Raw genomic sequence first — 72,089 nt, 5'->3', positions numbered from 1 at the left:
ATATCAGGCATGGTGAGCTTGACAACATGGCATGCATAGAATAGATCCACAGATGGAGTCCAAGAAATGTCACCGGATTTACATGCATGGAGCCACATGGACCCTACCTTTCCAGGCTTTTTTTGAGAGTCAAGGAATCTTTGACTCAGTCTTGCTATGGATGGCATGAACCCATTTGGTCTCCGCTCAATATCTTACAATGTGTGACATGTAGTCCTTGGTAACTACAACATTCCACTATGGCTTTCTATGAAGAAAGGACACATGTTCCCTAGCTTGCTCATTCCTAGTCGCTACAAAGTCAAGAATATGGATGCCTATCTTTGTCCATTAGTCGATGAGTTTAAGATTTTTTGGGAGGAGGGATTCACCATATGGAAGATATGAACAAGCGCGAAGGTCGACGGTCTGCCAATATACGAGCCATTCTCATGTGGACCATGCATGATTTTTTGGGATTCAAGGAGTGCTCAAGTAAGTAGACTTTCATTCTTGTTGGTAATATCTATCATAGATTATTCAAGTTTATGTTCACTAAATAGATGTATTGGGACAAGTCTGGTTACCTTAGGTTATCATGCATGTCCATTGTGTAGGCCGTAGTAAGACTCCCGAAGGTCACGAACCATGAAGAAGATGGTATATCAAGGACATGCCACTTTCTTGTGGGAGAGTCATGAATTGAAGGAAGGTTTTCTTGGATGACCTCCCGCACAAATGAATGTCCAAAGCTAGTACGAGATGAAAATGGCCCACATGGATTCGCATCCAAACCAAATGTGACAATTCTCAGTTTTCTATGAGTTGCCGTATTGGACCCACTTATAAATCAACCACTTGTTGGATCCAATGCATGTTTTCAAGAATGTGGGCAGCTTACTATGGGACCACATCACAAGAAAGAGAGACACTGCAAGGGCACAAATGGATTTGAAAAAGGTAGGCAAGATGGAGGCACTTTGGCCACAGTTGGCCACAGTTGAGTGCTAATGGTCACTTGTAGCTACCTCACACTCCTTGGCTTTTGTCCAGTAAAGAAGAGGGCATTGTGAAGCAAATTATCAGGTCTATTTGCACTTCGACTTGTATGATGCGTTTTCTTAGATCTGTGTTTTCTAAAGATGACCAACTAACATGGCTAAAATCCCATGATTTTTGTATAGGATATGTCAGGTTTGTACTACTAATGGATTGTAAGTGACTTACATATTTTGTGGTAGTTTGTACTACCAATCACAGTCACAGGATGCCTTACTCCAAAAATATGCAGGGCGATTTACAGGTTGTCAAATTTTGGTGCAATGGATTTCACAGAAGGAGATCAAGACATCCTCTATTGAATCCACAAGGCAGAGAGCAATGGAGATGGTCTGTCTCTTTGAGAAGTACTTGCCCACCAGCATGCTCACGATACAAACCCACCTTCTAGTGCATCTTGTAGACAAAGTGGAGATTACTGGACCCACCCATATGCAATGGATGTTCTTTTTTAAGTTCTTCATGAAAACCCTAAAAGGCTTTATGTGACAGTGAGCTCGGCCACCATAGAAGATAGCATGGCTGAAGGTTGGTTGGTGTTTGAGATGCATTAGTGCATATTTCACAGTGGGCTACCAACGTTGGATTTAGACAATAGTATCCTATGGTCATTGAAGAAGGATGATCTAACTAGAGATGTGGTGGTTGGAAATGGGGTAGAAAAAATGATGGATGCTGCAATGGAGGAGAAAGTGAATCGTTTTTGTATGTTGCACAATGTCTCCATGGAGACATGGCTCGTTAGGTAGGAGCAAGCCAGGAAAGATCAAGAAGAAGTGGGATCCAAATTTTGACGTAGTATGTGCCATCATTTGATTTGATATCTTGAGGGCATGGAGGAGATGCCATGGTTTATGTCTATGCAATGATTGCATAGAGCTTTGATCGTAACCTCTCTTGAAGGGGTGGAGGTCTCTACTTAGGAGTGATAATTCTTGAGGGGATGTAGTCCAAAGGTGACCACATATTTTATAAGTTTTTATATCTAGATTTTATATGTAATAACTAATTAACCATTTCAATGTACAATACAAAATATACAATGTGGTGTGGTCATGCGGACGACATTTTTGTGTCGAGTGTATCGACAAAATACGCTCCACAACATATTGTCGTGTCATGTAAAAGTTTCAGAAATAGAGCCAACGGTGAGCCACGGTTCCAAACATAGTTATAGAAGAGATGGAGTATTTTGGGAACTTTCAATGTATTATCATGGTGGATTACTGTAGCTTCTCCAAGATCCTATTCAATGTGTAGTGATTCAAAGTGGTAGTGGAAAGAGCTCGGGCAATTATTCAATGAAGTCCATCTGAATTTCTCAAAATAGATTCCAAAAAAAGATAGAAAAACTTGCACGACATGTTTGTATTGCTGGCTCTTTGCGAATAGGTGCATGAACTCATGTTTTTTAAACTTTTATTACGACATGGTATATGCCACAAATGTTAAGTCTCTCTTTTATGTGATTTTGAATAGGTAAATTTCTATCCAAAACTGTGACAACCTCGATGGTGGTATGTTGTACCTTTAGCTCCTCGAAATGTGAGAATATATGATGAAAGCAATGTTCCCAGCGTAGATGAGGACAATATGCAAATAGAGGGGTCGATACTGCAAGAGGTGGAGGCCGCCCAAAGCTTGGAGCATGTAGAGGAGGAAAAATCAAGTAAGAATGATGGAAGGACAAGAGGCCAAGAATTCTTTGAGAACAAGGTAGACTCATCCTTTTGTGGTGACCTTTCAATTGTCCTTCTAATGTATGCGGAGTTGTGTCAGGAGATTCACATGGGACCGTAGGCTACATCATACTTGGAGCATCCACCTACTAAATTCGTTGATGAATCGCTTATAAGGATACTGTAGAATATGCATTTTAAATAATAACATTTTTTTAAGAGTTATATTACCATGCTTTTCTTAAATCTTTATATGAATTATGCTAACATCAATTTTTTTCTTTGCAGGTGATCTTTGTTGATATTTGGATAACAAAATGAGTCAAAAGATAAGCGACAAGGAGCTACATTACATCTTCACACGTATGTCTCTAGATCAAATGGCTCGATTCAAAGATAGAGTGAACTAAGAGCTATCTCAGACACCATCAGGCTGTTTCATTTGATCTGCTTTGGCATGCTCTAATGCTTCGGTTTTCAGTAGAGACGATGTTAACCCCAACATGAAGAAAGCAAAATGAAATAAAAAAGATGCAGGGCAAAGGCAGAAAAAAGATAGCTCGACTGAAGAAAGAAGAGGAGGAAAGGCCAAAGGCGCAAGGGAAACCTTAAAAGTCCAAGGTAAATGCAAAAGGGGAAAGGTGCATTTTAAAATACAAAGGCGCACCCTGAAATCTTGTAAAAGAGTGCCAGGCGGTGGAAAATCCGGAAAGCTAAAACAAAAGACAAAGACAAAGGCCAAGGCAAAGAGAAACGGAAGATAGAGGTTCACAAGGAAAAGCGCAAGTCAAACTATTGTAAAAGAGCGCAAGCACATTATGCTTTAATTCAAGGAGCGTCAGGCTCTCACCCGCCGTGCAAGTTGTAAATGTAGACGGGCGGTGGAAAGGAAGCTAGGAAGATAGAAGGAAAATGGGAAAAAGGGCCTAGGCTATGGCCGACCATGTAAAAAAGGGATGACCGCCCAAAAGGGATTTAGGATTTTGTATATAAAGTTGAAAAGTGAATGAGAAGCTCATTCTTCTATGTGGCCAAAAGTAGCTCTCCTCTTCTTCTTCTTCCTCTTGTTCTTGCTTGCTTGAGCTTGTGCTTGAGAGAGGGAGTGTGAGAGTGTGAGGGAGTAAGTGTGTGAGGGTGAGGGACCGGGGAGGAGAAGCTCTCCATCTTCTCCTCTCTTCTTCTCTTCTCTTCTCTTCTCTTGTCTTGCTCGCGGCAATGGAGCTTGGAGCATGGATCTTGGGGATAGAGCTTGCTTGAATCTTGCACTTGGATCTTGGAGCTACCTGAGTGCGCGAGAGAGAAGGTAACTCAATCGGCATGGAGGTAAGCTCACTACACTCGTAGATATGGATAGCGCGTCGGCTATGTGAGAGGTAGCCATTAGTGCTCAGCTTGGAACGCTTGAGCAATAAGCGGTCCGTGGGTCTTGGCGGTTGAGCGAAAGCTCCCACATTTTGGTTCTGTTGCCGGGAACAACGGATTCAAGCCTTGAGTGCTTGAGCGCTTCGAATTGAGCATTGGAGTAGGGTTTTCTCCGAACTAGTGCTTGAGGTAGATAGGTAGGAAGCGAGGGAGTTTGAAGAGGTAGTCGATCTCCTTAGCAAGTAGGTTTTTGGTTTTTTGGATTTGGAAAAGCATGTTGGAGTAGTGTAGGTGATTGCTTCACGATTTGTATGCATTTAGGATAGGAAAAAACAAAGAAAAAGAAGCAAACAGTAGGGTTTTCTATTGCTGTATAACAGGCTAAAACAGGGAAATGGGGGCATAGATCCTTGGAGTGCCATTTGATTCGAGCACCATAGTAATTCCAGGCATGTTTGGCATTTCCTTGTAGTGTTTTGTACCTATTTGAAAGGCGCTGGATGATTTGATGGAGTAGACGTTGACGTAGAGGCATCCTACACAACTCGCGGACCGTCGTCTGCTCTGTCAGTCGAGGCCGTCGGAGTCCCAAAATCGGACCACTTTGAAAATCGGACCACCCTCTTGGTCCGATTTCCAGAATCGGACCACCATAATTGGATCAGTCTAGAAGTGGACCACCAGAATCGAATCAGTTCAGAATCAGACCACCCTGACCAATCCGATCCCCAGAATCGGACCACTTTGAAAATCATACCACTTTTTCAATCCGACTCCCAGAATCAGACGTGACCAAAATCGGACCACTGGGCTGATCGGACCAACCCAAAATCAGACGTCCGATTCTGATAATCAAACTCCTGAAAATCGGACATTTGAGAATTAGACAAAAAACTGTCAAAATTAGACAAGTGTCTAGAACACAAATTTTGACGCATCTAAACCCCGAAATTGACCCCAAAGGCTACGTAGAGCTAAAGACACGTCACAGGTCCATCACTGGGCTGAAACTTAGAGTAAGTAGTTCAAAATTTGGCTATAAACAGTCCTCCCAATTGCGCATGGTGTTTACTGTAATTGCCCTGTAGGCCGGGGGGATTGCCCCCCCCAGACCACCGCAGAGAGGGCTCTACCCCTTCCACACCTCCCCCAAGTAGGTTGGAGGGAAAACGCGCATCGTGACAGGTCCTCCAAATTAGACCGTAGTGTAGTAATGGCTCTACACAAGCATGGATCATCACTTGTAAAAGAGCAACCAAAATCCCATACCCAAACAGAGAGAAACAGAGACCCTAGAACCTCAATGGGCCAATCTAGCCATCCAAGGCAAAAAGGCCACACCACAAGAGCACATGTACATTGTGTTCAAACTGTGTCTAGTCGAAGCAGAATGCAACATCATCAAGCTATCAATGCAAGGATGACTAGACATGACAATGCTGACGATAGATGTACCTTCAGCAGTGCTGCAGAAACAACCCAACATCTCAGTAGAGAATCCACGTCTGACTGTGCAGTTAGGGACTCAAAGGCATCTGTCAAAAAGCTTAAATTTACAAGCCAAGACCTGAAAGATGAAGACATAGTACCACCTGCTTATCTTAGGGTCAAACTCACCGCAAAAAGAGAGTATACTATCAACGCTCTGATTGATGAAGGAGCAGATTTTAACATCTTGACCTATGAATCATGGACCCTACTAGGCCAACCAGAGCTCACACCGACTAGTGCAACTCTTAGCCCTTATGGGAGACACCCACAACCAGTCATAGGGAAGTGCAAAATCCTTGCGACAATTGAAACGGAAAGCTTGCCTATCCTATCTCATGTTCCTCCAAATAGTGCTAGCTGCGGGAAAGAAACCCTCCTAGGAAGACCCTTCAAAAGGGTGACCAAGTGTGAGGCCGACTATGTAGCATAGAGGATACACCTGACACTACCGAGTGTGAGGATAATCATGACCTTTAGCAAGGGTGACCTCATCAAACCTCGAGGGAAAGGCAAGCAAGGTGCTGACATAACAGTCAAGCTTGCTGACGAGAGTAAGGACTTGTTGGAAGCGTTAATACAAGCACAGGTCAAACAAGGAGAACCAGTGAGTGAGGCCATGCTTGAAACAAGAAGGTCAAGAGACAATGCCAAGGACGGGCTTTGGACTTACAAATATGGTAGAAGACCCCAAAAGAAGCCCAAGCCTTATAGACGAAGGCATCGATGGAGGGATAGCACAACGTCGTGATGGATATCCAAAGCGTTGCTACATGCTCAAGGGTATTACGCAGGTAACCGATGGATTTGGGTACCAAAATCCCCTACTAAACCATCTCTATCAACTCAAGGCAAGATTGCATCAAAAGCAATGAAGCATAGGAGGAAATCTAAGAGAAACTCTAGGTCCCGAGGTGTTTACCATAGCATAGAGGAGCGGGAAATGGAAAAAAGAAAAGAAGGAAAAGGTGCCTTAACTACCAACTAGACCTTGGAAAAAATTAAATGCACGGGCACGACCCTCCAGAAGTCTTAGAGTCGCCCAAGGAGAGTAAAAGAATGAAAAGCACACCATTAAGTGTGAAAACACTTCCAAAACCTTGTAAGAGAGCGCCAGGCTCACTCCTATGCAAATTGTATGCATTAGTTGGGGATAGGATAGACTAGAATGATGGTAAATGAGAAATGGCCTAGGCTAATGGCCGGCCATGTAAAAAAGGGGGATGACCACCCATGAAAAATAGGGCATGTATATAAAGTTGAAAAGTGAATGGGAAGCTCATTCTTGTGGGTGGCCAAAGCTTCTTCTTCTTCTTCTCTTGTTTCTTGCCTTCTTGCTTATGCTTGAGAGAGGGATTGAGAGAGTGTGAGGGAGTGAAGGAGTGATTGTGTGAGAGTGAGGGATCTTGGAGAAGAAGCTCTCCATCTTCTCTCTTCATCTTCTCCTCTCTTCTCTTCTCTTGTCTCGTGTGTGGCTATGGAGGATAAAGCTCATGGGAGAGGGATTGAGGTTTCTTGAGCTTGCCTCAAGGATCGTGGAGCTACCGGTGTGCAAGAAAGAGGAGGGTACTCGATCGAGCATCAAGGTAAGCTCACTACACCCATAAGGTAGGCATTGCACGTCGGCTATGTGAGAGGTAGCTATGGCCGCTCGGTTCAAAACACTTGAGCAATAAGTAGTCCGTAGGTCTCGCGGTAGAGCTTGAAGCTCCCCTCCATTTTGGTTTCGTTGCCGAGACAGACAGAATCGAGCCTTGAGCGCCACGCAGATTAGATCGAGCATGGAAGTAGGGTTTGCAGCCTGAATCGGTGCTTGAGATAACTAGGAGATTTAGGAGGTTTAATCAGTGAAAAAATTAAGTATTTGGGTTTGTTGGGAGAATTAGATTAGGACTACTATTCTGCATTTCTGTTTCGCATATTGGCTGCACTAGATTAAGGTTAGATTCGGGTAAGAAAAGAGAAAACAAAGGTTCTGGCTACTGGTGGAAACAGGAAAACAGGGGACCACATTCAAGTTTCTAGGTGAAACAGGGACATGAAATTGGCTGTGAGGTTTTGCAGTGCTGGGAAAGGACCTTAAGAGGCTTGGGAGGCCAGGACAAACCTCATTTCTTTGGTTAGCCTTGTGAGAGAGAGAGAGAGAGAAAGAGAGCTTCTGGCTCACAGGACGAGGAAACACTACCCCGATTCTAGGCACCATCGATTCGTGCTGCTCTAGGTGAGTCTGGTGTTTTCCAATAGTGCTCTAATGAGATATGGAAAGTTCGTAGTGATTGTGTGCAGCAGGCATTAAGAAGGATTCAAAAGCGCCGGAATTGCGCTCGCCGCCGATGCAGTCGGACCAACTCGCAGTGGTCCGATTCCCAGAATTGGACCACCCAAGTCCTAGGGTCGGACCGTCCGATTCCCAGAATCGAACCATCCGACTGAGGGAGACAGACCATCCCTATCCGAGTCCTAGAAATGACCAACCCGATCGGACGTGCCACGTTGCACTCAGACTGCCCATTAGAATCGGACCATCGTAGTCAAACCATTGGAGCCGGACTTGGACCAGGACCACTTTGAAAGTAGGACCATCATCCTGGTCCGATTCCCAAAATCGGACCACCAGGGTTGGACGAGTCCCAGAATCAGACCAACACCGTCGGCGACTGTTAGAGTCCAACCAGACCGGTCTAATTGCAAGATTCGGACTGTCCGACTCTCAGAGTCAGAACAACTCTGTCCGATTCCCAGAATCGGACCATCCTGCCATAAGAATAATATAAGGATCTTTTGTTGGCCTTGCCACAGACCTGACCCCAGGACGCAACCTTGAACACCCTCAAGACCTTGTTTGACCATTAGAACCTTAGAGACTAATCAAACTTAAGGTGCAGAAAGATCGTAGAATAGGTGGGAACCGAGTTGAGAACTCAAATTAGGCTGGGAACTTGGGTAGAAACAAGGTGGAGTTTGCATTAAACGCTTTCTACATCGGCACTTCACTCTTGTGCTCCACTAAGTTTGCACAGCAAGAAAATAGAAAAGCTTGTTTTCGCACCAAGCACCATGAAAGCACTAAGCACAATGTGTAAGGATCGCAGCTGCTTTCGAATAACAAGGAACACAAAAGGATATCTAATAACATTAAGGAACCCACTAGTAGGAGAAGACCCCAGGACTTAGACATGTGCGTGAGTGCCCTACTAGTAGTACCTGGAGAAGACACGAAGACACGGGAAGCAACAAGATAGAGGAGTGGAAGCTACCGGAGCTGATTGGATTCATTGACAACCTCGTGGAGCTAGAAGCAGAAACAATGTCAGGATCAAGAGGTGAACAAGGGGAAGACCAATTAGACTTAGGAGAATTTCCAACCTCGGTCCAGGAACTGATCCACGACTATGATCTACTCACCAGGACCGTGATCCAAGGCAGATCTGTAGAGAAAGTGGTAGCTAACCTAGAAGAAGAGAGAGGAGCTATCAAGTGAGCACTGGAAGGCATAATTTCCTACAACTATGAGCAAAGGGGTAGAAGGCTGCAGCAAGACGTGGATATGTACGAGGCTAGACGAGTACTAGACCTAGCCGGGGCAGCTAAGTCCAGACCGAACGTAGAGAGGGAACGGGCAGTAGAGGCTGGCATGACATTGAGTGAACTAGTGGCAAAGTGACTCATGGACAATACATCCATGGAACAGAGTGCTACTGCCCTAGCCACCCCACTACCATTAGGATTGGGAGTCACACAAGGGGCTAAAGGACAGGCTAGAATCCCCATAGTAGCAAAACAACTAGCCCGATACGAACCTAGCAGTGACCCGTACAGCTTGGAGCAGTTCGAGCAAGTATGTGAGGTGATCGGTCTTATTGACCCTGCGCAGCGAGCTCAAGCCTTCGGCCTATGCGTAGGCGATAAGGGGAGGACCTGGTACTCTAGTCTGGATGACGTAGAACGTACAAGCTTCGCTCGCCTTAAGGGCCTCTTCATCAAGAGGTTTTCGGAGGCAGGGTATTCAGATAACCTCATTGTTAGGTTGATGAATACTAGTCAAAGGGAGAAGGAGAATGTTAGGGATTACGTCACTCAGGTGTGCAACCTCTACAAGAGAATCCCTGCGAATGAGAGACCTACCGAGAGGGCAGTGTCTACAATGTTCATGAACGGGATTCAGAGTGAGGAGCTCTACAAGGCTTTGGCCAGTAACTCCACCTTACAACGAGATGTGCTAGCTCGAGTTTTCGAGGAGGCAATACGCGTAGATGATCAACTCACGGAACGCAGCATGAGGACTACCAACCGAGATAGTGCAAGCCAAAGGGACCCTGAGAGATCAACCACCTTGGGGGAAAAAGCAACTGCTAGCATGCAAGATAAGGAAAAGAGTGTAGACCACGACCAAGGGATGGTAGAGATGAGAATGGAGATTGCACGGTTGCAAGAGCTCGTTAGAAAGCCTGTGAGATTGCACGTACAATGTGTGTACTGCGGCCGCAATCACCTCCCAGTTGAGTGCCAAGATCCTAGATCTCGGCCGTGCTCAAATTGCAGTAGATTCAGGCATGATGCAGCGCATTGCAGAATGCCGAGGAGATTTCCATACACGCAGCAGTACAACCCTCCATACTTAGGTAATAGGCCACATAATTTCTTTGGCAATGGAGCCCAGTTAGCTCTTCCAGCGCCAACTGACTCAAGACCTGCCATGCCTAGGCTGGAGATGAACCCAATTGGTATACCCAGGCCACCAGGGCCTTTTGTGACTCACCCATCTAGCGATGCTCCTATTCACTTTGTGGAAGAGCCTAATGAGGAAGAGACATATGTCAATCCGTACATATCCTACGACGAGGAGGGCAACCCAGTCCTGATGGACTATCAGCCAATGCCGGTGATGGCTTTAGGAAGAGGACGAGGTAGAGGCTTTGGAGGGCCCAACCAGGATCTAGTCACATGCTGGACTTGCAGCCACCCAGGCCACATTTCATCACGCTGCCCAGAGTGAGAACAATATAACAAAGACAAAGCGGATCTCCGATGCGCAGAGTGTGGAATCACACATCTATTTCCTAACTGTCCTAGGCGGAAGCCATGAAGCAGCTCTGCCAACATGCCATCGGTGCCTTTGGGGCTCTTTGGAGTGGAAACTTTTGGTAGTGAGGATACGCCCATCCCACTACATGCTATGACGTGAGCTCAAACGAAACAAGCAGGAATCTCCTTGCCAGGGCCAAGTAACCTTGATGCAACCTCAATGGGGAAGAAAAGCCAGAGGAAACGGAAAAAGAGAATCGATGCAAAGATAACCCTTAAAATCGAGGAAATGACTACGCTAGTAACGGGGAAGAAGGTCACAGACGCAGAGGCAGAGACCTCAGCTCCTAAGACAGCAAAGCTAGGGAGTGCCAAGGTAGGGGAATACCTCCACCCCAAACGGCAACTCGAGGCTATAGCCAAGGTCAAGGAGTGGGTCAAGGACGCCCAAAAGCACCTCGAGGATGCTGAACCCATATTGGAAGACCCTATGGATGACTTCTCCAGTGTTAGCACACCAGTCTCACCCTCAAAACCACAGGCTGGGAACATACCTGCACCACTAGGAGCAACTCAACAGAGCAAGGCCGGAGGGAAAATTACCAGGGCAGACAGAATGCATGGCCTAGAATTGCTAGCCTCAAGGGAAGACAAGGGTCCAGTAGCCTCCTCACAACCTTGTTGTCCACTCCAGTAACTCTAATCTTGGAGGCTCTGCTTAGGCAGAATCACTCCTTATGGCAGGAGTTAAAAGACTTGATTGAGGGACATGCAGGACTTGCGGGTGCTGATCCGCGAGATCGTGATGCAGTTACATGGATCCCATGTCTAGCTATACACTCAAATTCTAAGTCTTTGCACATCAATGATTTTTGGGAAGGCATTGAAATGCATGCAGTTTTTCCCATCCTAGCCTCAGGAGACATGACTCAAAAAGAAATTGTAGACACAAGCGCCGGTGTTAGTGTGCTAAACCATGCAATCCTAGAGGCATGGGGAAACCCTCCTGTAGAGACTGCTAGATTCAATGTCACATTAGCAAACAGAATGAGGGTAAGACCATTTGGGGTGTTAAAGAATTGGCCACGTAAAGATTTCTGGTGTGCAATTTTTGATAAACTTCATTGTCATGAAGGGAGTGGATTATGACATACTATTAGGCCCACCTTGGATGAGGAATGCACGAGTCATAGAGGACTGGGGCAATGGATTGATTTTCCTAGGGAACAGAACTAGTGCAGTGAGGGTAGAGATGGACACTTGGACGACGACACCCGTTGACCTAGCTACCATCTTGGCTATACTAAAAGGCGATACTCAAACGACCAAGTCCTATGGATTGCTCGCTAGATATATTCCTTGCCCTGAGGACGAGAGGGATTGGATGAACATTTTGGCAACCATTGACCTACCATTCTCGGATGAGGAAGGACCACATCCGTAGGCTGCTAAAGCCACGACCATGCCAACTGAGGAGCTAGTACTGCCGCTTTGCATGATGGCAAGAAGCTCACTCAACCCAGGCAGACCGGCCTCGTCCCGCATCCCCAACAACAAATTTTTGGAAATCGTAGAGTATCTGACCAATAAATTGGACTGCAATTTGGCTGCTAACTTAAAACCTCTACGTGACAATTATCTACATATTTTAAGAAGAAAATGAGAGGATTTTAAAGAATGTTTTAAAATAAATTTAACTAATATGTGTTCACCTAAACTTGATTATCCTTGTTTGGCCATTTATTGTTGTGTGGAAAAACTATAGCTTCAAGTTTGCTAGACCACCATCATTTCAAATTGGATGGGTTCCATGGCCTTCCTAGGTTGTGATTCAACTTTGGAATAAGCCGTAACTTTAGTTATGGGTTTCGTTGATGGTGGAAGCACAAGCATTTTCACTATATCTCTCTAGGACCATGGAAAATAGTCTCCATCATGCAAGTTTCAGGAACATATGAAATGACCTCCAAACTTAGGTATGCAATTTTTCACGGTATAAAAGAGATACAATATGACTCATGAATTGTTTGAAGATAATTTCAAGTTTTTTCCACACACTTGGCTTATAAGTTGGCAGCTCGGGTGGAAGGGCGAGAGGGCAGTTCTACTATATGTAAATCCTTCCTATCGTGTGTGTTCAAAGCTTACTAAGCATACCCCTTATGTGTGAATTTTCTATGAATAAGACACACGTATTTCAATTCAATCTATGAATATTCCCTTTAAATGAAACCCTTTTGTGTGTTAAAAATGTACAGAAAATGTAATTTTAAAATACAATTCTTTGAATCCACATGATAAACTTACAGATTTTTTATGATCCCCTAAGTTTGTAGAAATGAGAGATATAGTGCAATGAGACTTCATGAGAGTTGTGATATTAATTATTTTCTAAATATGAATCCAACATCAATAAAAATGGAGGCATCAACATCCTAATATATTTGAGGATGTTGCATCTAGCACACAACATCTCATTGCAAATAGTTTACATGGAACTTGGAATCATCTCTTCCTTAAGGTCAAGCACCTCCATTGGTTCATACTCTCTTGTAAAGTTAAGAATGCATGGATTTTTTTCTAAAGGAAAATATTCATGTAGATTTTTGGGAGAGAGGAGGAAGAGAGAGGTCAATACGCTTTTCTCTTTTTCTTTTCTTTTTCACTCTAATTTGACTTTAGCTTTGGTGAGCATGCCTTCTCTAAAAAAAATAAAATTCTTTTTAGCCCCTTTTTGCAGTAAAAGAGCTAAATTTCTCATCATTAATTTATTTCCTCTTCCTCCATTATTTTATTGCACCAATAGTGCTTTTCCTCCCTATCCTTGGTGGGTGAGGCCTATGTACTCCTCGTATTGTATTAGCATGCTATAAATTAGCTCAGGTCATATTTCACCATATTTGAAATAACATGCACATATGATACCAAATTTAGATGGGAATTCACAACATTGTAAGATAGTAAAGTAAAATATTTGAAATAAGTTTCAAGTGAAATTTTATTTTCTATAAAACTTGGACTTTTAAATGTGCTTGAAAATTGGTCAAAACAAGACTCACTAATGCTATTCGGAACTCTTTGAAAGGTTGATAGTTTCTATCTAATTCCAGATCTCTTAATTGGAACAAAAATGATTTTAAAGATGGATATAAAAATATACACTTCCTAGCTTATTTTGACTTCATTTTTTCCAACTATTATCTTGTGTTGATCACATTTCCCTAAAACCATTTCTTCTTAATCTTTCTCGTTGATGGGAAATTGATTTTTTTGTAGAGAGTCCAAATTGCCACAAAAGTGGTTTTTTTGCTCCAATACTAATATCAATATTGTGTAAATGTGGAAATGTCATAGTAATTTACATCTTATTGTTGGAAACACTTATTTAACATCCTTTGAACATAAATTTAGAGTAAGCTTAAATAATCATATTTTTTTATTAATATCAATTGCATAATGGGTACCTAACAATATCCTTGCTCCTGATGACCAATGTCACACTCTACAAAAGTACAATTCATCCATTGTAGGTGAATAAATGATGGAATACTTGTGCAATGACCCTTAGCTCCTCATCTTGTAGGTTGGATAGTAGCATTCCCTTTTGGTGAAGAATACAATCATTCCATTGATGAGTCACTTCCACTAGTTTTTGAGGTTTTATGTATCTCCTTGATTTTGATTTTGTCCCTAAGAATTTTTATACAGCCTCTAGGATGAGCTTACTTATGGATTCTTGGGTCACCCTTTGGTCTTTACTTTGGATGTTGAACTTGAGCTTAAAAGCTTTCTTTTCGAGGTAGTATTAGAAAATGGTAACATCACATGCTAGAAAGTGGATAGGGCTAGCTGTAGCTCTAAGATAAGTTCCTACTTCACATTCTGATATTAGTTCTCCAAGTGATTGGTAATGATTCACTAGTCATTAGTGAGAGCTTGAGGTCACTTTTTGGCCTTTTAGCATGATGAGAGAGTGTGTGCTATACGAGTGAGAAGAAGGAAAACGTTATGTAACTTTTTAAAAAAAATCGTTTTGCCATTTTCAAAAAATAAATTTGGGATTTTTAAAATTGATAATTTTATTCAAAATTTTCTAGTAATTATCACTTTCAAGCAATAAAGTGGATTAATCATTAGTTTTGCTAAGATGAGTTAAAGTGATTATCATTTTCTAATAGTAATGTTTTGCTATCCCATTTCAGCCATTTCTCTTATTAAGGAAAAAGAAGGTAGCAAGAGCTATTAAAAATATTTCTATGTTCATTTCTTAATCTCTTTTCTCTTCTTAACTACCTTGGGAGTTCCCCTTGATTTTCTCTCCACTTAGTTTTACATTTTTCCTCTCCATCTTCCTACTTTATGGAGGTGTCTGCTCAGTGCCAAAGGCCTTGTGCTTTCATTGTGTCCATAGTCACTTATAATACACTCAATGAGCAAGAGAAAACCATAATAAATGAAAGTTTGATAATCATGCAAAAAAAAGAGAGTAAAAGAGATCCTCCATAGCTAACCCTTTGTTATCATGCTAGAAGGGTAGGATAATGGATTTTAGGCTTGATGGCTCCAAGAAGAGAATCAAAGAAGTGCATGTGTAGCACATTTTCATGCATAATGAGCTTCACCTTAAGCCCAAAGCCTTCAATCTTGCTCTGCATAGGCTCAACTATTAGTGCAATTTTGTTGAGTTTACTTTTCGGTATGTTAGATAGTTAGATTTTATAGTCCTATTTAGGTAATGGCTTGATTAAGAATAAAGATTGATAAAAGTGGGTCATCTTGATGCACTCCATTAAGTTTGAGTAGAGATATGTAATAATATATAACTTTACTTGATCTAGTGTAATAAGGTTTTTAAAATTTATGTTAATAGTTTGGTGTTCTTGATGTAATACATCAAGTTGGTTATGATCATTATTAGTATTTCTATTGATCAGTTTGTAATACATTTATCTCACACAAATATTATATCAAGTTTTTTTTCTATTTAAAGTATTATATCAAGTCTCCATGGAATTTTTTGTTGTAGCTAACTTGATGTAGTGCATCAAGTTTCCTAGAGTTGTAAATACTTTGGATGAGTTGATGTTGTGCATTAAGATCGCTTGATTTTTAAATAATTTGTTTCCTGATTGATATATTGCATTAATTTTATTAGATAGCTTGCTAAGTTTCTACCCAACTTGATGCAGTGTATCAAATTTCTTAGAAATGTTGCTAATTTTCCAACAAAGTTGATGTAATGCATCAACTTTCTTATAAACTTTACCGATTTTTGGCAACTTGATGCAATGCATTAAATTTCTTATAGATTTTCCTAAATTTTTGACCAAGTTGATGCAACACATCAAGTGTCTTATAATCTTTGCTAATTTTTTCATAGAATTGTATCAAGTCTCTTTGAAATTTAGCTAATAATTTGAGTGAATTGATGTTGTGCATCAAGTGCACTTAAATTTTTATCTTACTTGATGCAATCATTAGGTCTCCTTGAAATCTTATTACTTTTAAAGCTAGATTGCTATAATCCATTACATTTTGATGTAGTGCATCAATTATACTTTAGTTTTGGATCATTTAATTTGTTGCACTTGATGAAATATATCAAGTTTATGGTAAGCTTGATGCAACACATCAAGTTTATTAGAGAGATTCCTTTCATTTTAATAACTTGATTGTAATGGATAAAGTTACCATGAATTAGACTTATTATGTTCTCTCAATCTTACTATATTGCATCAGATATCAAAGTGGAGCCCAAAAGTAGTTCACCAAGTTCTTATTTTTATTTTTATTTTATAACTATTAACAGGGGGTTCAAGGGGAGGAGCAACATCAATTTTTGGAGCCCTCTCTCCCCCTAACAAGGATTTGGGGGAAAGCACCACCAAAGCCAGATTTAATTAAAATTTAACAATGATATTTTGGTGGTAGTTTGTAAAAAATAGAACTCTTTTTTTCATTTCTTTTCCACTCTTCTTTTGTAATTTTTCATTGTGCTTTCCCACTTTTTTGTCACCAAGTTCAAAAAGTGATGAATCCCATATTTTTTCAAGTCAACTTGATATAATGTATCAAGTTTGCATTATTGAGGCAAGATTTTTGGAAAAATATTTGAAATTGTAAGTTTTTTCAAGTGAGTTGATGATGTCAAATTCTCTTTATTGCACATTTGGTTATTTGATGCTGGAATAGTAAGATTTCCCGCTTCATTTTTTATCATTATTGAGATTATCATGCTCAAATTCATCAAGACTGATCATGTCCAGCCATAGTCACAATCAACACCACTTTTAAACTACTAACACAATCATTTCAATGACCATAGTAGCTCTGGAACACATCATAATTATAGCTAATAACCATAGAAATTCTCCTTATATTACATCAATCCATGCATCATCCTTTGATGCTAACCTAGAAGAGCTATCACCTTTCTTGTGGACTTCCCATGGAGTTTCTCACTTTATTTAGGATGGATGCTACCTTGGACATGCTATTATCACTTTGAAGATATTGGATGCTATCTTTACGGGTTCACTATATGTATATATATCCTCTATAACACGTGCATTCAATGCCTATTTATAAATATCCTTATTTGTAATTTTTTCTTGAATAAATCACAATCTTATTTTATTCAATATATAAGTAAATGAAAAATGTATATTTTATTTGAAACTGGATGCATTGCATCGAGTTTCCTTTATTATTGACCTTGTTGCAATAACATTTCATGTTCAACATCAAGTGATATTGTAATTCATGTGATTTTCATTATCTTCTTAAGAGGGATTAGAAATTATGAGAAAGTATTCATCCACTTGATGCAATGCATACAATGGGACTAAATGTTGTGACAATTCATTCTCTTATTGATGCACTACATTAAGTTGGTATGAATTTGTGGTAAATTTTATACAAGATTGATGCATTGAATCAAGTTGCTATGATTTTTTGTTTTAATTTTACACTAACTTGATGCACTGCATGAAGTTAGTGTGATTTTTTGTTCTAAATCTATATGACCTTGATGGAAAGTATGAAGTGGGGCTGACAATTATGATATTTCACTCTCTTCTTAATACACTATATCAAGTTGGTGTGCATTTGTGGTGAATTTCATACTAACTTGAGGCATTACATCAAGTCAGTGAGAATTATTTTTTTAATTTTATACAAACTTGATGCATTACATCAAGTTGGTATGATTTTTTTTGAAAAGTCTATTCTAACTTGATACAATGCATTAAGGTCTTTTGTATTTTATTGCACTTTTTTCTCAACAGATGCAGTGTATCAACTTGATATAATAGCTTTATAGATTTGATACCAATTTGATCCAGCGCATCAAGCGACTAGTTTTTTAACACTTATTTATGTATATTTGAAGCACTACATCAAGTTTATATTGTTTGGAATAATTTTATATTTTAATTTTCATTAAATTTCTTGTTCGACTGATGTAATACATCAATTTGTTAGCCTCTTTAGAATGAACATAACACGACATATCAATTTTGTTGTATTTAGTGATAGTTTTATTCTTTAAATAAAGCATTCTATTGAATTGGTTTGATTTTTTAGTAAAAATATTATATTAACCTGATGTATTACATCAAGTTACATTCTATTTCTCTATAACTTTGTTCTTCATTTGATATAATGTATCAAGTTGTTGTTGTGTTGACTTCATAGAGTGAATCAAGCTCTATTCTAATTTTTGACACTTTCATTATCCACCTGGAGTACTACATGAAGTTGGTCTATATTTTGAGTAACCTTTCTCACCAACATAATGTAAGACTTGAAGTTTATAGTAAGTTTGCTTTTCTTAAGATGTAGCTTGTGACTTTGCAAATTTTGGTGTTGTGTTCTTTATATAATTCCTTTTTCAACTTGATGTAGTGCATTACGGGACATTGGAGGTTGATTTTTGGCCTTGTAAAAATTTGAGGAGAGAGAAAGTGCTATGCAATTTATAAAATACACCATTGGAAAAAAAGGCAATCCAGGGAAAAGTTGCCCTTGGTGGGTGAAAGCATGGTTTGCTAGTACAATAAAAGGACCAATTTTTTCTTTGCTGCGTGGTTGGTGCTTTCATTAATTCTTAATTTGGATTTTAGAGAAGAATCCCTAAATAAGAAAAGTTAAACTTGTATAGAAATTCGAGCATGTCTCCGGCCCAAATGATGTCCAACTCTGATGTATGTGCATGGTGTCATCACATATGGATGGAGTTCAATCAAGTAGACTTGAGTCTCAACTACTAAGAGACATCCTATCTTGCAAACGAATCTTGCCATCATCCAATCAAAGGGGCACAAGAGACATACTAAAGCTCGCTGTCGAAGATACAATGCGAGTCCCCCTCTAGCCACTAAGCTCTCAGTGCAACCCCCAGGCCTCTTTGTTATGCCGCTCAAACTCTCTTCTTGGTGCTCCCACTTTGTTTGTTTGCTTGTTGCCACGAGGACTCTACCAAGGAAGGGGGCTATTACAAACCACCCAATTGAAGTCCCTAATGATGAAGCTTAAAGAGGCAATGAAATCCACCCGTAGTATCAAGAAGACACCATGCTCCATGCCCAAGGAGATGCAAACCCCAAACCAGTGATGAAAGAAAGGATAGCTACTCCATGGAGCAATCTAAGAAAACATTAGTCGAGTTTAATGATGAAGACAAATCATTGACAAAACCTAGAGGTGAGCTTCCACGGTATTACTTTGTTTGGGATTCACTTTGTTTGTTCTCTCTTTTTCCACATTTAGCTAGGACTTCATGCAGTCTGCCAGCCTAACACATCTGGTGAATGGTAATATCAAAGTAATATTATTGCTCAATCTCACTGTTTTGATTCCTAAGAGCTTGATGCTCGGTCATGACCCTCGCACGATTTAAATCCACAATGGGTCACTACAAAGGGAGAAAGGCCCCTCCCAAGAGTGGAGAGTACCACATAGCTCGATGATAATCCTTTTATGCAGTGAACCCCATATGGATCAACACCAAGTGAGAGATCCCCATCTCAATGGCAGAGGGCCCTTATATCGCATGGTCGAGAACCTTATATGTGGTGAGGGTTAGAATTGTGTTCAGGAGGTGAGAAAATCTAGTAGATTGGAGAGTCAACTATTGTTGAAAATTGCAACCCTGCATGGCATTCTTTTCTCTATAGCCTTGCATATGCTTGGCAATCAAATTGGAGCTCTTTCCAATGCAAGCCAAGTTGGCCACAAATCCCTTCATCATGGAAGTATTAGTTTTTTCCTATCTCTAGCCAAGGAAGGGCAACTTAAAAAAGTTTCCTTCACAGTTTGATGAGTGACAAGACTTGAAATTATATATGCTACCTTACTTGTTCCCATGGAGAGGTAATAGGTTTCAAACCCTTAATATATCAAACTTGGCTTGTAGGGACACAAAAATAAAACCCAAACTGAGGTTATCATCTCAATTTATCATGGTTGTCATTGGTACTATCCTTTTATACAACAATGATCACTAAAAATAATTCTAACTTTTGAGAATCAAGATGAGATGCGGTCTTCGACAAGCTTCATGTCCATGATGTATGTCTTGGAGTGCACTAACTGCAGGGTATGCACAACATGGGCAAGGGACGGAGGAATTGAGATATTCCAGTAAGATGTGACATGAAACTCAATCTTACACCTTCTGTTTCCTTTTGCAGATCATCTAGGAAAGTTTATTAAGACTTTAGTAGTTATTAAAATGATGCCATCCAGTGATTATCTTTCAATTTGTAGGGCTTCATTAGGTGCTTATCAAAAGTGGAAAACTATTAGGCTTAGGAGACTGTCTTTTGATTGTATCCTTGAGATAGATAAAATCATTACTTCAGCCTACATCTGCATAGCTAATATTTGTGTAGTAGCATAGATGCAAGAGGATGCAAGAGATATTGAAGCCATAAAAGTTGCAAATAAGGCTTGGAAGAAGCTAGGATGTTGTTGGTGGATTGATACTAAATGAAACACTCATTCATTTTTGGTCATGGATAAAAATCACCCACACAGTAAATACATTTATAAGAAGCTACAAGATCTTATAGGAAAGATGTCATGGTAGGGTTATTCCTCAAGCTTGGGTTTGGTTTCACAAAATATATTTGTAGACATGAAGAAGGATGTGCTTTGTGGGCACAATGGGAAGTTAGTAGACTTTCCAAAGCAATTGCAACTCTTTGGTTTGTACTTGTCTATGTCTTGATCAACACACCAAAAGGGTCAACTATAAATAATTCTATGAATATCCTAGTCTATAATGATTGCCATAGATCTATAGCACTCATATCCGAGATAGAGAATAAAAAAATTGAGGTCAGAAATGCTAACCGTGTTCATATATTTGAACATGGAAAAATTTCCCATAAGAATCAAGTAGTGCAAGGCTCAATTTCAAAAGAGAAGGGAACTATAGCAAGGCTGGTATAGTGCATATCAAAATTTGTTCCTTGAGATTCACAGCAGATCAATCCATCACTAGAAAGTCTTTCAATTAAGAGTATAACAGTGCCATGTGACTTCTTGCAAAAAATCTTGCAACAAATGGACCAATGTTGAGTTTGGTAATGTAAAGTGTCCACTAGTATCATCCAGGACACGTCTTAGAAGTCCATCGGAAAGGATGTCTAGAAAGCTCCGCCCGGCACTCCCATGGAATGTTATGGGATTTGAGATCTAGGTCTTCCCATGTCTGCCACATAGCGGAAGTGTTCTGGCCATTTCCACTTAGGAGCGATCGAAATTAGGGTTCTCCTGATTGGTCATTACCTAACAGCAACTAGCGTCGGACCCAAGCAAACTACTTTGCGCAGAATGCCAGGTCCGAAGCGGATTCATGCTGCACTTGGTTAAAGGAGAATAGGAAATGAGAGGGATGCAAAGCTCAACCTCTCTGCCATAAGGCATAGTCCCATTCCGTTCCCCTAAAACAACGTAAATCGGTTAAGATATCACTCTAGGTCAACACTTTTGTTGTTCTGTCCTTAGACGATTATCCCGCTGTTCTTTGAGAAAAGTTCCCGGCTAACTGGGACCACCCAACCGTAGAACGGACCTATGGCCCATCCTCCGCACTTTCCTCGGTTTGTTTTAGTTATGTAATTACCTAACACATTAATTTGACACGTAACAATCAACTTCTTTAATTAATCCGTTAAGCACTGGTTCCTTCACGTAATCTTATCACGTGACATAGAAAAACAATATCAAACAAGTTCTTTATTAACATATCATCATTTTTATCTTTGAAATACAAGGAGTTTCGCCCGTAGGCTTGTCCATAATTCGCCCAAAGGCTATCCAGTAATCCACAGGGATCACTATTCCAAGCTTCCGCCCGTAGACTAGTATGCGGGCCTCGAGATCCAATCCCGAGTCACCTTAACCTCTTGCGCAGGACCCAGAAGGCGAGGGCTTTATGGCCAGAGCCCCCCCTGGCACCCAATCATCCTCCTGCTCCAAGTAGAGCTCAACGGAGAGACCTCTCATGGCGGGTTCGGTCCACGTTCCCAGCGCGGTCAACAACCCCCTTGGTTGGGGTCAGGCAGGCAATTAAAACTACCTCTCCCTTCAGGCCTTCAACCTGAAGTATAGATATTCATTTAATTGTAATTCATAGATCAAACAGTGCTCTAAAATCTCTAGCAAGCACAAACATTTCCATTAATCGACCTTGTTGTTGGCAAACTGCTAAGGAATGATTCTTTCCTTTCGAATGCATCAGCACTCATTCCAAGGTGACTTGCAACTTGGTAAGATCCCCTTATATTCTGGGTTAGGGCGTACCTTATGAACCCAGCTTGGTCAACCCTAAAGTTCATTGGATACTTTAGATTCCGTTTTTTTAACTTTCCTTATTTAGAAGGATATAAAAAAATACATCCTTTTGCAAGATAACTTGCGTAAGGATCTGCCATCCTTGTTGAGGGTATTTACCCTTTCTTCTTGTGAATCAATCACAAGACTATATGACTTCATACTTGCTGCGCAAGTCCTGCGATGAAATAATCCGTTTTAGTTTCTTTAAGCTGACGTATGTCGAACCTAGGGTCTCTTTTTAAGAACCTCAGGGACAAACCCTGGTTCTTTTACCTTTACGAATTAATTGACCCTACAATCAGGGAAGGTAGTCAAGTGCTTAAGGTATAAACGTTTCTTTGGTCTTTAAATCATTTCCAAGGCATATTTTGTAGCATGGTATTTCTAAGTTTAGATTGATTTGGTTATCTTTTGGAAGGAAATATTGATCACCTCGGTACGATTTGTTATCCTTGTGACAATTGATTTTTCACTCCTAAACTTTATTGCTTTGAGGTAGGTAAATTCAATTTAATCCTCCTTTTTCCTTGCAAATGAAACTCATGCCAAATAACAATCTTTTTCCTTACTAAGATATGCAATTAGCAATGATAACTTCCTAGTAATTTGAGCAACGTAAGAAAACCTTTCATGAATTTCATGATGATTCGTTGCAAACGAATAGGGTTAATGGTGCAAGATGCAGTTTTTATACCTTCAGGATTTAACTGAAATATACTACTATAGTAAGTAGATAATCTTGTTCATAATTCATTATAATGCATCCTATAGTAAGTAGATAATCTTGTTCATAAGGGTTCCACGGGAAGGGGTTAAGGGTTAAAAAAAAGAAACCCGCAAGGGGGGTTAATGTAAAAAGGGATATGAGGGTGTGAAAGGGGGCTTAATTAGCCCCCCCTTAAGAAGCTTCCTAGAGAAGCTTCTGAGTAACATGTGGCGGTGTGGAAATGGGACTTGGAGGCATGATGGCGGCTGAAAACTCCCTGATAGTAGGTGGCGGTGCTCTAAACCAATATCTCCCTTCTTGCTATGGCGTAGCATGGCGAATCAAACTCTCTCTCTCACTCTCTTATGATAGGCGGGGTAGCACTCCATCCTTCCTTTCCCCCCTTGAACCCCTGCGGCCCTCCCTCTTTAAATAGGGGAGGGGAGGGAATCCTCCCCCCCTTGCCTGTCCGCTTGCATGGCGAGGGGCCTGAGCAAGCTCCAGCGAGGAGCTTGCTGGCCCCCCTCTATCCCCCCTCGATGCTCTAGCATGATGCGCCACCATGAAGGCGTAATTTTTTTTTGTTTTTATATATTTAATATATTACAAATAATCTACACCTTGGACTTACAAAAATCTATATTGATCAAATAGAAGATCCATCTTTATTTTCTAAACATACAAACTTTGGCTCTTTTTGGTATATTTTGGTATTTCTTGTACTCTTTGAAACATTTGGTCTTGTTTAATACACATGAAAATGTAGGGTGCACTTAGTAGTTTTTGGTACTCTAGGATTATTGAATCTTTGGTGAAATTGGTGCTTTATTGCTTCTTAATAGTTTTGGAGAACTTGGTTATTTTGGATACATTTGGTACTCCTAAAACCTGTTAGTGCCATTTGGTGCTTCTTGTTACTCTCTTTGGTTGTTCTCTTCACTAAAAAGTTTCTTTGTATATTTTCATACTCTTTTTGGGATATTTTTGTAGTTCTTGTACTCTTTGGTATATTTTAGACTCTTTGGTACACTTGAAACATTTGGTAGAACTTGGTGCATTCTTTTTTAACCTTTGGTGTAATTGGTGCATCTGGAAACCTTTGGTGGAGTTGGTTCTTTTTGTTAATTCTTCCTAATCTTTTTGTAGCATTTTGTATTTTTGAAGACATTTGTTACTTTTGAAACCATTTTAGTACCATCTTGAGCTTCTAGGTTATCTTTGTGCTAATTTCATTACCAAAAAGCCAATTGGTACTATCTCAGTCTCTTCTTGATATATTTTAGGATTTTTGTACTCATTGTACTTAAAGCTCTATGGTACATGAAGCAAGCTATTGAATTTGGTACATTTGGTACCTTTTGGCTCCTTTGCCACTAAATGTTTTCTTGTACTATTTGGTACCTTTGGTGTTTATTGATACTTCCTCGTGCTAATTTTTGTGCAAAGGTTTCCTTTAATGTTATTTGTAGATATTATTGGTATTGTTTGGGGCACATTTGGTTCTCTTTTGTACATTTGATACATTGAGTGTCACTACAACAATGATTGGTAATGGTATAATCGTTAAAAGTTTTGGTACTTGCTATTTCATTCCTCTGATATTATGTTTTTGTAAGTTTAATCCTCTTTATTTCTTTCACTTGATGGTCATAGTATGACAAGCTAGAGGCCTCTTGCAAGGAAGGGCAGGTCCACATGGACTTTATCAACCATATGATCACTATCATAAAGAAGGGAAATAAGTTTAACCTCTTCCCCAAGTGGCATATTATAGACAAACATCCATGTGTTTAGCATTTGTGCTACATATGGGGAGTTGTTAGAAGCAGCACATACTGTGGGAAGCTTCATCCTTAAGTGTCGAACATTAATACCATCCCCTTTGCTTCAACAAAGTATTGCAAAGTGGTGGGTTTTGTGTGAAAGAAGAGTGCAACATTGAATTAGTATGTGTAGTGGAAAAGGCATGGATTACTAGGAGTTGTGGTGTGAAGAGTAAGTTGGCACAATTACCCATCACAATTATTTTATATGTAGATTACAATACTAATTTGGTGTACTCATGCATTTGTAATTGCCTATGATTACTTCACAAACCAAGAACATGTGACTAAGGTAATCAAAGATGGCAAGACCATAGATAATGTGAAATATGTTGGGCCAAGGGACTGGTAAAATCTACTACAAATCCCATGTTTGAGGGGTTTTATAGTATAGAGAAGGTAAGAGATGTCCCACATGACCTGAACCTGAGAGTTGGTGCTACTGAACCAAAGAACATTGCGGATGACATGCCAAATGTAGAGCGCACTAGGAGTGAGAAAGATTATTTGATTGATGAGGCAGCTCCACATGCCATTGGGATAGAGAGGGATCCAAATCCTATTCATACCAAATGTGGGGAGGAGGTTGTTAATGGGCCAATGCAGGGTGACAGGGGGGACTAATAAGAAGGAAAAAGATGGCATGGAGAGCATGCTTCTTGACAATCGTAGAAAGGTGGTGGATGAGGCTATAGGATTAGAGGTCTCAGAAAAGACTACTTTAGAGGGAGCAAGCATGGACATAGGGAAAGTTGAGGGTATGATTGATAGCCTAGATGGTGATACTAGAGGAGTTGCCAAGTTAGATGTTGATCTAGAGATGGCTAATGCAGGGGAAAAATCTCTAGGAAATTACACCTTATCAGAGATCTTTTTTGAGGCAAGGAGGAAGCACCCTTGTTGTGGTCATTGTAGCAAGCCACTTGGTTGCAAACTAAAACTAGTGCAACAATGTTGTCATTAATATAATGGCACATGCGGTTTTTTTGTCTCCTTCCATCACCATCTATTTTAAAAACCAAGACATTGTGTTGTATTTGCCTTGTACACTCTTCTTGATCCTGGAATAGATAGTTGGTTTCAGAAGATAGTACAAAAATTATGCTGGGCTTTATAAAAGAGGGCTAATATCTAAAACTAGGATGGAACATTGTTATAACCACACTTGGCATTGTGTGGTTCTCACACTAGCCACCCACAAGGGTCACAAGCAGGGGATAGGAGGGAGCTCCATCATTGGGATGGGGCTCTCTCACTTTGTGGTGACCCATGTGGGGTTCACACCACACACACGATACCGCCAAGCAATAATAAGGGCCATAATTCCCTTAGGAGTTACGTCCTTTGCATAGTGATGAGCTATTCGAAGTCGTACGTACACAATGGTCACCTCCTCAACATAATTCTTCAAGAGACAATAGTCAACGTTGATATTTTTAAAAGCGTGGAGATCACCACTTGCAACATTATATCACACTTAGCACTTGTGGTTCTCACCCTCACCACCCAAGAGGGTCACCATTAATTCATAGGAGGGAACTCCACTACTATGATGGAGCTCTCCTGCTTGGTGGTGACCCATGCAAGGCTCACAACATATGAAGGTCACCACCAAGAAATAGCAAACCATACCAACAGAATGGTCACCCCCTCAACCTAAATTTCCAAGCTATCACAGTCAACAATGATATTTTTAAAAGCCTAGAGATCACCACCTATAGCCACCCACAACATCGCATCAAAATTGGCACTTATGGTTCTCACCCTCACCACTCACAAGGGTCACCACCATGTGGTAGAAGGGGATTCCACTATTGTGATGGATCTATCTCATTTGGTGGTAATCCATGTAGGGTTCATAGCACATGTTCACCAAGCAATAGACCATCTCAGCATGATAGTCACCTCCTAATTCCCCAAGATACTATAGTCAATATTGATATTTTCAAAAGCTCAGAGATCACCATCTATAGCCATCCCACAACATCATATCACACTTGGCACTTGTGATTCTCATCGTTGCTACTCACAAGAGTCACCACTAAAAGTGGTAGGAGGGAACTTTGCTATTGTGATGAAGTCCTCTCACTTGGTGGTGACCCATGTGGGGTTCATGTTAGAATATCAAGCTCCCACTATTCTCCTATCAGTATGTATGACCGACATTAGCTGTGTCCAGCTATATCAGCAACAAGTACGGGACATTCAATAAGTCAATGGTCTTAGACCCAGTGTGAATGGTCCTACATACCTTAGTACTATTGTATACACTTATGTTATGTGTGTGGTCTATGAGATAATGGAAGAAGTAGAGAGCACTCAGCTCTTCACTCTTGTCTCTGTCTCTAAATCCTAACATGGTATGAGAGCACCCATGACTGGGCTTTGTAAAGTGCATGTGGGAAGAAGACCTGAAGACTGACCTGCCAAGGTTGAAAAGAGAAGAGGGTTGCTTGTCATTTCTCACCATTGCTCACATAGGGTATGCATTATTTTCATTTGGTCTTGATCATGCTCAAGAGTTTTTCCTGGCTTGGTTGGAGTCTCTCAAAGGATCTATTAAACATCCTGGAGAAAGCATTGAACATTATTGGTGAAGAAGCTTGCTGTTATGAACTCCCTAGGATGCCAACGTGTTTGCGCCAGGACAGAAGGCTGCCTCTGTTGGCTTAAAATCAAGCCATTGATCATCTACCAAGTGCTATAAAGCATGTTTGCACACTTTACAAGGTACTTGAAAACTACAAGATGCTATTGCTTTGGTAGAATCTCTACTATGAGATGGAATCAGAGTATACAGATCTGTAAAACAGTCCTGAATTGTTGGGAAAGTGAAAGGACAGCTTGCATTTGATCGTCTTTGAGCTACAGAAGCTCCTGGTCATGCCTTAAAGCATAAAAAAGACTTAGACATTTGCTTAGAGGCCATATGTACATGTTCTCATGTGTTGGAGCTGATCTGTTATGACTGAAATATTTTGATCTGGAAGCCATTGATAGGCTGAAAACTGTGATTGAATGCGGGCAGCAAGCATCATCTTCTATTGAAGCATGCTATGACACTGTTGATCTCGAACAACTGTATGCTATTGGGAATATATCTAGGAATGCTTGGAGCATTGAATCGGGCATTAAGCATGATTAAAAATTGAAATTTTAAGCTGAGATTGAATGCATTTACATTGTCTTAGTTGGGTACAAACTGTAAATGCAATGTATGCCACTGGCTATTGAAGACATCTTGTCTATGGGGGCCCATATGGTCATGCAGTGACCTTGATATTTCAAAGTGGATGTATGGCATGTTTTTTTGAGCTATTTTTTGGAGCTAAAAAGGCTTGATTTCATTGAGTATTTGCTAATTGCAATCTGCAAACAAGTTATTTGACAACTGTACTTGCTGGTTATGCACTGTTTTGTACCCATATGCTTATGACTGGACTGCCAAATGTACCAATAGATATTCTGGAGGGTTTGGAACATGTATGACATGTATACACATTGATTTTGGCCTCGAAATTGATGCTGGTTACTCACAGTTTACAGTTTTCAGACTATATGTATTTACCATGGCAGTGAGGTTGCAGGAGTTTAAGCTGAAGCAACTCCATAGCATATGTATTGACTGTTATACCTATGAGTTAGACCACTTGTTTGTGGACTATTTTGAGCTCTCATTGGGCTGAAAAACCCTAGTTTTTTTTACTACAATTAATTGAAGTAAACTGTCATAAACAGTTGAGGATTGAACTTGGTCAGTCATACTTGTTGGCTTGCAGGAAGTCATGCAGTGACTAAATATTGTCTGGTACAATATGGCTAATGCAGAGAGGACTGACAACATAACCCAGATAGTGGGGGAAAAGCTTGACAATAACAATTATGCCATATGGAAGTTCCGTATGGAGAACTTCTTAATAGGGCAAGGCTACTAGGAGTTGGTGACTGGAGCACAAGCTGAACCTGAGCTTCCAGATTGACCTACGGCTGATCATAGACGATTACACCGAGCTTGGACAGAAAGAGCTCGTAGAGTCTTGCACTGGCTCTCTTTATGTATCTCAGATAACATGGTAATGCAGATAATGAACTGCAACTCTCCTAAGCATGCATGGGACATTTTGGTCAAGTACTATGGCACAACCACAAGTGCCAGGAAGATATAGTTAAAGCAAAAGTTTAACATGGAGAGAAAGAGCAGATCTATACAAGATTATGTTACGGAGGTTAAGACTATTGCAGATCAGCTGGCATCTATTGGTTCAGAGGTTGAAGATGAAGACATGGTTGTTGTGACCTTGAATGGCTTGGGGCCTAAGTATAAGTCTTTTGACACTTCTGTGTCTGTGAGGGCTGAAATGCTTGATTTTAATGAGCTGGTTGCATTGCTTATCCATGAAGAGGGTAATCTTGGCTTGGCTACAGGATCTAGCAGTTCTAAAAACAAGGATGCAATTTTCTATTTCAATTAATGCAGCCGTGGCAGAGGCTATGAATCTGGTAGAGGAGGCCAGCAAAATGTATCCTATGGCAATAACAACCAGCAGGTATGAAATACAAGAGGTGGTAGAAACTTTAGAGGCAGGGGGAGATCTAGCCTTAGAGATAGAGGCTCCTAGCAATAGCAGGATCCATTTGACAATCCGAACAAGGATAAGGATTATCATTACTGCGGGAAGTATGGTCATATTGCCAAGGACTGCTGGAAGAAGCAAGGCAATTAGAATGGCAAACAACATGGACACTTTTCTATGTCTACTCAGGCAGATGATACTTCAGGAGATAGATTGTTTGCCATGCAGTATATAAAAGAGAGAGCTGCTAAAAAATCCACTGATGATGCATTTTGGTATATTGACTCAGGGGCATCGAACCACATGACCCCTCATGGTGATTGGTTCACTTATATGGTGGCTCAAAAACATGGCTATGTGTGTACAGGTGATGACACGCAGCATAGCATTGAACATAAAGGCAAAGTGCCTCTTGTGGTTCATGATGGCAGAAAGAAAAATTTGCATTATGTACTGCATGTTCCATCGATTACAAAGAACTTACTTTCTATCAGTCAGATGACGGAGTAGAACTTGCACATTAGATTCAATAAGCATGGCTGCTTTATTGAAGAGTTTGGCAATGGATGCAAGTTGATAGCTCGCAATCACAGGAATGGCAGAATGTTTACTCTTGATGCTACCTTGCCATAGCTGAATTCAGCTATGTTTGCCCATGGTTCTAGCACTATCAAAGATTTGGAAATTTGGCACAATAGAGTTGGGCATGTGAATTTGCAAAGGCTGAAAATTATGTAGAAAAAATAGCTTGTTACAGGTTTACCCAAGTTCCAATATTCAGATATTGGTCATGTATGCGATGCTTGCTAGTTTGGTAAGTAGTCAAGGTTGCCATTTGTCATGCATGTAAGGCAGAGTATATGTCCATTGCAGTTAGTGCACTCTGATGTTTGGGGGCCAGCCCATGATGCATCCATGGGAGGCTCGAAGTATTATGTGACATTCATTGATGATTACAGTCGATATACTTGGGTTTACATTCTAAAGACAAAGGATGAGGTGTTTGCTGTTTTTCAGCAGTTTAAAAAGCACGTTGAAAATGAATTTGACTGCTATATCTCTTTCTTGAGATCAGATAGCGGTGGGGAGTATGTGTCAAATGAGTTTGACAACTTTTTGGCTGAAAATGGCATACGCATGCAGCTTACCTGCAGCTACACTCAGCAGAATGGGGTAGCTGAAAGAAAGAATAGGGTCTTGATGGAAGCTTCTCGTGCCATGATGAATGAGAAGAAGATGATGCTCTATTATTGGGATGAGGTTGTTATGACAGCCATGTGTATCTTGAATCAGACTCCCACTATAGGTATTCATGAGATGACACCATTTGAGAAGCTGTATGGCTATAAGTCGGATGTAAGTCACATGAAAGTCTTTGGCTGTCTTGCTTATGTGCATATTCCAAATGAAAAAAGGAAGAACCTGTATCCAAAAGTGCATAAGTGTGTTTTGATTGGATATTCGCAGGAGAAGAAGGCATACAAATTCTATGATCCCTCTACCATGGAGACCTTGGTGAGCAGGGATGTTATTTTTTATGAGATGGGTTCTTGATATGTATCACCGGCTATAGTCCCATTGGATATGCCTTCCACTCATGTATATATAGTTAATTTGTAGCAGAGCACTGCTATGACAAGACCTAGTAGTCACATAGTATCCCCATGGACAGGGAGATTGAGGAGCTCACTGTCCACTGACACAAGTATGTCAGTGAGGGGGAGATATGATATCTTGGACAGCAAAGGAAAAGAGAAAGTTACCGGGGATGCATCTGGTATGATGACACCTTGTAGAATGACTTCTGGATATGAGTCTGTTGACACTTTAGATAGTAAACTTGGTATTCCGACTGTCTATATGCCTGGTGCAGGGCAGAGCAGGTACATTCTGCCTCATGAGAGAGGGGAATCGAGCAGGGAACCATAGCCTAGACGCTCACAAAGGGTCAGATACCCTGTTGACAGGTTGACATATAGTGGCTACTCTGCAAAGCATTATGCTTACATAACAAAAGTGATGGAGATCAAAGAACCAGGTACATATGCTGAAGCAGTGGAAGATGAGAACTGGTGTGTAGCTATGGATGAAGAAATGAATGCCTTGGCTGAAAATAAGACATGGGATCTGGTGCCATTGCCTGAAGGAAAAAAGACCATTGGCTGCAAATGGGTCTACAAAATCAAATGCAAGTCAGATGGCAGTGTGGAAAGGTACAAAGCCAGGCTGGTTGCTAAGGGGTATGCCCAACAGTATGGACTTGATTATGAGGAAACATTCAGCCATGTTGCCAAGATGGCAACCATATGCACTGTGATTGCTTTGGCTGCTGCTAGAGGCTAGAAATTACAGCAGATGGATGTGAAGAATTCCTTTCTTAATGGTGACTTAGCAGAGGATGTCTATATGGTTCAGCCAGAAGGGTATGTTCACCCTAATTTTCAGCATTATGTATGCAGGCTGAAAAAGGCATTGTATGGGCTGAAGCAGGGTCCGAGAGCTTGGCATGCTAGGATCAATAACTACTTGCAGAGGTTGGGATTTATTGTTGGTAGGGCTGATCACAACCTATTTACAAAGAAGATTGAAAGTGGCTTGGTAGTGTTGGTCATATATGTTGATGATTTGATAATCACTGGTGATGATGACTTGGACATATAGCATGTAATGAAGATACTGAAATCTGAATTTGACATGAAAGATCTCGGTGAATTGAAGTACTTTTTGGGTATTGAGGTGATCAAGGCTGAAAATGGTTTATGGCTGATGTAGAAACATTATGCCATGGAAATGCTGAAAAAGTATGGCATGGCTGAATGCAAACCATTGGATACACCCCTTGATCAGAATGTCAAGCTAGACATTAGCACTGGATCTGAAATTCAGGATGTGACTATGTACAGGCAGATGGTTGGAAGTCTCATCTACTTGACCATCACTAGGCCAGATTTGAGTTATGCAGTTGGGCTCATAAGTCAGTTTATGCAGAAACCCAGGAAGCCATATTTGGATGTTGTTAGGTAGATTATGAGATATGTTAATTCCATTGTAGATTATGGGTTGTTCTATATGAGAGATAAGCCCTTGAAACTGGTTGGATACACAGATGCGGATTGGACAGGATGCTCATATGATCGCAGATCTACGAGTGGTTATTCTTTTGTCTTTGGAAGTGGCATGATTAGTTGGAGCAAGAAGAAGCAACCAACGGTTGCATTGTCTAGTACTGAGGTAGAGCACAGGGGTGCTGCATTGGCAGCATGCGAGATTTCATGGCTGCTCAAGCTTATGGCTGATTTAGATATTTAGGTGGATGCTCTAGTGACCTTATTATGCGATAATCTCAGTAGTGTACTCCTGGCAACGAATCTACTATACTATGCCAGAACAAAACACATAGAAGTACTCTACCATTTTATCAGAGAGATGGTTCTTGCAGGGAGATTAGATCTTATACATGTGAAGACTAATGAACGGGTTGCATATATCTTTACCAAGTCTTTGGGTAAAGATAAGTTTAGTAGTTTCAGATAGCTACTTGGAGTTCATCAAATGATTTGAGCTTGAGACGAAGTGTTAGAATATCAAGCTCCCATTATTCTCCTGTCAGTATGTATGACGGACATTAGCTATGTCCAGCTGTATCACAAGTGTGGGACATTAAATAAGTCGGTGGTCTTAGACCTAGTGTGAATGGTCATACGAACCTTAGTACTATTGTATACACTTATGTTATGTGTCTGGTCTATGAGATAATGGAAGAAGTAGAGAGCACTCAGCTCTTCACTCTTTTCTTTGTCTCTGAATCCTAACAGTTCACAACATATGTAGGTCACCAGTAAGAAATAACAAGCCAGATCAACATGATGGTCATCTCCTCAATATAATTCCCCAAGATACCATAGTTAACATTGGCATCTTTAAAAGCCTGAAGGTCACCACCTATTGCCACCATAACATTGTATCGCCACATAATCATGATATAATCATACAATCTAGTGCCTATGTGGAGATTGAGTAATGAAGTTGGTACCTATAAGGACTTGTAAATACCCTATAGTGTCATGTAAAGTCTTTATTTTTTAATGTTGTTTTGCTCTTGAATGCACTTGAGTCTTGGAAGGCACTTCAATCTTCAATTCTCCACTTGTTGTATCGCTCTAAGGGATAAAATAGTAGGACAAGCTCCCTACATAGGCTCTGAATCACCGGGAGGTGGGCAAAGTTCCCCCTAGGTTGGTTTGTTGTTGCACCCCTTTCGAATATTCAATAGTGAGGGAGGATCACCTCTCTTTTGTCCCACTATCATGGGTATATCAATATGGCAGTAGCATACTACTCTAATCAATAATCATGAAATGCATTTTTGAAATATTCATTCAGTCCCTTTCATGGAATGCAATAGGATGGAAAATTTAAAAGATTGGATGGAAAGAGGGTCTTACCAATGCAATCCAGTGACTCACTCATTCCTAATACTTACCCTTTACAATATTTTAAGCTTGGGTAAAAGAAATCAAGTAATCAAATCAAGGTTAGAAATCAAAACTTTGTAACTAATATCTATGATGAAGTAAGATTGAATGAATGCTGAAATTCATTGTAATAGGATTTGATTAATAGAAAGAGCACTAATCCCTAATCTATTGATCAATTCAAAGAATTAATTGACCAATAATCTCTCATCAACAAGTGGAAAAGCATAAGCAAGTGGATTATTGAGATATTTTAGAGATTAAGCAAGTAGAATATCTTGATTAAGCTTGAAGAAGATTAATGTCAACTCCACTTCAAATAATGGAGAGATCCTTCAAAATCCACCATGAATCCATCATAAAGTTTGAAAGATCTATAAGATCACCCATATAAGCTCCAATATGATCAAATACATGAAGAATCAATGCCTTGGGCTTGCTTGAACACTTGAATGTCAAAGATTCAATCCTTTTGAGTGGAAGTCCCAAAATAGACTGTCAATATGAGCTCCAAGATCCTAAATAAGCTGAAATCCTTGCAATGTCTTCAATATTGGAGTCCATTTAGCTTCAAAATGATGTTACAGAAATTTTGGAGGTGGGGACGATTCAAAGATTGAAGAGAATTGAGCTTCCAAGTTTTTGGCTATGGTTGCCTTGCTGTGTTTTAGGGTTTCTAGCAAAGGGGATGAAGATTAGGGCTCCAATTCTAGTTGAAACTTGCTTAAGGAACTTGCTAGGAGTATGTGAAGGATAAGCAACCAATTTGGAAGAGATGTGCAATAGAAGAAGGATGAGATCTGAGCATGAAAATCAGTACAAAATGTGATGCAGTTTTCGGGCTGATTGTTGGTCCAATGATTGCATAAGTTGCTTGACAATGGTGCTCAAATTGATATAGAAGATATGAGGAATCATTACCTCATAGTCTGGCTAGAAGAAATTATCTTCATTGGAGAAAAAGCTTGAAGGATTTCTTGGCAACCACCATTGAAGTTTCGGCGCCAAAATTTTGGAAGAGAGAGAAAGAAAGCTTCACTTGAAAAGTAACCATAGTTTATTTCCCTTCTCAACCCCTGACTAGCTCCCATTTAACATAGTTACCTCTAGATTGCATGAAAATTTGGTGATGACTTGCCATTTTATCCTTTCACTGCCATATCTTCCCTTGAAGATCTCAAGATATAGTCTCCTACTAACTATAGGTGTCTTGCAAACCTCTACTAGTCAGTGTCTATGTCAAGTACATACAGTACTTGTTTGAATTTGGTTTTTATGGTGAAAAATTAGACTGAAATAGAAGGAAAAATGGATTAAAGACCAATGCTCTGATACCACTTGTTAAGAAGTGAATAGGAGAGAGAGAAAGAGAGAGAATATTGTAAAAGAGAGAGAAGAAGTGTAGAAGTGAGAGAAAGAGAGTGATGAGGAGAGAGAAATACTAGAATAGGAGAGAGAAAGACAAGAAAGAGAAAGAAGCCATTGACGCTAAGAGAAAGGTAATGAGAAGGATAGTAATGAATTAATGTATCAAAAGATGCGAACATTTACATGTTCTCTCCTTTTATACCAATGTTAGTGTGACATGGTATCATTATTATTTACACACTAAATCCTTACTCTTTCCAGCTTCTTACACTCGTATGTTAGCATACTAGTGACCTCAATATGCTTGCTCATGACTTCCTTGGTAATCCCCTCCTCCCAAAAAATCTTGAGCTCGTCAACTAATGGACTGAGATAAACGTCCATGTTCTTGACTTCTTAGTGCCTAAGAATGAGCAAGCTAAGGATTAGGTGTCCCTTCTTCATAGAAAGCCATGGCAAGATGTTGTAGTTTACAAGGACTATAGGCCACATGTTGTAAAAAGTTAGGTGGAGATCGAATGTATTCACACCATTCATAACAAAATCAAGGCACAGATTCTTTGGCTCTTATGCAAAATCTTGGAAAGGTGGATTCAATGTGATGCCATACACATTGGACTCCATCTATGGATCTATTTTGTGCATATCACATTGTCAAGCTTACCATGATTGACATGCAAAAAATATGATGCATGCATGATATAAGTGAGAAGTGTTTAAGAATTTTTTGAGGGGTGGTTTGCCCTTGCAAGTCTTGTTGATACATACGAGCATCACACTTTAAGCATGTCTCTATATTCTCATATTCTCTCGAAAATAGCACACAATCATTGACACATGCATGAATGTTCTTGTAGTCCATACTAAGCTTTCATGACACTAGTCATGCATCATCATGAGAGTTGGGCATCGTATTTTTAGGAGGCTATATATTATATTTTATTAACCTTTAGAAAAAACCCAAGCACCTTTGAAGAGTGTAAAAATCATTTTTATAGTCGACTCAAAGACAAAGACGCATAGTATATACTTGAACAACTCGATCACGATCGCATCGTTCCTTCATAATTTGTCTATATACTTAGGAGCATAAGTTGCATCTTTAAGCAAGATACCCGACACAACCCATCATATAATGATCTAGACGTTGATGAAACCTAGAACGGGCCGGCACTGCCTCGTGCACTAGCCGGACCTCTATCTCACACGCTCAACAACCCCATGGCCTCGCGGCCAGGAGCGTTGATGACACATACATTGCCTTCCTAAATATCTTGCGTTTGTATTACGTCATTTGTAGTCCACACTTCTCTCACCCACTACTTCTTAGACGGAGTCCCTTACACATTGCCTAATGGCACGAAGCACTGACATAGGGGATCCTCCAACGGCGGCTGAATGCCGCCACCCCTCTGCGACTCTCCTACACCTTGGGGATTGGCCCCTCGGTGCATCGCTCTCAACATATAAACATTTCGCACAAAATCCATTCAAGGTACCATTTAATCGTATACAGGAATGTACCATTGTCCTTACTTCTCTTTCCCCTAGACCCCACGACTAGCCTATGGCTTAGGATGTCCTGTCTCTCACTCAATGTGGGTCAAGGTCCTAATGAAAGCAATTGCTGTGCATCCAGGATTTCTGATACCTTTAAATATTTCCATGATTTATGCATATTGTGGATGCTAAGTGCTCAAAAAATTTATAAAATCAATATTGTGCACATGTGGAAAACATCCTTTTAATGGTTTTCAGCTACCGTTCTTATGCAGCGTTGCACGAACCTAGCACCGAGGAAACCCTCGTGCTACTAGGCTCTCATTCTATAATTATTCACCGACCTATATGGCATGCAAACAAAAACCAGCAATCTTTTCATCATTTTACTCCGTATTTAGACACATTTTAACCAGTCTACCCTCCCATTGCTCAAATGCTACATTGTTGCATAAATTTATAAGGCATTTTGCCATCATTTTAGGTGTAAAAACAAAAAAAAGACACACTAGAACAAGAAGGTGGGGCGGAACTGAGGCAAATCCTCATGCTTTAGTCCCCACAAACATTCACGAACATTGTTCTTATTTTCCATTAATTTTCCGCACCCAAAATGCATTTTTCCCCTATTTTTGGTATTTTTCTCTATTTTTCTTGTATTTTCCCTTATTTTATGCATTATTTAATTACTAAAAATTCAAAATAGGTTATGGGCTGTGGCCCTTAGTTCCTTCTTGCATCAAAAATTAAAATTTAGTTGGTGTTCCTATTTATTCTTCCATTTTTATGCTCAAAAACATCATTTTCCCTTAATTTTCCATATTCTACGTGTTTTAGCATATTATTTTGGGCCACAAGATGCATGTTTTTTTTAATTTTCTGGTTATGATCAACAAATACTCATAGAAAACAACAACATAAACAATTTTTAGCCCACATGAACAACATTTTATCAATCAAAAGCCATGAAATCTCAAATTTCCTTTGAAAAAATTGAATTACCGCTTATTTGCGTGTCTCGGGTTTCATGTCCATGGCTGTAAATCTGAAAATCAGCAGCACTTCATGCTCATGACGATCACACGTCACCATTTCCAGCCCGTAGAGCGATCCGGACAAGCCTCCACCATTCTTTCTTCTTCCTTTCTCTTCCCATATGAATCCCCCCTTAGAAGAGAGAGAGGGAGGAGAGAGAAAGACTGATTTTCTGTCTCTCTCTACAGGCTGCCATTTCTCGCACGGGATGGAGCGATACGGAGCATGAAAATGTAGTTGCCTGTTGTAATTGCCTCCATAGATTCTTCTAAAAAAAAATCTTGCATTGAGAGGGGGGGGCGTTTTTTTCGCGACCGCCGCCCCCCTCCTATTTCGTTTTTTTGGGGGGGGGTGCCCCTTCCCAAAGGCACCCCTTCACTCCTCCTTTTGGGCACCTCCCCAATTTTGACCGGCCTTTTGGCCCTTTTTCCAGCTTCTCTCGCATACGGTGTCCGAATCTAGTTCTGAAAATTTCTGTGAGCTCGTCTCGGCATCCCGCATTGACTGACAGCTCCACTGACGGGCACAGGTGCATGGAAAAATTACTAAAAATCCACAAGTGTTGCTCGGGCGTCCTTAAAGCACTTTGATGCTTAAAATCGTCCTAGGTCGAGCCGCCGCCTTTGACATTGGATATTTTTCCCTTGATATTCATAATTTTTAGCTATTTTTAAACAATTTTCGGCACCAAATTTCCGCTCTCATTGGCGACCACGGGATAGGGCGACTCAGCCCATCGAACCCCACAATAGATGTGCACAAAATAATAGAGAAGCATCAAGATGATACAAAACAACTATGCGATAAAACTCAACACAACGCTCACCCCACCCCCTGAGAGAACCAAGGCATGACATCCACAAGGAGTAGGCCTAGCATCATCTAATAGAAGATCCGAAGCAAGTCACTAACCAACTGCTCCAACACAACCAAACTAAAAAGAATTGTCAAAGAGGTTGCCCGAAGTGGTGGTCTGAACTACCCACCAATGAAAGACAACACTACTAGGAGCTCCTACAAGGCGAGGACTTCTATAGCCTAATCAAGGAATATTTTCTGTCAGTACATTTCTTCTTTTAGGGTTTTTATTGTATTAACATACTTGGGCATGTAAAAAGGAGGGAGCTGAGCATAGTGACCCAAGGAGAACAGGGCATCGGCCTCAGGACCTGTCTCGAAACCCAAGAACCTATCAAGCCCTCGCAAGGTGACACTTAATCCTTTTCTAACGCTCACTTTTATTTTCGCTCCAACCTTCCTTGTTTGGTTTTTTTTCCCCCCCAGCAAGAAGCCACCCCTAGGAAGACAAGATATCGGCCTCGGGTCTGGACTCGTCCCCAGGAACCTACCAGGCCTTCGCAAGGCGATGATCAACTACCTATACATTTTCATTCCTTTCATTTTCTTTGATAGGGGTTAGAACCCCTTTTTACACACCTTCGTATTTATATTCATCTTTTAGGATGTTCAGGGTTTCTTGGCATCATAATTATTATCTTCTGGCAGGCTTCTCTAACTGCCTCACTACTAACAAGAACTCCTAGAACGGCTGCCTAGCAGGCTAGCAGAACAGGGCTACTAGGACTTCCTTCTAAAACAGGTCTTTCGATGCCTGACAATGTCTTTACAGGAGGCAATGACTACTCCGATCTCCCTCAAACATACTTAGCCTAAACCTGGGACTTCATGCCTTGGTTGCCGGTCCCCAACAAAAATATATCCACAAATACACATATAACATGAAAGAAAGGTACTCGTAAAGGAGAGGTATCACCTGGATTGGCCACAAGAAGTTTCCATCGTAGCAAAGGCTCCTCCAGGCTCCACTAAATTCCACGAATCGCAAAACCTATCCAGCACAACACTTAAAACAAAAACCCGATTAAACGCACCCGCACTAGACAGGGAAATGTCCCTTTTGGCCTAATGAAATCAAACATGACTTCGCATAACATCCTCCTGGAAACAACTATGATAGACATCAAAGCATACCATTCCCAGGGGAACAGAGGCTAGTAGCTCTAAACTAGGTGCATTAAATTATGACCCATCCCTCTTGCGTATATCGCAAGAGGTGTTCGCATCACATGTCGTCTAATCAGTCTGTGGGTCCAAGATAATAAAGACAGATGAGTCTCACCTACCCTCTGCATCACCCAGATCAACCATCGTCTGCCAAAGAGGGCATGTTCAGAAAGCATACCCCAAAAACGACCAGGTCCTATCTCATCATCAATAGATATATCAGGACAAGGCCCACAATTAAAGAAGAGGTCTTCTTCATACGCAAAATTAGTCAATGAATCGGCAAACTGATTCCAATTTTGTGGAATCAGCTGAAAAGACACTCTATCAAATTCGTCTAGTAGGGCTATGGCAGTATGATGGTACATGCAAAGGATGGGGTTTCGTACCATGTACGTCCCATTGAGTTGATTTACAACCAATTGAGAGTCCCCTTTCACCAATAACTGGCGGATACCACCCTTCTTTGCAATATTCAAACCCATAATTAGGGCTTTGTATTCTGCCATATTATTGGTAAAATTCACCCCGAGATAAGCAGCTAACTTCATGACAATGAGTCGTCGGGGGATCTCGGATGACAACTTCTACACTTCCTTTTTTGCATGCACCCCTGGACGCCCCATCAAAGTACAAGGTGCATGTCCATAAAGGGTTTACATATCCCGCCATCCTGAACTCTACTCGTAATTATGGTAATCGAAATTCAGCATATTCAACGGGTGGACTATAGGCTCCATCCCTCCATCATCATTGAATTCAACAGGGATGCTCGTCAAAATTTGTAGGCAGTGATGACAGAATACCTTGATCTCCCAAATAAATGTCCCGCCTTCTTGCTCAGTCACCTTATATCCTTTGCTCCACCAAATGAGCTTTCCCTGATGATACCTCTGTTCTAAATATGGGTGTTCTAAATAAGGGATCAGACGACCCATCAACCACTATCATGATTTCCTTGCAGATATTTGATCGATCTCGCCTAGACCTGCAAGGCAGTCATAGTATTAGTGCAATAAAAAATAATAAGGTTTAATCTTATTAAGATTAACCTTATTTTTAAATTCTATCCCCTCAAGGTAAGCTAACAAGACTGTGGATTTATTATTTCCTATTCTAACGATCCTATAGGGCCCGTCCCATTTGGGCTCTAGCTTGCCTGGAAATAATTCACGTCCTGCGTCATAATACAGAACAAGCTGTCCTTTCTTGAAGGTGTATTTCTTGGCTTTAAGGTCGTGTAGCTGCTTCATTCGGTGCTTTGCCATTTCTTGGTGCAATAAGCTTTGCAGCTTAAGCTCATCTAAATGTGCCAGTGTCGTCAAGCGCTCAAAAAGTGCGTCTTCATCACTCAAAGAATGATTGATGGCAAACCGAATGGTCGGCAGCTCAATCTATAAAGGCAAGACGCACTCCTCCCCATATACTAACTTGAAGGGGGTATGGCCAGTGGCTCTTTTGAAGGTCGTATTATAGGCCCACACTGCCACATATAACTTTTTATCCCAATCCCGTTTCTTTTCCGACACAATTTTGGACAGGATGCCCACAAGCTGCTTGTTGGTGCTTTCAACTTGCCCATTGGCTTGCGGGTTATATGGGGTTGTCTTGTTATGCTTGATTTTCCAAGTCTCTGTCAAACTTTTGATCACCTTATTCAGGAAATGGGTTCCACGGTCTGACACTAATTCTTTCGGCGGACCAAAACGGCATATTATCTGCTCTAAAAGGAAACTAGCAGTTTCTTTAGCATCATCTTTCCTTGTTGCACGCGCTTCTGACCACTTTGTGAAGTAGTCAGTTGCTACAATGATATACCTCTTTTGCGCATTTGACGACGGAGTAATATGACCCACAAAGTTTATTCCCCACCTCTCAAATGGAAGTATCGCCATAATAGGGGTAAGTAGTCGTTTCCTATCCTCTCGACTATCATGTCGTTGATAAATATCGCATCTCTTAACATACGCAAACGCATCCTGAAAGATGGCAGGCCACGAATAACCTGCTCTTAAAGCCTTTTGTACTGTAAGCCGTCCAACAAAATGGCCGCCGCAAGTAGAATCATGGCACTCTTCCAAAATGAATGGCACCTCGTCAGGCATCACACATCGGTGATAGATGTCATCAACCCCTTGCCGATATAATGTACCTACAATCAAGGCAGACTTTAACGCTTGCTACGTAATTTTCCTTCTCTCAGCTTTAGATAATTCAGATCCCGCCTCTCCCGTCGATAAATAATGCGTTATTGCAGCGTACCAGGAGGGAATAGATGTCGTATCTATTTTAAATAACAACTCCATGTCACTACCTTCAGCCATAGATTCTTTCGGCTCCCCAAAGTCCACAAGACATTCCACAATGCCTTGCAACCTTGGTGGCTTACTCTTGATTTCATAATCAAACTCCTGCAAAGTGATTAACCACTTCGCTAGACGATCAGGCGGCTGTAGCTTATTCATCAATAGTCGAAGCCCCTCCGCCTTCGTATACATCACGACTTTCTCATAGAGAATGTAATGCCTGAATTTCTTGGTCCCAAAGACCATCGCTAGACACAACTTCTCAATGTAGGTATAATTGATCTCGGATACCCCCAGCTTCCGACTAGCAAAAGCAATCGGGTGGTACCACTTTTCTTCCCAAATTTGGGCTAAATAACACTTGATACTATGCATGGTGGCTATGGAAAATATATAGAACATCTCACCTCTTTTCGGTGCTTTTAAAACGGGAGCTCTTGCTAGCTCCTGTTTTACATCCTCGAATGCTACCTTACAAGGGTCACCCCATACAAACAAACAGCTAAAGGACAATAAATTTGTAAGCGGCAACGTTCTTTCTGCCAAGGTGTTTATGAATCTACGGTAATAACCAACCGAAGACAGAAAGCTATGAACTTCTTTCGGAGTGCGCGGTGGACCCATGGCAACTATAACTTTGACCTTCTCAGGGTCTGCGCAATTCCTACCAAACTGGCCACATGACCCAGCAATAGCCCATAAGGTACTCCAAAAACACACTTCCGTGGGTTTAGGGCGATGCAAAATTGTCTACAGCGCTCAAAGCATTTTCTTAAAATGATCAATTGCCTTCCTCTCACGGTGGCGGCCCCTAAGTCATCAATAAACACCTTCAACCCTTCAGGGGATATGTCACCGAATGTCTTATCTATTGTGCGCTGCCACGAACCAGGCGCATTGCATAAACCAAAGGCCATCACATGGTACACAAAAGTACCAAATACCGTAATAAAAGTTGTTTTCAGCTTGTCCTCTTCTACAATTGCCATCTGGTTATATCCTGCAAAGCAATCCATAAACGAATATATCTCCCTACCCGCTAATTGATCCAAAATCTAGTCAATAAATGGCAACGGGTAGTAGTCCTTAACTGTCTGCTTATTTAGCTCTCTAAAGTCTACACATAATCGAATTTGATTATTTTTCTTCTTTCTAATCACAACTGGCGAACACCATTCCGTGTGTTGCACAAGAAAAATCAAACCCACTTTTCGAAGCTTCTGTAACTCTTCAAACAGCCCGTCCCTCAGTTCAAAAGGCATACACCTTACTTTCTGTCATACAGGACGACTGCCCTCTTTCAACAAAATTGTATGAACAGCAAGACTAGGAGGAATGCCTCTCAACTCATCATAACTCCAGGCAAAGATATCACAGAATTCCTGAATCAAGGCCACATAGTCCTTCCTTTCTGCTGTGCTGAGCATAAACCCTAATTTGATTAGCCGCGAATCATCAGGCATACCAAGGTCTAGCTCGATAACATCTGCATCTCTTATATGATCTTGGCCCTCTATCAGCTCGTTCAAAGTGATCTGATAGATGTCTTCCGTGGTGGATCCCTCTTTGGACTCATCACTCGATGATGTCTCATTGGCCGATAAATCTTCTAATGTCTCCAATTCTGTAGAAGATAGAGGAGCTCTCTCACTCTGCGGGGACTCAGGATAAGCATCAACCACCACATGCTGGGCACCTCTGCCGAATATTAGTCGACCGGTGGGTATATCTACTTGGCAGTCCGCTTGCAAGATCCAAGGTCGTCCAAGTAATACTTGGTAACTTGGACGGCCTGCAAAACGAATCACCCTAAAGTCCAACAGGCATTCTACATTTGCAACAGTGACATGGACCTTAGTAATGCAGCCTTTCAACTGTCTCAAACTATCATCTGCCATTCTGAGAATTGTGAAGGTATCTTTCTGGATCGCAAGACCCAACCTTTCCATCAGTTCAGAACTCATAATGTTAATAGATGATCCCGTGTCGACAATGGCATAATCTACTAATATCCCATCGACATAGGCTGCAACCCTTGGGCAATGCTTCTCAGCATGCTCGAACCAGTCATCACCAACTCGCGCAATACCCAAAGGTTCTACGATATACCCGATACGTAGGATCTTTCTAAATTCCTTGCGTACTCCTGGGGAAAGCTTAATAAGCTGTAAAAGATTCACATCCGGCTTGACTTCACAAAGAGAGCTCGCCAAATCGAATTCATGATAGTTCGATAGAGCTCGCTTTTCACGTCAAACCATCCGCTCTTCAGGTCGATCGCTGAACTGGCTTTATTGCCTCTTTTTTAACTTTCACCTTCTTCTTTGGTGATTCCTTATCGGCTTTACTTTCCACAGGCTTCAAAGGTCCCCCTTCCATGGCAGGATCCAAAACTTGCATTCCTTTGTCGCCTTGTTTAGGGTTTCCGTCGACATGCTTATCCTTGTCGGCTTCTCTACCCTTTTGACCTCTTGTAAGAACAACTCGTAAATTAGAGGTTTCAGCATCATTAACGCGTACAGCCTCAATCAAACTAACCCCGCTAACACTAGGTAGCTCTTCCACTGTAGTCTTTGGTCATTGAAGTATTTGTTTAGGCCCGTCTTCTTGCTGGGAATCATTTCCTTGCACACGATGATTAACAGGCCCTGGTTGTCGACTACCTCGCTGGAGGGAACTGATTTTACTCCAGCAAGTAGATGCTAAATGCCCGAATTTTCCACAGATATCGCACTTAACATTTGGGCAATTTCTTGGATAGTGTTTCCCACCACACCATTTGCAGCTAAACCTCGAAGGTGCACCCTTATCTGGGTATCTACTTCCTATCAAATTTTGTTGTTTTTTTAAGGAAGTTAACATCAACGACTATTTGTCGATACTACTCCATAATCATGTCGGTATAATGCTTCATCATGTCCTTAACCTCGCCAAGAACATTGGAAGCGCTCGACTCATAGCCTTGGTCATTACCATGGCGTTCCATTGGCCTAACAATTTGATTAGGCACTGGTTGTTGAGGCACATGCATGGTATTAGAATTGACCGCCTGGCCTCCACCATTTGGAGCCATTTGACTGCCCATAGGCATCAACATGCTAGGGGGAGCTGGTAATAAAGGGACGTTCTGCATCGTGTTCCCTCTCCCATTAGGGTTAGCCATCGCTATCCCTTGGCCACTACTGCCATTGGCCATCGCCATATTGTCTCCCAATACTAAACCCATATTCAAATTGCCTCGAGAAGCATAGGCTGCTTGTAGTCGGGATTCCACCTCTTGTGCTCATGTAATGGCAGTATCTATATCCCCCAAGGGGACACTTCTCAAATGCAATTGGATGTTAAAGTCCAAACCATGTAGGAAATATTGCAATTGGGCAGCTGCGGGGATAGGAATAGAGGTGTCCAACTTACAGAAAACCTCTTTTATTTTCTTCGCATAAGCACGAATATCCTCGTGTGGTTCTTGGCGGGTCACGTTGAGTACATGCAACCAATATTTCCCACCCCTTTCAGGGGGAAACTCCCTTCGAAAAGCTCCATAAAATGAATCAATATTCAATATGGTTCTAGCTTCTAAACCATGATACCATATAGCGGCTCTTCCTTTGAGAGTCATGTTGAAGAACATCATTAAATGTCATTCTTCTTGGATGCGATAGTTAAACATCAGCTTTTGAAACTCCCTAATGTGGAGTTCCGCATCTTCCTCAACTAACCCATTAAAAATGGGTAACGGGTAACCTAGAACCGGAAAATCTGTCATTCCTGCTGGAATTGCAATAGGCTACGCCATGACGAGGATTGGATTTGCACTAGGAATAGGGGACGGTGGGGTTGCACCTCCCGCACTTGATGTAGACTGGCTTATGGAAGAAAGGGGAGCACTAGAGCTTCCACCTTCTCCTAACTTACTGCTTGTGGCCCCAAGACCACTAGATCCACTCCCTCATAAGGGTTTAGCACCGCTACGCTTAGGGGAATATCTCCTAAAATTTTCAGCATGTCACCTAGCTCTTTCGTCTCTCTCTTGCTTTTGGATTTCTGCTAGACGATGCTTATCAATAAATAACAGATCAATCACAGTATCCTTTGGCATAAACTGCTAGTTGGTCCCTAGAAAACTAGGATTCGAGGACCGCCACTTTTAAGTAGCTCCTAGCAGACGCACCACTGATGAAACCTAGAATGGGCCGGCACTGGCTCGTGCACTAGCCGAACCTCTATCTCACGTGCTCAACAACCCCACGGCCTCGCGGCCAGGAGCATTGATGACACATACATTGCCTTCCTAAATATCTTGCATTTGTATTACGTCGTTTGTAGTCCACTCTTCTCTCACCCACTACTCCTCAGAGAGAGTCCCTTACACATTGCCTAATGGCATGAAGCACAGACATAGGGGGGTTCTCCAACGGCTGAATGCCGCCACCCCTCTACGACTCTCCTACACCTTGGGGATTGGCCCCTCGGTGCGTCGCTCTCAACATATAAACATTTCGCACAAAATCCACTCAAGGTACCATTTAATCGTATGTAGGAATGTACCATTGTCCTTACTTCTCTTTCCCCTAGACCCCACGACTAGCCTATGGCTTAGGGTGTCCTGTCTCTCACTCAACGTGGGTCAAGGTTCTAATGAAAGCAATTGTTGTGCATCCAGGATTTTTGATACCTTTAAATATTTCCATGATTTATGCATATTGTGGATGCTAAGTGCTCAAAAAAATTTATAAAATCAATATTGTGCATATGTGGAAAACATCCTTTTAATGGTTTTCAGCTACCATTCTTATGCGGCGTTGCACGAACCTAGCACCGAGGAAACCCTCGTGCTTCATGTCCATGGCTGAAAATCTGAAAATCAGCAGCACTTCATGCTCATGACGATCACACGTCACCATTTCCAGCCCGTGGAGCGATCCGACCCGATCGATGCCGGACAAGCCTCCACCATTCTTTCTTCTTCCTTTCTCTTCCCACATGAATCTCCCCTTAGAAGAGAGAGAGGGAGGAGAGAGAAATATTGATTTTCTCTCTCTCTCTACAAGCTGCCATTTCTCACGCGGGATGGAGCGATATGGAGCGTGAAGATAATGTAGTTGCCTGCTGCAATTGCCTCCATAGATTCTTCTCAAAAAAAATCTTGCATTGAGGGGGAGGGCCGTTTTTTTCGCGACGGCTCTCTGCACAGTCGCCGCCCCCCTCCTATTTCGTTTGTTTTAGGGAGGGGGGGTGCCCCTTCCCAAAGGCACCCCTTCACTCCTCCTTTTGGGCACCTCCCCAAATTTGATCGGCCTTTTGGCCCTTTTCCCGGCTTCTCTCGCATACGGTGTCCGAATCCAGTTCTGAAAATTTCTGTGAGCTCGTCTCGGTATCTCGCATTGACTGACAGCTGCAGTGACTAGCACAGGCGCATGGAAAAATTACTAAAAATCCGCAAGTGTTGCCCGGGCGTCCTTAGAGCACTTTGACGCTTAAAATCGTCCTAGGTGGAGCCACCGCCTTTGACATTGGATATTTTTCCCTTGATATTCATAATTTTTAGCTATTTTTAAGCAATTTCTGGCACCAAAATTCCGCTCTCAGATGTCTTCTCTCTTAATGGATTAGATGACCAGACATACATGGGCCATAATGCATTACTCATTGCCTCCATCTTGGGCTCCAAGATTGAAGGTTCAAAAGGCCCACCATCACTTTTGGTGTCTAGGGCATAGTTAGTAGCCTGCTCTCCAATGGGTTTATCAGCTTAGGCACTCTATCCATTGAACGCCCACAAACTCTTCTTATAAGCTACAATAGGTGCATTCCTTAGGATGGAATGCCACCTCTCTATAGACATTTCTAAGGCACATCTAAAATTATTGTATATGATATTCAATTATAGTTTGAATGCAAAGCATGATTGGTATACACTTTTCTTACTGTTACCTCAAAGTATGAGATTGGTTGCTCAATGATCTCCAATTGAAAATTGCTAAAGCGTCACATGTGATCTATAAACTCGGGGGGTTCACTCTATATATATTCTCTACATAACATGCGTTCATGACCTATTTATAAATATCCTAATCTGTGAGTTTTTCTTGAATAAAAGACAACCCTTTTCTATTCAATCTGTAAGTAACCCCTTTATATGACACCCTTCTGTATGTAAAAAATGTATAAAAATGGTGTTTTAAAAGCCCCTTATTTTGAACTCATGTTATATATACATATATTCATGAGTGACCCCCCTGAGTCTATAAACAAGTGACACTTTTCTCACATTGTGAGCTTGCACTGAGTGCAAGGGCACAAAACACAATGATTGAGATACGCCTCACGATCTTGAATGTCCCACCCATCATGGTTGTCCATTTTATCTATGTTATGATAGACAATATGCTTTTGTTTACCTCATTGTCTCTCTTTCTCCATCTCTCGCTACTTTTCTCTCTCTCCTCTCTCTCTCATTCTTCTTTTGTTTCTCTATTTCTCTCTCCCTCTCTCTCACTCTCTATTCTTATCTTTCCATCTATCTCTCTATTTGTGTCCCCCTCCCTCTCTATGTTTTTTCTTATCCATCTCTCTAGAAACAAAAGTAAAGAAAGAAAATAAAAGACTTTAAAAACAAAGAAATGGAGAGCAATGTCTTATTTTCTCTTTATCTCTTTTTTTCCTCCTTTCTCCCCTCTCTCTTTTTGTTTTTCTATATATCTCTCCCTATCTATTTTTATCTTTTTTTCCAACTCTCTAGTTGTGTCTCTGTCCCCCTCTATTTCTTTCTCATCCCTCTCTCTCTCCCCCCCTCTCTCTATTTTTCTTTTTTCTTCCATCTCTCTATAACTCTCTCCCTGTGCTCTCTCTCTATATTTTCTCTTTCCTTCCATCTCTCTATTTATCTTTCCCTCCCTCTCTCTTCCTTTCTCTTCCCCTTCCTTCTCTTTCTTTTCCTTTCTCTCTCCCTTCCTTTCCCTCTCTTTCTCTCTCTTTATTTCTCTCTCCCTCATTGTTTCTCTTCCTCACTCCCCCTCTCTCTTCCTCCCTTCATCTCTCTATTTCCTCTTCCTCTCCCTCTCTCTATTTTTCATCAAGCTTCCTCCCTTTCTCTCCCTTTCTTCTCCCTCCCCCTCTCTATTTTTATCTCTACTCCCCCCCTTGATCTGTCTATTTCTTTCTTCCTCTCCCTCTAACTAATTTTCATAAATCTCCCTCCCTCTCCCTTCCTTTTCTCTCATCCTCTCTATTTTAGCTCTCCTCCCTCTCTATTTCTCTACCTTCCTATCTTTCTCCCTCTCTTTCCCTTTCCTTGTTTTCTTCCCTTCCTCTCTCTTTGTTTCTTCCTCCCCCCTCTCCCTCATTGTTTATGTCACTTATCCTCATTCTCTCTCCCTTCCTTCATCTCTCTATTTCTATCTTTCCTTTCCTTTTTCTCCCTCTTTGTTTTCCTTCTCCTATTTGTCTCTTCCTCTCCCTCCCTTCTCCTCTTTTCCTCCATCCCTCCCTCCTTCCTCCCTCTCTCTCAATGCATCTCTCCACAAATAAAAACAAATAATGAAAAGAAGAAAACATAAAAACAAAGAAACAAGAGGTAATGTACCTACCTCAAAGGCTCAAAGATGAAACCCTTTGCACCTCCCTTTCACAGCTTCCCTCCCTTTTCTCTCTCTCTCTCCCCCCCTCTACCTCTCCCTCTCAAAGCTTTGAGCTCTCTTACTCTCTCTTTTGTTCTCTCTCACAAATGGTTTTGAGAAATAATGTGCTCAAATTTTTGACTTTTTTGTTTCTCAGAGTGAGGCCACTATTTGTGTCACTAATTTTACTTTGGGATGCTAATATTAACTTGATATTTTTCATCTAAACCCTCCATCCCTAATTTCCCATTCCCTTGTAGTAATGTATGTGTACTCAAGATAAACAATGATATGTAGTAGTGATCTAGGCCCTTTATTTCCTATTACTTGTAATACTAATCATCATCACAAATATGCTATATGAATTAACTATGGTATCAAGAGGCATTAGCCCTTTTGTAATCAAACTCCAGCATTAGAATCAAAACACACACATATATATGTACATTAATGAAAATATGGATTGAATTAAAATTGACACATAGAATGTAATAAATAGCACATAGTGTGGGCTTTAAAAGCTCTATGACCACACATTGAATCACATCTTTGTTAGGTGTTGGGAGTCTACGACTAGCATAGGTGAAGGTTTGGATAGCAATGATGAATTTATTCAATTCTGGAGTTATAAATCACCAATGTCAGACTGCAATGTGACACAAAGGAGTGCCTTGAGGTGAGAAACAAATATCTAGAAGTCCCCTCACTTGGTAGTGACCCATATGATGTTTAGTGCATGCGAGGTCACCATCAAGTGATGTGGGTGCTCTTAGGCCTAAGGAGAAGCCTCCGTTGTGGTAGTGACCCATACTGCATTCATTGCCAAAGAAGAGTCAACACCAAGCGACGCTCTTTGCCCATTGACGTAGTGAGGGAATCCCCTTACTTGGTGGTATCCCTTACTGCTTTGAGTGCATATATGACTGTTAAAATCAAGAAACGTGGTCATTCTTGAGTCTAGGTAGAAACCTCCATCACTTGGTGGTGTCCCATGCTATGTTCAAGTAAAGATTATGTTAAAAGCAAGTGATGTGGGAGCTCTTTGGCTTAGATAGAAGCCTCCCTTATCTAGTGAGGACCCATAAGGATCAACATTAAAAGAAATAAAAGGGCCCTTGATCCTAGGGGGGAAGCCTCCCTTGCTTGTTAGTGACCCATTCTATGTTCAAGTGGACATGATATAAAAACCAAGTGATGTGGGAGCTCTTGAGCTTAGGTAGAAGCCTCTCTTGCTTTGGTAGTGACCCACACTTTTTTTAAGTGCACATGAAGATAAAAACCAATCAATTCAAGGGTTCTTGAAGCTAGGGAGGCACCACCATCAATTGGTGGTGACTTATACTTCATTCAGTACTACATAGGAGGATCAAAACCAAGCAATGTAGGAGCTTTCAAGAGGGAGAAGCATCCCTTGCTTGGTAGTGTCCCATACTACATTCAAGTGTCCTTGAGGTCAACCCATGTGATGTTACATGCATGGCTACATAAAAAAATAAGTGACATGTGCAATGTTAGTGCAAATGGATCCCCTAACCCCTAAAATTAGTGGTGCCTCTTACTTGGAATGCATAGAATTAGAAATAGCACAAAGTTAAAAGTATTCTACACAACTTATTGTCAGATGGAACCTTTCTTGAAGAGTGATTGTCCATCACTAGACAGGTTGGTTCCTTGATCTACCATGTCGAGGGAGCAAGGGTAATCAAGTAGGCATGAAGCGAAAGCAAGAGAGAGTAGATGTACTAGGTGGAAGAGATCACATGTGATCAAAGGAGGTCAAGAGAGCATGAGTGGAAGACACCCTAAACCATAAACTATTCACACATATATGCTCCATGGTCCCTCTTTAAATGACACCCATAATGACATAGCACCCATTTTTAGGATTCTAATTTCTATCTCGCTTTCTCTCAAGGGTAGCAATGGTTCACAACATTATCTTTCATGAGGATCAATAACCCAAATTGATCAATGGAGAGTGAGGATCAATGATCCAAATATATGTGGTTGTTCTCAACCTACAATACTTTATTATTACTTTTTATTGAACCCCTAGAAATAAGCCTGTGTTTTGGCAGTGCCCTACATCATGTCTTGATTGGGACGCATCTTAAAAAAAGCTTAAAATCTTTACTTGTTAATTAAAAAAACACTAAGTAGAGTTTCCCACATCCTTAATAAATCAATGAAAATTCTCGATCCTTGTCTTGTAAATGGGTTGCTGCAATAGCTCCTCTAAACTAGACTCTGTACACATTTTATATATTTCTTACTCTTGCCTTCACCTAGTCCTTTGCTCTATCTCTCAACCAACTAGTCATCTCGAGCCCTCATATTGAGCCTGCTACTAGAAGGACTATATATCTGACCCATTTTCACCGAGAACCAAGCTCCTAACAAAGAGATTCTTTCACTATAGCATCAATTTCATCAAGGCCTATTTATCGATAAGGTCATTTTTAATTTCCAAAAAACATCCTCAAGCACTACATATCTGAGATTTTTTCACAAATGAAAATGGTCCCCACACCAAGGTTTCACATTGGTGGATGGTCTTTCAAGGACACAACCAAACAACTAATGGTAACCCATTTTCTATGGGCTATGTCCCTTGCTCAATGGTGGTCCTCATCCCCTTGTTATTGACTTTGACAGTTCCCACCAAGTGATGCATGGCCAACCATTGCCAATGGAAGTCTCCCTAACAACCCATTGCTATGAGAATCATTTCTCAATCAATGGTGGCATGTATTTCATGAATTTGGCATTGGCACCAAGCTGTGCTTGGCCAAAATCCATGAGACGAAGCCTTTGTGGCATGGAGGTGACCTTGATCCCCTATAATTGTCCTTGAGGATTACCACCAAGTAGTGCTTGGCTACCCACTAGTAGGGAAAGCCTGTATAGCTCAATGGTGACCATCATCAAGTGTTATTGTCTTTGAGGGTCACCACCAAGAGATGTGTGGCTATACATTGTGAGAGGAAGCCTACATCTTAGAGGTGGCCCTCATCTCATGTTATTTTCTTCGAGAGTCAACACCAAGCAGTGTTATGTAGTTCGTAACTGTAAGTTACTAGCCTCTCTCACTTAGTAGTGATTGTTCTTGGTCGTTGGTTCATGCATGATGTCTCCATCTTGCTATAGGTGCATAAGATACTAGGCTCACTAGGCAGTACTTGGGGAGCTTCATAGGACAGAAAATTGCATGTAGCCTATAATACCACTCCTACACTTCCAAAGATTAGTTTTAAAAATCTACAAGGAATGGAGCATTGACATGAGATGGACTGTATCTGGAATTCTATCTCTTCAAGAGATTTCAGAGGACTTTCTTATGGAGTTTTCTGAGGACACATATTTTCTTGCAATCCATGCTCATAGGGTGACTGTCATGTTGGGAGATTTCAGAAGCTTCTGCCACTTATGGCTACAATATGATAGACTACTAAATCCTATTGATATCTCAAACCAGCACATGTGGAAAATTCTTGCCATCCCACCTCTTCACCATTAATGATCCATGTTGAGATTCCTCATCTTGCATGAGAGGGACACGTGCTTATAGAGAGCAAGAGTAGTAGCCCAACAAGTGCCCAAGACTCATATGGAGTCACACTAGCCCAAGTGCCTCTAGGACTTATCTCATCACCCTGATTTCCATCACGCTAAGCCCCCCAAGCCCTCCAGGATGAGCCCCACTACTCTGAGTCTCTCTAGGTCTCAACCCCCAAGCCCCTTTATGTCCCGCCCCTTGAGGCCCTCTAAGATGAGCCCCTCGAAGAGGAGCCCCTTAAGGATGACCCCATCCTAGAGTTTCTCTAGATAGAGCCCCGTCATGCTAAGCCTATCCACACCAGTAACCCTTGCCTCACCATCCTAAGTCCTTCAATGCTCTCCAAGACAAGCCCCTCCAAGAGGAGCTTCTCCACGTTGAGCCCCCCAAAGACGAGTCCCTCTAGGAGGAGCCCCTCCACCCCTAATCCCCCTAAGAATGAGCCCCTCTAGAAGGAGCCGCTCCTTGCCAAGTCCCCCAAGGATGAGCCCCTCCATGACGAGCCTTCAAGGGATGAGCCCCTCCATGCCAAGATGCCCAAGGACGAGCCTCTCCATGCAGATCTCCCAAGGAGGAGCCTTTTAAGGCCAACCCTCCCAAGGATGAGCTCCCCAAGGATGAGTTCCACCTCATCTCCTTAACATCAATCAGTTCTCATGGAGGACACACTCACCTTCAATATCAAACTCAACCGTGTCCTCAACAAGTGCTTAACCAAAATGGGAGAGGTAGTGGCCCCTACCAGGTAACTGTATAATTGAGAGGGTATTAGTAGGTTGTGGAGCTGAGATGCACTAAACTTTTGAGTGCTTGCTTGCCCTTATGATGAGGAGGTGACCAAATCTATCCTTCTTGCCCTCCAATAGTAAGTTTTAGTTGTTTGTTTTTTGGGTATCTCAATCATTGATCTTGTTTGTATGCTATCTTAATAATCTATTTTCATGCTCCTTACATTTGATAGCTACATAATTAGATCACTCCTACCATTGGATATCTATTCTAGATCTATATATTATTTTGACCCACTATTGTCACATCCCCTACAAGAAGACAACAAAGTCTCATGAACGGATGCTTTGAAGCAATGGAGTTATGTCTCAACCGATGATGTGCAAATTCTCTATCAAAAGTAAGTGCTTGATTAAATAGCATTACTTATTTTGTGGACCTAGTTATTTTATTTATTCTTTTGGTGATTTATCTTATTTGATGATTGAATAGCTCTCATTGGAGTTCGATATTGTATGATATGCAACAAACCATTTGCTATTTTACAAATACTATTGGTAGGGGCTATTATGGAAGTGCACGATAGTAAGCATTTATATCTCTCCTTTGAGTTTTGGCTCTTGCTCTTTGAAGATATCGACCCTAAACTAACTTCACATGTGTCTCTAGGACTGGGCACAAACTTGTGGCCTGCATGAAGGGTATTTTTTTTGTAACAACCCTTTCATGGAATCTGAATACAAGGATTATGTGGGTCTTATTACAACACCTTGGAGACATCAATATGAAATAGTCTTTGGGAGTGTACACTGTATATCTCTTCTCTCCCTCGCACATCTCTACATATCTTCTCTCTTTACATCTCACCACAAGTATCAGAGCTATCATGATTGACTGCAGCCAACTCCTTGAAAAAGGCAATCAAGAAGTATATCTATGTAGTATCTCCTCAATTCTTGATTCATGTTCTTTTCATGCATAAATTTTATGCATTGTGTATGTCATGAGCATCTTATATTATGAATTTTAAGCATAGAAAAAGTTCACTCAATCATCATTTAGATTGCAGATATGTCGAATTGTAGATATGTCTTTCTTGAATATCCTAAATGTTTCTATTTTGAAAACTCTTAAGAAAACACATTCCTCAAGAAAACTAGTTTTTGTGCTACTACTCATAAGCTTTCTTCCTAGAAAAGCCACGCTCAATTTGGAGTTTTGTGTCAAAAGTTATGTCAGTCTAGACATGTCCAACTTTCATAGAATAACCCACTCCTTCACCTCAAAGTGAGACTTATCGATAATGTAATGCCATATTTAGTGATAAGATGGTAGGGAAAAGCTAGTTCCAAACTCCCCAATCTTCTTCATGCATGTTTTCAGATATCATTGCTCATAATTGTCATTACATGGCTAGAAAAAATAAGAGCTCTAGCTAATACCATTTGTGCTTCTTCTAAAAGTAGCATAGGAAAACTCTCATGGATAACCTCCCTCTTTATCTTTATTACTTTCTTTGTTATCTTTCATGTTTATTCTCTCTCTCATGCTCTCTTTCTTTTCCTTTCTTCTTCTCCCTCTTTCATTTCCTCTCTTTCACCCTCAATGCACCTCATTCTCAATAAAACAAACAAAAGAAAAGAAGAAAGAACAAGAACAAACTAAGAGGGGAAAATGTACTCAGTGCAAATGCCCGAGGATGGATTCTTTGTCTCCTCTTAGCGATGCCCCCTCTTCTTCCTTCATATACTTCCCCCTCTTCTTCACAAATGGGGATGGTGTCGGTGGCGGCCAAAAGCTCTCCTTCTCTCTCTTCCTCTCCCTCTCTCTCCCAAATGCATGATCTCTTTCAATCTCTCTTTCTCTCTCTCTTTCACTCTTTGCGAAAAAATACCGCATTCCATTTTGCGTGCTTTTGTTTTCTTTGAGTACCATCACTATTGGCGTCGCATTATTTGCGACACAATAGGGATGCCTCTAATATGCGTCTTATCTACCCATCCTTATGCTCCTATATCCTTATAGTGTTATATGATCAATAAAGGAGTAGTGATTATTATTGTTTGCTGACTCAAAAAGTTGTTTTGGTTTGTTTATGCCATGTATGTTGAAATTAAAATCAATCATTGTGCATAAAGTATATCTTAGAGGATATATACATTTTAAATGCATATATGCCTATTCACCATTGTCTTATTTGAGATTATGTTACACAATTGATGGTTAGTCTATTGATTGTGGCATGTTACTTGACTTGATTGTATATGCATGACTATATAAATGTAACGTAGGAATTCACATTGATTTACTATACACACTTGATTTTCTAGTTATAGCTTCATTTATATCTAGTAAATTTAAAAACTTAGCTTCAATCATAAAATCCCTAGTTGTTAACTAGAAAAATGCATGCATTTACTAGATATGGGTATTTTTACTATCTAGGTTAGTGTCTAAACTTCCTTGTGTACCTTACTATTTTTAACCTCAAGTAGGCTTAATTATAGCAAGTGACTTGGGCAATGTGTCCTTGAAATGAACCTCAATTATGCTTGATTCTAGGTGATATGAACAATCTAATTTTTAACTCTAACCTAATTTAGGTTAATCAAAGTAAGTGCAATAAGCTTATGTATGTGAGCAAAATGAAAAAGTTTAGCCTTACCAACATGGAATGCCACATCTTTTTGATATTTTAAACCTCAACTAGGCTTGATTATAGTAGGTGACATGGGTAATGTGTCCTTGAAACCAACCTCAATTAGGCTTGATTATAGGTGACATGCACAATCTATTTTCAAACTATAACCTATTTTGTGTTAATCAAAGTAAGTGCAACAAGCTTACATATGTGAGAAAAATGAAAAAGTTTAGCCTTACCAACATGGAATGCCACGTCTTTCTATAATTTTAATATGTTTCTTTGGAGGCTAGTTACGTTGAAGCTTTTTAGGGGTAGATGTATTATGTTGATGCTTTTTTTAGGACATATACCTTATGAGAAAGAGGACCATTTTCATCTCTTTTTACAATGCACATGCATTAGAAACATGTGGAAGAATATGCACAAATGGTAAACTACAATTAGTTCCTGATTTCCATAAGTTTTGAGCTAGGTAACACATTGCTCAACATTAAATTATTGATCAATATAGTCTCATTTATTGGGCTTGGTGCATCACCAATTAATCATTAGAGAATTAAGGAGAAGAAGTTTATGAAATTTTGTAAAAAATGAGAAGAAACAATGTTGTATTATTGAAGAACTACTTAATTTAAGCCTAATTTGTTTGGTGACCATTTTCCACAAACTTTGGAATTTTCCATGAATTATATATTCTTGATATGTCTATTTGTAATTTTCGAGTTTGAAATGCGAGGAACGGAGTTCCCTAATTGTGTGGCCTGAAATTCCCTACTATTTTATATGGGAAATATGATTCCCTAGTTATATGACCTACAAATCCATAGTTTAAGCTATGGTGAATATAATTTCCTAGCTATATAATCTCTAAATCCCTAGTTGAAGATGTGGGGAATAACATTCCCTAGCTATATATAAGGAATTCATACATACATGCCTAGGACTTCCTAGCATCAGATGTGGGGAATGAAATTTCCTAGTTATACATAGGGAAACTATATAAACATACCTAGGAAAAATTAGAGGATTTCCTACATTCGAAGAGTTTTCCTGTGCAGGAATTGTTCAAAAGCTTCTTGTGTCATGCCAGCATGTAATCCATCAAATGATTCTCATTTCTTTTGATGATGTTCGACCAACAGCCTATGTCAATGTGAGAATAGCCCTAATAACTAGCCTTATCTTTCCAAGATGATCATCCCCCCATCCCTTATGCAAGAGAGACTCCTCTTTTGTTTAGCCACTAGCTTATCTGAAAATAGCAATTGTAGGATGGATACTATATGCAATTCTAGTGAGCTTAGATGAAGCGCCTAGAAGACCTTACTCTCACAATAGGAAGCCACCCTCTTCTTCTTTCATCCATGGTGGCCCTTTCCACCTTCTTCTAATTCATGTGATTAGCATGATTCTTCTATGTTTGGATCACTCATAAGCCTCCTTAGCTACCTATTCACATGTAGGCACAAGCACTTCCATGTTCACATGCACATGGAAGTATTAAAGTATGCACATTGTGGGTGTGTGTGTGTGTATACATATCTATAAAATTTATTCTGCACCAATAACACTAATCTCGTAGATGCACAACATGATTATAACACAAATAATTCATTACCTACCTATTCACATGTAGGCACAAGCACTTCGACATTAGCATGCATAAGAAAGCATTCGACTATGCACACATAATACATTCATATATATAAATATATACATACTATACATATATACATGTATATGTGTTTGTTCTTTATTTAGCACTAATCTCATAAATGCACGGCATGATTACATCACAAATAACTCACTATATATTAGAAGTATGGTAAAAAATGTAAGATGTGTACCTACCTATTCTATTAACTTTTTCTTTTGCATCTCTTGAGCCTACTAACTATGTATAGAGTAATATTTATTGATAGATGTTTGTTTGATTGGTATATGATTGCTAATTGGTGCGGCCATTGTTGGTGGCACGAGGTTGGCATCTATGTTTACAAAGATCACGAGTCACAAGGTTGTGGCTCTCACTCGTTGTGCATTTTTGTGAGCAAAGGGAAACAATCCTTGCCTTTGCTCAAAAAAATAATACAAATACTTCTCACAACACGTAACATAGGTAGTGATGTAGGTTTGACTGATTTCTACTAAAATAGTTGTCATGGAAAGAAAACTTGCTTTATGTGTATCTCATTATGAAGCCCATGCAATGCATACAAATGATTAGTTTACCAAAATTATTATTTGCTTCTTGGAACACTAAGTAGTACATGCTATATGATACCCCTTGCATGATATAGATGCCACTATGGTACAATACACACACAATACTTTAAGAGTTTCGAGTTTCGAAACTTAAAGTCACCATGGCCTTAAAAAGACAAAGTACTACATACTATGTGATACCCCTTGCATGATCTAGATGCCGCCATAGTACAATCCACACAATATATTTGAGGGGTTTTGATACTTAAAGCTAATGTGCAAAGATGACAATTGTTATTTGAATCTAATAAAGCATTGTCACATATGTGTAGGAGACACACACACACACACACACAGATTTGTGCATATAACTATACATTTGAAGAGGCCAATAGTGACATATGGTAGATCATGCAAATGGTTGAATGAACTTGGGCCAACATTCTATCTACAAAAACATTGCTTCTTTCACACTTTTTGTCATAGTCTTTAGTGGCAACACATGCTGAAATTATGGTTCACATTGTTGTATTTCTATCTATCTAGTGAAGAGGAAGAGAGCTTATAGTTTCTATCAACCAGCATGGATTTCCATGAGAGAGAGAGAAAGAGGGGGAGAGAGAAAGAGAGAGTGTGTGTGTGTTTTGCACATGTGTGTGTATGTATCTTCACCCATCTATGGATTTTCATGTGTGTGTGTGTGTGTGTGTCTCCAATAATGATATCTCCAAGTTTACATTGCTACCCATTGGAATATTGAAAATTCATTGATTGGAGTCTCTCTTTTAGTCTATTAGTGTTTCCCAATATAATATAAATGGAATAGTGAAGTACTTGCTATTGGAGTATAAAATATCTCCGATGTACATATCTATTCTAAACATTTTGTTCACTCATATCCACTATATATGCACACATAACTTCTCATAAAGATTTATGCAAATCATGAATTTTGTTCATCTACTTTACAATTGAATCAACATAAATATATTACAAATATATTGTTATTAAATAGACTAAATCTAAGCTTATACATGTGTACATATTTATTCAAACATGTCACAGTAACTTATAGATGTGTATATATGTCGTTGTTATGATATTTAGGCTTCTCTCTCTCTCTCTCTCTCTCTCTCTCTCTCTCTCTCTCTCTTCAAGGCTTTGAAAATGATATAAACCTATATTGAACCTTGTGGGATGTTGCAGCCTAGAGGAGTCTACTTAAGCTTCAAAATTATGTGAACTAAAAGGGAAGTATACTTAATTTTAATTTCAATTGGACTCTCAAACTCCTTTTCTATATATAGCATTTGTTGGTTCAATCATCATTGTATACACAAAAAATAACATTACAAATTACATGGATGTTATATGTAAAATAGTGTAATTTAAGAGGAGGGTTGGAGTGTAAGTGGAGGATAGAGAGTAGCACCTCAAGGTTGCCATTGGAGCTAGAGTTGATGGAGGGTATAGAGTCCAGTGAGGCTCATGAGATAGTGCATGTGTAAGCAAGCCTTAAGGTGAATATGAATTTAAGATAAGCCCAAATATAATCAAACAAAGAAATGCTATGAATCTCACTTCATAATGATGAGTGGTAGATTCAATTGTTTAAGATACTTGGTTAACTTCATTAGCCCAAGGAAAGTAGGGAGTATTATAGCACACACACACACACACACACACTCTCTCTCTCTCTCTCTCAGTACTGTAATCAACTCCACATGAGTACATTAACACAGTACTGTAATCAACTCCACATGAGTACATTAATAAATGTGTAAAAATATTATTCTAGATGCAAGCAACTCAACATGAGTACATTAACACATGTGTAAACATATTATTCTAAATGTAATAGTGGTCTTCTCCTTGACATAGTAGAGAGAGAGAAAGAGAGAGAGAGAGAGAGAGAGGGAGAGAGGGAGGGAGGGAGGGAGAACGATTGCCTACTTTGTTAGGCAACCAAGCCATAATGGCATCAACTGCCACAAGTAGTAAAGGTGACAGCCAAAGAAGGAAGAGATGATGAAGATGGTGAAGAAGAGGGTGCCCAAAAACAAAGGCGTTACACTTAGCCACCTATCCCTTACAATAATCTTGCCAAATCACACAACCTTCCATGATGGAAAGTGTCCAAAATAATCAATTGCTTGTCCAATGACCTGTTGGATGTCCACATCAAATCCAAGCCAAATGGAATAGTGGATTTGTAATGCCAAGTGGGATGGAATAGTTACCACGTAGTGTCACAATCATCCATATAAGTCTCCATAGTTCCACTGTTGATGAAGATGAGTTATTTGCAAGCAACCCATAGGCTACATTACTTGGGACATCTCCACTCTCTTGAATACTTAGTGCTAGCTTATGTGGACCTTACATGCTTATGAATTTTTAGAAGCACAATGGATCCTAAATATATCCATTGTCCAAGTTTCCAAATGCACACCCAACTCTTTCCCCCTCAACAAAGACATGCAAGCATGCATACTCAATAAAGTGCATCAGCTCGTAGTGTGAAGTTCACACTTAAAAGTGTTAATCAGAATCCAAGATGTACATATGCATGATGTCAAAATTTTTATGTGCATAACTTTTCCCTAAATTATATACATAGTAAAAATATTAAAAATGTAGTGTCATCCTATGTTGTTCCAATGCACGGCTATGACTTTTTCCTCATGCCTATTGGACCCTTAAACCCCTAAATCATATTAAATTTTTAAAAATATGATAGTTTTTCTTAAAAATGGGTTTTAAAAAAACTCAATGAATGTTAGATAACATTCAATTTACAATATTGAATGAGAAAGGTGGACTTTCAATGAAGAAAATCCATCTTTTGAAAGTCATTTACCACATCTAATGGGCTTGTTGATGTTGTAGGAATTATTATAGTCTATCTGACTTAGTTGATGTAACGTGTCCACCTGTTATCTTCAGGACACGTCTTAGCAATCCATCGGAAAGTATGTCTAGAAGGCTCTTCCTGGGGCCCTCCCACGGAATGTTACGAGGTTTGCGATCTAGGACTCTCCATGTCTACCACGTAGCGGAAGTATTCCAGCCGTCTTGGGGATATCTTCTTCCTTGATCCTTATCTGATAGTAACCCGACTTGAGATCAATCTTGGAGAAGATCTTTGCACCCTAAAGACAATCAAGAAGCTCATCTATTCTAGGAATAGGGTACTTGTTCTTGACAGTCGATTGATTCAACCCCCTGTAATTAATATATAGTCGAAGTGTTCCATCTTTCTTTTTCTGGAACAGTACTAGAGCTCCCCATGGTGAACTGCTATGACGGATGTAGCCCTCATCTAGCAATTGAATGAGTTGTTCCTTCAGCTAAATTGCTTCCGATATAGACATCCTATAAGGTCTCTTTACAATTGGCACAACTCCTGGTACTAGCTTAATCTCATGATCCACTTCTCTTTGAGGCGGCAGTTTTGTCAACTCCTCAAGAAATACATCCGCGTATTCCTTTAGCCATGAAGGTCCTTCACTAGATTCTTGCTTTTTATCTAACTTGTTGAGCTTAATCAAGTAGACAGGTAGTCCTTTTCTGACTCCTTTTATAATCCTAGATGCTTTGGCCAATTGAATTATTGGCACTCCAGCCTCACCTTGAGTTGTGATGAAATCCCCTTCAGAGTTTCGAAAGGAAATTTGGCCCTTCCCACAATGAATGTGGGTGTCATTAGGCTTAAGCCAATCCATTCCGAGTAGACACTCATGGATACCTAAATTCATGACTCTAAATTTGACCAAAGTCGTCTTTCCTCCCAGAAAGAATTCCACCATAGCAGTTTGCCTGGTACAAGTAACCTCACGACCATTTGCGAATTCCACAAGCAAAATAGGTGCTTCTACTGTGGCTACTCCTAGTCTTTTTGCACAAGCTGGTGAGATAAAGGAATGTGTACTGCCACAATCAATCAAGGTCTTGAAACCTTTACCTTCATAGTCTGTGTCTGAATCATTGAGAACTGGCAATTCCAGGGGGCCAGGGGGAGGCCAGGGCCATGAGGCCATGAGGCCAGGGGGAGGAGGCCAGGGCCAGGGGGCCAGGGGCCAGGAGGCCAGGGGGAGGGGAAGGAAGGAAGGGAGGAGAGAGAGAGAGAGAGAGAGAGAGAGAGAGAGAGAGAGAGAGAGAGAGAGAGAGAGAGAGGGGGGGAGGAGGAGGAGGAGGAGGAGGAGGAGGAGGAGGAGGAGGAGGAGGAGGAGGGGCGGGGCGGGGCGGGGCGGGGCGGGGAGGAGAGAGAGAGAGAGAGAGAGAGAGGGAGGGAGGAGGAGGAGGAGGAGGAGGAGGAGGAGGAGGAGGATCTATTCATCTGAGGCTTGAATGCTCCTATGTTCGGGTCATTATAAGACCAAGTCTTGTTGCCCCTTGGTCTAGCTTGCACCTCCTGAATTATAGGCGCAACTCAAATGAGAGTGTCCTGAAGATCTGATGGACGCATAGATTCGAGACAGGTATTTACGGGTGGATTTAAAGCAATACAAAATTTTGACACCTGTTGTGTCATGTCCATCAGTGGCACATACTTAAGAAGTGAGACAAATTTGGAATAGTATGCGTCAAGAGTGAGTCCGAGATGTCAATCCAAATTTCAGCATCTGCTTGGACGGTCCTGCCTCTCTCGTCAAATTCGGGAAGCTTAATTTGCTTGAGAAGAAACTTCTTCTCTTGGATTACAGCAGTACTTGATGTAGGAGGTGAACTAGGAACCTGTACCTGGGGTTGTGCTTGGATAAAGGTTCATTAACGTTATTACGTGATAATCGTTATTGGTTTATATTACATCTCCAATTCTGCTATCAACCAAGCAATCTAACCACTTAACTTTTTATCAATTCTCATGCACAATCAGACATTGATAAAAAGAAGTCCTATTGTATTTATATGGACATAGCCCTTTCGGAATACAACATTTCTTGTGATGATAAGTCAACTGTTACATTTAGTTTGGGGAGAATAATGTTGTATTACATTTATCTACAGGAATTGTATAATAGTATGTTTTTGGGTCATGGATCTTCAGGAATCGGTAAGTCATTAGAAGTTCAGGGTATCCTTTCCTTTGGAATCCATTCTTGTCATGGCGCCCCAACACTTTAATCCTGTCAGTGGGGAGTGCACGGGTTACTTCCTCATATACATATGAGTTTAGTTCGACCCTCGGACCTCGAATATGTAAAGTTGAATTTACGTGAGCTTCCAAAAAAATGAACAGCTTCACAACTTTTAGGTCTTCTAACCACTTGATCCTCTTTAGGTTGGTTTGTAGGTATGCAAACCGGTGGCCAGCTATATAGTAGATTCCTGAGGCACCCGTCCATCTTTGTTCCATGTACAAAGGTGATGGATTATAGATTCGCTCTATGATGTTCATCATCTTAACCCTTTGTCGATAATCTGGGAAATGCATCGCAGTCATAAACATGACTCAAAATACCAAGAACCTCTTCCATGCTTCATAGTTCTGTAAGACAACATTGGAAGTAAGGAAATGTTTGGACAACAACATTAGCTTTACTTTATCTTATTAAGATTTCATTAAAAAAAATCCTTCATTGGTTGGCTCTGATACCAACTGTAACGTGTTCACCTATTATCTTCAGGACATATCTTAGCAGTCCATCAGAAAGTATATCTAGAAGGCTCTGGCTGTAAATCCCTCGCCTTCCGGGCCCTGCACAAGAGGCTAACGTGACTCGGGATTGGATCTCGAGGCCTGCATACTAGTCTACGGGCGAAATCTTGGATTAGTGATCCCTGTGGATTTCTAGATAGCCTTCAGGCGGATTGTGGATAAGCCTACATGCTGGACTTTATGTATTTCAAAGATAAATATGATAACCTGTTAAAAAGAAACTTGTTTGACATTGCTTTTCTATGTCAAGTGATATGGCTATGTGAAGAAACCAATGCCTAATGGGCTAATTAAGGAAGCTGATTGATACATGTCCAACTAAATGTGTTAGGTAATTAAATAACTAAAACAACTCGAGGAAAGTGCTGTGGATGGGTGGTCCCGGTTGGCCAGGGACTTATCTCAAAATTACGATGGACAGCAGGAAGATCGTCAAAGAACACAAACAACAAAAGCGTTGATCTAGAGTTATGATTGATCCCGATTTATGATGTTTTAGGGGAACGGAATGGGACTATGCCTTATGCCAGAGAGGTTGAGCTTCGCATCCTTCTCTTTTCCCATTCTCCTTGAACCAAGTGTAGCGTGAATCCACTTCGGACCTGGTGTTTATGTGTAAAGTAGCTCACTTGGGTTCGACGTTAGTTGTCGTTAGGAAATGACCAATAGAAAAACCCTAATTCAGGTCGGTCCTAAGTGGAAACGACCAGAATACTTCCGCTACGTGGCAGACACGGAGAGTCCTAGATCGCAAACCCCGTAACATTCCATGGGAGTACCGGGCAGAGCCTTCTAGATATACTTTCTGATGGACTGCTAAGACGTGTCCTGAAGATAACAGGTGGACACGTTACAGTTGATATACATTGACTACACATGGCAGAACTAATATCATACTATATACATTGACTACACATGGTAGAACCAATAGCATACTTACTACAGTTCTAAATTCCTTGGATCCTCACATCTCATTTTCATTGAAAGTTTGCCAAGGACCCCTCATTTCCACTAATAATGTAGACCAAGTTTGGTTTTAAAGATAGATGTAATGTTTTTTCAATCCACAAGAATGATTGAGCCAAAGTAGGGCATCACACATGATAGCATAAGGAAAATGGTAACAACAACCTTATGAATCGATTTGAAGACTGCAAGACTTCTCCAGTTATGGTTACAAAACCACCTAAAGCACTTCCTTGTGTAGCGATATCCTAAAGTTCACAATGTATTGGGATAAGATATTTGAACTCCAAGAATTTCCAATCACATGTGCTAGGATCACATAGTTCAAGCCCAAAAATCTGAATCTAGATATGCCTAGCTGGGTTCAAGATGCTAATAGATGTATCAAGGGTTCTAGTGTGTGTATAGAGAAGTTCAACTTAGATTTTATATGACAATGCAAGCTCGAGTGCATGTATGTGCACGTGATGCAATGAGGCGAAGTGATTATGAACGCAAAGTAGATATGATTCTTAATGAAATTGGTACCTTCATAAAACGAAGTCCTTCACATATAAAAATGTTAGAACAATTAGAGAAAGAGTTTGATTTTTATACACTTGATGTAAATAACATTCATAAAATTAGATGGCTAAACCATCACAAAGTTATTCAAACCATTTGTGAAGTTATTGAACCCTTTTGGAATTTTTGTGTGTTCAAAATCCATCTCTTTATGAGCATGTATCATGCTTTGAGTTTGTTTATAGGGTGCATTTTCTTGGTGATTTGTTGGAATATGTATCACATTTGAGCTATACATTTTAGAGTGATTTTGTGGATATCACAACCATTCCTAGTATTATTAATGTTGTTATTGGGGCCATTGAGTTAGAGTTTATTATTGACCCAATTGTGGATGTTAATGCTTGGAATCATGATAGCAAAGGATATCCTAGTATTCATAATTATGGCTCTAAGATAGGTCATTTGGCATCTTTGAGGTCATCTATAAAAGGTGATTGTTTTTGTGCTGTGAAGCTACAAAGATGTGCGAATAAAGAAGACATTGTCTCCCCATGTCACTCCTTGCCCATCTCACACATGTCAATCCATCTTCATATGCCGCTGGATACCTATGCTCGGGTGCTCATCTGAAATTAAGGGAAAGCACAATAGCAACAGCATTACAGGTCTTTACTAACCTCCTGCACATTGCATCGTATATGGCAATATTGGCAGAGCAGTGGGCAAAGCTTCCCCATGGAAAAAGATGATTAGTTCCTATACTGATCTTACACCTGTGTCTACATTCAGATCATTAGTACTGCCATTCACAGGGGGATCTACCATCTACCATCAAACAGGCGACCCCATAGGTGAGTTGCTCTTTCTATGATCATATCAACACTAGCAATGCCTTCGACAGGTATTGCATTTGCAGCTACTTTTCTGTCTAGGAACTCGGGAAGGTGACAGTCAAGAGTTCCATCTGGCCTGCGAAGCAGACTGTACAACACCTTGAAATTGGAAATCAGGACATATGTTGTTAAGGGGACAATTGCGTTCGATTGTGTAGAAGTGAGTGCACAGTCTGCAGCAGCTGCGGTAGCCATGGAAGAGTTGCACGAAACCCCGCGAATCAAGAACAAAGGCTGGCATCTATGGCACCTCCCACCCTGAGAAGAGATCAAGCCGTCCAAGGGCTGTTCTCGAGTGATTCAGCCTGATATGCCCGTTCTCCTTCTAAACCCTTCAACCTCATGATCCCTTCGACCTCCTGAAACGATACAGAAATCGCATCAATCTCGTCTGGGGTTTTCACTGGTGCAACTCCAAAATCTGATCCCTCAGAACCGATGAACTCATCCTCGAAACCAATATCACCATCTGAGTCAGAGTTCTACTTCTGCAGACTGGGGCTACCTGTGAGACGTAATCCTCATATCTGGATTGAGGCACTAGACAGAGGTCTTGGTGGAATCGAGGCCGACACAATAGACGGCGAGGGACTCAGCGACCTCCTCCTAGTGGGCGGTGCGGAGCTGGCCGCGATTGAGGGCATACCACTTCTCGTGGTAGGTGGGTCCTGGTGGGAAGGGTGGAGGGGGGGCTCGTCGAGGTGGGCATCGTCCTCCTCCTCTTGGCTGGGGCAATGCTGGGAGGTGTCGTCGTCTGCGGCCATGGCAACAGGACAGGGGAGGTAGAACAGGGCAGGCAGGGGCAGGGGTCAGAGGCAGAGGAGGGCGAGAAGGAGAGGAAAGAGGAGAAAGAGGATGGATGATGATAGAGAGAGAGGAAGCAACACTACTCCTTCAGCGTAGGATGCTCACGACATAAGAGAGAAGAGAGAGGAAACCTCGATCTGATACCATGTTGAACAGTGCATGAGGGAGACAAGGAATGGAGGAAGAGAGAGGATAAGAGAGAGACATGAGACACCGGAAGTGGAACCCCAGAAGTGTGTCAATTGAGCACACATGATAGGAATATATAGAGGGGACCTAGGGCGCTATATATAGACAGACTATATATAGCTAACATGGGCGCTATATATAGACAGACTATATATAGCTAACAGATTCCCAACAGTTGGATGTCCTATATTTTCATGCCCTATGTCTACCTAGCAGATACCTTGTTTTGCTAGAAAGGATGTGCTGCCTACAATTCTTTCAAAATCCTCCAAAGACATTTGTGGATGAGTCCTTCTCCATGGATCGTTTTCAAAACCACCAAGCCTTCAAAAGGAATCACCTTCATTGATGCCTTTGCAATGTATTTTGGATGATTCTTAATGATATATATATCTCTTTTTGGAGGTGTCATTCAGATGGTTGTGTCAGTGTTTGTGTGTCTGTTGTAATAATTGTATGTGATGAGTTCGTGCTCGTTAAATAATTTGTTTGAGAGCTCTTTTCAAACTATTGATGGTGGATGGAAAGCCTTTGGTGGAAAGCTTAAGAAAAATCTCTTATATCATTTACAAATTTGTTATGACTTTTAAATGTTTATCAGATGAGTTAATGAATAATGAAGTTTTTCTTTAGAAGTTTTTTCTAGAGATACAGGTGATAAGTTGGGGTCGTGGTTTGGAGAGATTATTGAAGATCCTACGGAAGATAAAATTGAGCTTTTTAGTGAACTTATATTCTTATTTTCCTTAGGTCGCGAGGATGCTTCCTTTCTAAGTGTGGAGATATGTTGAGAGTGGAAAAAGACTAAATTTTTGACTGATTTTTGTTATTTTTTAGGACTGAATGATTGATTTTTGATGGATTTAGAGTGATGTATGATTGATAAAGAAAGTGTTTGAGAATGTTTTGGATGATATTGATTATTTTTTGAAAGTTCATGATGATTCTCAGTAGAGATATGAAGCTCTGTAATGTTCTGATAGATTTTGTTGAGGTTCTGATTGGTTCTGTATACCTTCTATATATCTTCTATTTTATTTTAATTTTATTTTATATGAAGCATGGATTGATGATTAATGAAGATTGAAATATTTTGGAAGCTTATTGAATAGTTTTTTATAGTTTTGAATGGTTTGAGTATGAGTTATGAGGTTCTAATGACCTTCTATAACCCTTTGTAAACCTTCTATAGAGCCTCTGTCTCTGCTCTATCTCTCCTCTGTAACTGTTCTGTATTTGTTCTGGTACTGTACTATACTATTCTGTAGACCTTCTGTAATTGTTCTGTAGAATATATGTGTGACTTTGGAAAAGTTTTTTAACTTTTGGAAATGATGAATTTAAATTCAAAAGAGCTAAAACAAATGGAAGAAGCAATTGCTAAAGACTGAAGAGAAAACTGAGTGATAGTGACAGTAGTGAGCAGTGAAGAGACATTGTAGTGGCTCTGGTTCCTCTTCATATCAAATATACCTCTTGGGAGGTGCATCCAGGACCTAAGAGGGATTATTAAGAGTTATTATGAGAGTATTGTAGTGAGGATATGATGTATTATTGAGAGGGAGAGAGAGAGAGAGTCAAAGATTGTCAATTCTATCAAAACAGTGTAACTGTATATGAGAGATTGAAAGAGAGAACTATGAAGACATTGAAGATGATTACTATATGATTGATTTCCATTCAAAAATGGTATATTCTTTTGTGTTCTTTGTTATACTGAAGATTTCTATGAAGATGTTGAAGATTATGATTGATTTTATCAAATCCGTGGGAGATATCTACTATGATGTTGCGTGAAGATTTGCTATTTTCTTTGTTTTGGTCATCAAAAGAATGAAATAAAAGCTTGTTGATGTTACAAGATAGATTTTCTTGCAGTAGAATCCCCTTTTTCTTGGTGTTCCTCTTGGGGCTCCAATCTAAATATCAAGACATGAGTGTATGACTTAAAGATCCACCATGTCAAATGTAGAAGATAAATAAAACTGGACTTGAAACAGGAAAACAAACATGACAATGACTTTTCGTGCAGACTTCTACCACACAAGTTGTGTCACGATTACTCACTCTTGAGTTTTTGCTAAAATTAGCCAAATCATCATCTATTCTTAGCCAAAAAGTATAGCAATAATGTTTTGATCATTGTTCATATTTCTCGTCTATGTTAGGGCGATTTATTCTTGCACACATTTCATCTATTCTGGGTCCTATATTTTCTTGCAATGTTTCATCTATATTAGGTCTCTTTTTTTTTTAGTATGCTTTTTGAATTAAACGTCTTTCTTTACAACATAGCTTTTATGTACGACTTGTTGTGTTGTACTTTTTTTGTCCTTTTGTATATGGTGTGTAGATTCTGTAATCTCATATTGTATATATTCTCTCAACCAAATATGTCAAATTCTATAATCATCAATAGATTTTCTTTTGGACAACATTCTGTCCTTCACCTCAAATGACAAGGATTCCTTGGATGGAAATTAAACATGTTGCTAATCCTTGAAGGCAATAACATGCATGATATTATTCTTAGTAATTATGCATGTCAGCCTCAACCAATTAATTAGGTTAAAGGACCTATCTTTAAAGAATCACAAACTGTTTATAATGAGTAGGTGAGACATGACAAAGCATATCATTGGCATATTCTTTCTTCTCTTCAAGAATCTCTCATGCTTGATGTATTAATCTTTCAACTTCCCAAGCTATCTTCATAGTTAGCTGACTGAGTTACAATACAACTTCAGAACTTCTATGACAACACATATTGAATCATTCAAGAATATTATAGATCAGCTTTTGATTTTGGTGATGCCATTCCAAGAAAGCAATTGGTAACACAACTTCTTGATACTGTAAAGAATCATGCTCATGATAATATTGTTACCATATTATCTATCAAAGATGGGATCAATTTTGATCAAGCTTGTATAACTTTGATTGAATATTTGCAGTGACATGAACGACAATACACAAATTAAGAAACACTTATGATCTCACAAGAGTACACATAATCTGAACAAATTGACCAAGATTTAACTGCTCAAAGGCATCCCTTGCTTTACATGTAGGAGTCATCATGGTGGTAGCTTCTCTCATCTCAAGTTTCCTAATAGACATTGTTCTTATTGCAATAGAATTTTTCATACTATAAATGATTGCTGGGAAAAGCAATTTGATGAAGAACATGGTATTACAAATAAACAAGCATGTTTATCCAAAGATTATTCTATTCTTGTCAAGAAATTGGTTTATCTTGTTGATGACACAACTTGTCAAGTCAAAGGTATAGGTGATTTATATATTGGTACTCCTCCTTTAACAAGAACTCTATGTCGTGGAGCTTTACATATCTCAGATCTACAAAGGAATATTCTTTTAGTTGCAAGGCTTGTGGATCTTTGTCTCTTTGTCGATTTTGACCATGCCAATTCAAAGCTTGTCATCCTCACATGGGTATTTATGAATATTGTGCACTTGGAAAGCATTTTCACAAACGCTTTTCCATTTTCACCATAATTCATTCCACAGATTTCTTGATCTTATTCACACTGATATTTTTGGACCTTTTCCTCCATCGAAGTCTAAATATCGGTATTTCATGACTTTTATTAATGACTTCTCAAGAAACATCATTGTTTTTCTATTGCAACACAAATGAGAAGCTTTATTATCTTTTAATAAATATTGAAAAGCTTCAACTCCATATTGATCATCGCATCAAGAAACATTGTACTGATAATGGTGGAGACTACATTCCAAATGATTTTGATGATTATTGTAATAAACAGGGTATTCATAATGAATATACAGTTTCCTATTCTCCTTAATAAAATGGTATTGCTGAACATAAAAATAGGACTATCCTCAATGCCAGGCGATGTATGCTCTTTCATTTTGGCTTATCTCAATGTTTCTGGATTGAAGTAGTTTTAATAGTAGTATTTGTGAAAAATCATCTTCTTATGACTGCTCTTTGAATTAAAATATTAATTACTACTTGGTCAAGTGAAACTCCTTCTATTTCATATTTTCGAACCTTTGGATGTATTGCTTATATTCAT

This window comes from Lygodium microphyllum, chromosome 2, assembly GCF_053477565.2.
Source record: "Lygodium microphyllum isolate KBCC chromosome 2, Lygodium_microphyllum_v1.1.10, whole genome shotgun sequence".
NCBI lineage: Eukaryota > Viridiplantae > Streptophyta > Polypodiopsida > Schizaeales > Lygodiaceae > Lygodium > Lygodium microphyllum.
Note: the sequence above shows the minus strand (reverse complement) of the source record.